Genomic DNA, 72,089 nt, shown 5'->3' on the forward strand with positions numbered 1-72,089 from the left:
GCTCAGCACTCTCTTCCCTTGCCTCCCACAGTAGCCTGGGGTACATCTTGTCCGGTCCCGATGACTTATCCAACTTGATGTTTTCCAAATGCTCCAGCACATTCTCTTCCTGAATATCTACATTTCAGTCCACTGCAAGTCATCCCTACAATTGCCAAGATCATTTTCTGTAGTGAATACTAAGCAAAGTATTCATTAAGTATCTCTGCCATCTCCTTCGGTTCCACTGTCACATTTGATTGGTCCTATTCTCTCTCATCTTATCCTCTTGCTCTTCACATACTTGTAGAATGCCTTGGGGTTTTCCTTAATCTTGTCCGCAAAGGACTTCTCATGGCCCCTTTTGGCTCACCTAATTTCATTCTTAAGCTCCTTCCTGCTAGCCTTATAATCTTCTAGATTCCTATCATTACCTAGTTTTTTGAACCTTTCGTAAGCTCTTCTTTTCTTCTTGACTAGGTTTATGACAGCCTTTGTACACCACAGATCTTGTACCCTTCTATCCTTTCCATGTCTCATTGGAGCATACCTACTCAGAACCCCCTGAACATTTGCCACATTTCTTCTATATGTTTCCCTGAGAACATCCTGTTCCTAATTTATGCTTCCAAGTTCCTGCCTGACAGCTTCATAATTCCCCTTACTCCAATTAAACATTTCCCTAACTTGTCTCTTCGCATCCTCTCCAATGCTATAGTAAAGGAGATAGAATTGTGATTACTGTCTCCAAAATGCACTCCCACTGAGAGACCTGACACCTGACCAGGTTCATTTCCCAATACCAGATCAAGTACCGCCTCTCCTCTTGTAGGCTTCTCTACATATTGTGTCAAGAAACCTTGCTGAACACACCAAAAAATTCTACCCCATCTAAATCCCTCACTCTATGGAGATTCCAATCAATATTTAGGAAATTAAAATCTCCCACCACAACAACTCTTTTATTATTACTCCTTTTCAGAATCTGTCTCCCTGTCTGCTCCTTGATGTCCATGTTACTATTGGGTGGTCTGTAAAAAACACCCAGTAGAGTTATTGACTTCTTCCTGTTTCTAACTTCCACCCACAGTGACTCTGTAGACAATCCCTCCATGACTTCCTCCTTTTTTGCAGCCGTGACACTATCTCTGATCAACAGTGCCATGCCCGCACCTCTTTTGCCTCCCTCCCTGTCCTTTCTGAAACATATTAAGTCTGGCACTTGAAGTAGCCATTCCTGCCCCTGCACCATCCAAGTCTCTGTAACAGCATCATAGCTCCAAGTGCTGATCCACGCTCTAAGCTCATCCTCTTTATTCATGATACTCCTCACATTAAAATAGACACATCTCAAACCATCGTACTGAGCGCGTCCTTCCTCTATCACCTGCCTATCCTCCCTCACACACTGTCTCCAAGCTTTCTCTATTTGTGAACCAACCTCCCTTTCCTCTGTCTCTTCAGTTCGGTTCCCATCCCCTAGCAATTCTACTTTAAAATCTCACCAGTAGTCTTAGCAAACCTCCCCGCCTGGATATTGGTTCCCCTCTGATTCAAGTGCAACCCGTCCTTTTTGTACAGGTCACACCTGTCCCAGAATAGGTTCCAATGATCCTGAAATCTGAATCCCTGCCACCTGCTCCAATCCCTCAGCCACGCATTTATCCTCCACCTCATTCTATTCCTATTCTCACTGTCGCATGGCACAGGCAGTAATCCCGAGATTACTACCTTTGAGGTCCTGCTTCTCAACTTCCTTCCTTATACCCTGTAGCCTGTTTTCAGGACCTCCTCCCTTTTCCTATTTCTGTCATTGGAACCAATATGTACCATGACCTCTGGCTGTTCTCCCTCCCACTTCAAGTTTTTGTGGACGCTATCAGAAACATCCCAGACCCTGGCACCTGGGAAGCAAACTACCATCCACGTTTCTTTCCTGCGTCCACAGAATCACCTATCTGACCCCCTAATATAGATTCCCCAATCACTGCTGCCATCCTCTTCCTTTCCCTACCCATCTGAGCCACAGGGCCGGACTCTGTGCCAGAGGAACGGCCATTGTTGCTTCCCCAGATAGGCTGCTCCCCCCCCCACCTCAAAAGTACTCAAGCAGGAATACTTATTGTTAAGGGGTACAGCCCACTGGGGTACCCTCTAGTACCTGCTTCTTGCCCTTCCCTCTCCTGACTGTTAGCCACTTCTCTGTCTCCTGTGGTCCCGGGGTGACTACCTGCCTAAAGCTCCCCTCTATCACCTCCTCACTCTCCCTGACCAAGCGAAGGTCATCGAGCTGCAGCTTCAGTTCCCTAATGTGGTCTCTAAGGAGCTGCAGCTTGATGCACCTGGAGCAGACATGGCCATCCGGGAGGCTGGGAGTCTCCAGGACCTCCCACATCTGACACTGAGCACAGAAAACTGGCCTCACATACATACTGTCTGTCTTTATTTTAAACAGATAACCTACTTGACCTCGACCTGAGCCCTGTTGAGCCAAAGCCTTCCTACTCTGTCTCCCACTACTCCGTCGCCCGCTCCTCCGACGCCTGCTCTGTAAATCTGTCTTCCTTTTAAACTGTCCCACTGGCTGGTCTCCACGCACCTGTGCAGTCATGCCCTGTTCAAACTGCTGAAGAAATATCCATCACCTTTTCAACTCTTTCTGGATAATTGGGACCTCTTCTGGGGCAGGTGGGACCTCTACAAAAGGGATAGGTTGCACTTGAATCCAGGTTGGGAGCAGTTTAAACTAATATGGCATGGGATGGGGACCATGATGATAGAGCTGAGTATGAGCCAGCAGGTTTACAAGATGGGTATAACATGAATGTAAGGAAGGACCAGCCCTACTGAAGGATGTTGGCCGAAAATGTCAACCATACTCTTTCCCTAGATGCTGCCTGGCCTGCTGAATTCCACCAGTATTTTGTGTGTGCTGCTTAGATTTCCCACATCAACAGATTTTCTCCTGCTTCTGATTTGATTACTACACTGTGAAGTCTCTTCCAGGGATGACTACCCCGAAGAAGTTTAAATATTCCCTTCGAGGGGAACTCAGTGAAACCCTCTCTCACTGCTCTCCCTCCATGATCTCTCCTGTCCTCCAAGTCTTTGACCCGCTACTACAGCTGTGTATCCTTTCTGGGAGCATATCTTCGCTGCTAACTTGTACCATATGGATTCCAGATATGTTTTCATGTTTTTTGATTTGGACCCTCTGACAACCCCAGGTAGTCATTATCAATTGACAGCTTTCCCCAAACAAGAGGAAATCTGCAGATGCTGGAAATCTGAGCAATACACACAAAATGCTGGAGGAACTCAGCAGGCCAGGCAGCAACTATGGAAAAAGATTAGATTGGTTGTTGTGTAATAACCTAGATCTTATTAGGGAGGTTAATGTAAAGGGAGCCTTAGGATGTACTGATCATAATATGATTGTACTCATGCTGCAATTTGAGTGGGAGAAGCACAAGTCACAGATATCAGTATCACAATGGAATAAAGGGAATTAGAGAGGCGTGAGAGAGGAACTTGCCCAGATGGATTGCAGGAGGAGACTGTCAGCATAACAGCAAATCAGAGATGGCTGAAGTTTCTGGGAATAGTTCACAAGGTGCAGGATAGATATGTCCCAGAGAGGAAGAAGTTCTCAAATGGCAGGGTAGAAACCATGGCTGACAAGGGAAGTTAAGAACTGCATAAAAGCCAAGGAAAGTGCATATGAGATAGCAAAAGTGAGTGGGAAGTTGGCTGATTGGGAAGCTTTTAAAATCCAACAAAAGACAACTAATGCTATAAGAAGGGAAAAGATGAAATATGAGGGCAAACGAGCCAATAATATAAAGCAGGATATCATAAGTCTTTTTCAGTTATATAAAGAGTAAAAAGAGAGGTGAAAGTTAATATTGGACCACTGGAACATGATGCTGGTGAGGTAATAATGGTGGACAAAAATGGCAGATGAACTTAATGGGTACTTTGCATCTGTTTTCACTGTGGACGGCACTAAGCAGTGTGCCAGAAGTCTAAGAGTGTCAGGGAGCAGGAGTGAGTGCCATTGCTATTTCAAAGGAAAAAGTACTAGGCAAACTGAAAGGTCTTAAGGTGGACAAGTAACCTGGACTAGATGGGCTACATCTTAGTTTAGAGAGGTTGCTGAAGAGATAGTGGATGCATTGGTTATGATCTTTCACAAATCACTTGATCCTGATGGTCCTGGAGGACTGGAAGATTGCAAATGTCACTCCATTCTTTAGGAAGGGAGGAAGTTGAAAGAAAGGGAATTATAGGCCAGTTAGCCTACCCTCAGTGGTTGGGAAAGTGTTGGAGTCTATTACTAAGGATAAGGTTTCAGGTACTTGAAGACTAATGATAAAATATATCAAAGTTAGTATGGTTTCTGTCAAGAAAAATCTTGCCAGACAAATCTGTTAGAGTTCTTTGAGGAAGTAACAAGCAGTGTTGACAAAGGAGTGGCAGTGGATGTTAGTTACTTGGATTTACAGAAATTTACAGAATGTGTTGTTTGATAAGGTGCCACAATGATAAATTAACAAGATAAAATCCTATTGGAATACAGGAAAGATACTGGCATGGATAACAGAATGGCTGACAGCCAGGAAGCAGCAAGTGGAATAAAGGGGGCCTTTTCTGGTTGGCTGCTAGCAACTAGTGGTGTTCCTCAGGGGTCAGTATTGGGACTGCTGATTTTCACATTTTTTGTTGATTTGGATAATGGAATTAATGGATTTGTTTCAAAGTTTGCAGATGACATGATGATAGGTGGAGGGGTAGGTAGTGCTGAGGAAGCAATGTGATTCCAGCAGGTCTTTGATAATTTGGAAGATTGGGCAAATAAGTGGCAGATGGAATACAAATTTGGGAAATGTATGATAGTGCCTTTTGGTAAAAGGAACAATAGTGCAGACTATTATCTAAAGGGGAGAAGGTTCAAACATCAGAGGTTCATAGGGATTTAGGAGTCCTCATGCAGAACTCCCAGAAGAGTAATTTACAGGTTGAGTCTGTGGCAAGGAAGGCAAGTACAATGTTGGCATTTATTTCAAGGGGATTAGAATATAAGAGCAAGGAGACAATGCTGAGCATTTACAAGACACTGGTCAGGCCGCACTTGGAGTACTTCCAACTGTTTTGGGCCACATATCTCAGAAAGAATGTGTTGTCATTTGGCAGAGTCCAGAGGAGGTTCACGTGGATTATTCTGGGAATGAAGGGGTTAACGTATGACAGCATTTAGCAGCTTTGGGCCTGTACTCTCTGGAATTTAGAAGAATGTGGAAGGATGTCATTGAATCCTACGGAATGTTGAAAGGACTAGATAAGGTGGATGGTGGAAAGGATGTTTCCTCTGGTGGAGATACCAGAACCTCAAAACTGAGGGGAAACCCTTTAGAACAGAAGTAAGGAGCTGTGGCGACCCATTTCCTAGCGCACTCGAACCGGCTCACAAATAGCCAGCGTGCTAGCACAAAGGCCAGTCCCAAAAGGGCGCCAGGTCTGCTTCACCAACAAAGGGAAAAACCTGCGCGGGATTGTGAGTACGTGCCCCCTACAGCATCCGCGCCTGGGGAGGGTGGGATCAGGGAGGCTTTAAAGCAAGGCTGTGAAGTTCGAATAAAATCTTTCTTTAACTGCAGTTTACCGACTCGGTGTCGTTATTTTAGCGCTGTGTGTAGCACACCTCTACAATTGGTGACCCCGATGGTCCAAACAATTTTTGGACCGGAGAGGAACGACACCACATCTGTTCATGCGGTTTCGTTGAAACTGCCAAGCTTCTGGACGCTGCGACCTCTCCTATGGTTCCGGCAAGCAGAAGCCCAATTCCACTTTTGGCAGATAACCTCAGAGGACACACGTTACTACTACGTGGTGTGCTCCCTCGACCAGAACACAGCGGCCCAGGTTGAGGAGTTTGTACAGTCTTTCCCAGCAGATGGCAAGTACACGGAATTCAAAGCCCTGCTCATAAGGACTTTCGGACTCTCATGGCGCGAGCGGGCTGCCCGTTTAGAGCACCTGGATGGCTTGGGAGACAGACCTCCATCGTCTTTGATGAACGAGATGTTGTCCCTGGCCGGAGGACACAAGCCCTGCCTCATGTTTGAGCAGGCATTCCTGGAGCAGCTGCCCGAGGACATACGCCTGCTGCTGTCCGACGCGGATTTCAGCGACACCCGGAAGGTGGCAGCCCGGGCGGACTTGCTGTGGAATGCCAAGAAGGAGAGTGGGGCGTCCGTCGCACAGATCACCAGGCCACACTCCCAGCAGCAAACCAGACCAGGCCCGGCCACAGAGCCCGCTAACCCCAGAGGCAGGGGTGAGGAGCCCAACGAACAATGGTGCTTCTACCACCAGCGGTGGGGTGCAGAAGCCTGCTGCTGTAGCCCGCCCTGCAAGTTCCCGGGAAATGCCAGGGCCAGCCGCCACTGATGGCTACGGCGGCTGGCCATCGGGATAGCCTCCTGTAAGTGTGGGACAAGAGGTCAGGACACCGTTTTTTGGTCGACACCGGTGCCGAGCTCAGTGTCTTACCTCTGACGAGTTATGACGCCCGCAACAGGGCACCGGGTCCCCCCCGATGGCCATGAACGGCAGCACGGTAAGGACCTACTGCACCTGTACGGTGCAGCTACAGTTCGGCTCCAGCAGGTTCATGTGGGACTTCACACTGGCCGGCGTAGCCTAACCGCTTCTGGGTGCGGATTTTTTGCGGGTTCACAGCCTGCTGGTCGACCTGCCGAGGCAGAGACTGGTCCACGCCGAGACCTTTCAGATGTTCTCCCTGCGAGGATCCCAGTTGCCAGCCCCACACCTCGACTCCGTCACACTGTCCGACAATGACTTCACCAGAGTCCTGGTGGATTTCCCATCAGTTCTGGCACCGCAGTTCACGGCAGCCATGCCCCGACATGGCGTACAGCACCGCATCCCGACCCTGGGACCACCCCTCCACGCTCGTGCTCGGCGGCTTCCCCAGGACAAGCTCCGACTGGCGAAGGAGGAGTTCAAGAGGATGGAGGAATTGGGGATCATCCGGCAGTCTGACAGCCCATGGGCCTCCCCTCTGCACATGGTGCCCAAAGCGACAGGGGGCTGGAGACCGTGCGGCGACTACCGCAGGCTGAACGAGGCTACCACAACGGACCGCTACCCTGTGCCGCACATTCAGGACTTTGCAGCAAACCTGCACGGTGCACGGATCTTCTCCAAGGTAGACCTCGTCTGGGGATACCATCAAATCCCGATGCATCCGGACGACGTCCCCAAAACGGCTCTCATCACCTCGTTTGGCCTTTTCGAGTTCCTCCGCATGCCATTCGGCCTGAAGAATGCCGGACAGACGTTCTAGCAGTTAATGGACGCGGTGGGACGGGACCTGGACTTCGCGTTCATCTATTTGGACGACATCCTCAAAGCCAGCAGCAGTCGTCAGGAGCATCTGTCCCACCTCAGTCAACTCTACGCCTGACTGAGTGAGTATGGTCTAACAATCAACCCTTCCAAATGCCAGTTCAGGCTCAACACCAGTGACTTCCTGGGCCACAGGATCACTAAAGACGGGGCGACCCCTCTGCCCACTAAGGTAGACGCAGTCCACCATTTCCCCCGACCCACCATGATCAAAGGCCTTCAGGAATTCATAGGTATGGTCAATTTCTACCACCGCTTCCTCCCTTCAGCTGCCGGAATCATGCGCCCCCTGTTCGCCCTGATGTCGGGTCCGGGCAAGGACATTACCTGGGAGGAGGAGTCCGCCGCCGCTTTCATTCAAATGAAAGAAGCCTTGGCAAACGCCGCGATGCTAGTGCACCCCAGAATGGACGTCCCTACCGCCCTCACAGTGGACGCAACCAACACGGCAGTCGGTGGGGTGCTGGAGCAACTCATCGCAGGTCGCTGGCAACCCCTGGCGTTTTTCAGCAAACACCTGCGGCCACCCAAGCTCAAATACAGTGCTTTCGACCGGGAACTGTTGGCACTATACCTGGCAATCCAGCATTTCAGGTACTTCTTCGAAGGTAGGCCCTTCACCGCGTTCACGGACCACAAACCGCTTACCTTTACGTTCACGAAGGTGTCCGATCCCTGGTCGTCCCGCCAGCTGCACCATCTGTCCTACATCTCTGAATACACGACGGATGTCCGGTACGTCTTGGGAAAGGACAATGTCGTGGCGGACACGCTCTCTCACCCTAACATTCATGCCCTTTCCCAAGGGCTAGACTTTGAGGCGCTGACAGAGGTACAGCAGTCAGACGAGGAGATCCTGAGTTACAGAACCGCAGTCTCCAGTTTGCAGCTCCAGGACCTCCCCGTAGGCCCAGGTCAGAGTACCCTACTCTGTGACGTCACAACCAGCCAGCCCCGTCCCATCGTCCCGGCACCTTGGCGGCGACGCGTTTTCGACTCCATTCATAACTTAGCGCATCCCTCCATCAGGACAACCGTCCAGATGGTCTCCAGCAGGTTCGTTTGGCACGGACTCCACAAGCAGGTCTGTGAATGGGCCAGAACGTGCATGCACTGCCAGACGGCCAAGGTGCAGCGGCACACCAAAGCCCCACCGCAGCAGTTCCACCCCACCCACCGGCGTTTCGACCACATTCATGTGGATATCGTGGGCCCCCTGCCAGTGTCGTGAGTAGCGCAGGACCTCCTGACTATCGTGGACCGGTTCACAAATTGGCCAGAGGCGATCCCGCTCACCGACACCACCTCCGAATCTTGCGCCCGGGCACTGATCGCCACCTGGGTGTCCCGCTTTGGTGTACCGGCCCAGATTACCTCCGACAGAGGCGCCCAGTTCACCTCCAGCCTGTGGTCAGCTATGGCCAGCATTTTGGGGACTCAGCTGCACCACACAACTGCCTACCACCCACAGTCGAACGGACTAGTGGAGCGTTTCCACCGTCACCTAAAGTCGGCTCTCATGGCCCGCATGAGAGGAGCTAACTGGGCGGACGAGCTTCCCTGGGTCCTACTCGGCATCTGCACGGCGCCCGAAGACGATCTGCACGCCTCATCGGCCGAGTTGGTGTACGGCGCACCCCTGGCCGTCCCCGGGGAGTTCATACCAGTCCCAAGGGGGCAAGAGGAAGAACCTGCAGCAGTCCTGGGCAGACTACGTGAGAGGCTCGTTGACCTGGCCCCCATACCCACTTTGCAGCATGGGCAGAACCCGACTTGCGTACCCAAAGACCTGCAGAACTGTAAGTTTGTGTTTGTATGAAGGGGCGAGCATCGGCCACCGCTGCAACGGCCCTACGAGGGGCCATTTACGGTGCTCAGGAACAGCGGGTCCACGTTCGTGCTGGACGTTGGGGGGAGAGAGGAGGTTTTCACGGTGGACCGACTCAAACCGGCCCATGTGGACTTGGCGCAACCGGTCGAGTTTCCGACACCGCGGCACAGAGGCCAACCTCCCAAACAGGGTCCGGCCCAGACTGTGGACATTGGAGGGGTGTATCACTGGTTCTGAGGGGGTTATGTGATGACCCACTTCGTAGCGCACTCAAACCGGCTCACAAATAGCCAGTGTGCCAGCACAAAGGCCAGTCCCAACATGGCACCAGATCTGCTTCACCAACAAAGGGAAAAGCCTGTGAGTACGTGCCCCTACAGCATCCGCGCCTTTGGAGGGCGGGATCAGGGAGGCTTTAAAGCAAGGCTGTGAAGTTCGAATAAAATCTTTCTTTAACTGCAGTTTACCAACTCCATGTCGTTATTTTAGCGCTGCGTGTAGCACACCGCTACAGAGCAATTTTTTTTTGCCAGAGAGTAGTAAATCTGTAGAATGCTCTGCCACAAACTGTGGTGGAGTCCAAGTCTGTGCATATATTTGATCATTTCCTGATTGGTCAGGGCATCAAAGGATATGGTGAGAAGACAGGTTGAATGGAATCCAGGATCAACCATAATGGAATGGAGAGTAGACTCAATGGGCTGTCTGGCCTAATTCTGTTCCTATATCTTATGGTCTTACGTTGACTACAAGCATTACCCCACAAAATAATTCTCCACTTATCAAGCAATTATTGTCAAGGTATGAAGACTGTAAATAGTTCAAATTCAAGCTTGTCACTCAACCATACATGAATACCCTAAAATACAGCTGAATGAAACAATGTTACTCCAGAGCCAAGATACAAAATACAGTGCCAAAAGTTATACACAGCACAAGGCACATATAGCACATGTAAGATAGCAGTAAAATATAATCACACAAAAAATATAGTCCAAGTCCTTGAGTCCATGAATGTTTCAGCAGTTACAGTTTGTCTTCTGTCCAGTGAACACTAGGGAGCAGCTGTGACTCCAGTATGGATGCTGTGCCACATCACCTCCAACACCCTGATGGAGTGCCCAACTCGGATGCTTCTGGCTCTCCTGGGCTACTGTAAACAGGCAATACTACAACTTGAGGGCTAGTACTCTCTTCAACCAAAGAGTCACAGCTCTCTCTCCATCTGCCTTTGAGCTTTAAATTTAGGGACTTGAATATCTCAGCCACCTCTATGTCAGCACCAATGACAGAGATAATTTCGTTCAAGCTTTATACAGTACAGTACAAGTGAATAAGATCCATTTGCAGTTATAGATCTAAGCACAAAACTAACAGGAAAGCAAACCTGTTAACACTTGGCACCAAAGGTAGAGTCATCTTTAAGACTTCACAGGCTCTCAGGACCTTGAAGCAAATTGTAAATCATTAGACATTGGAAATTTTTTGCTCCCTTAGCAGAATTTTAAGACGTGCTAAACCACTCTTAACTGGACGATGGACGCTTACCAAAGGTGTCTGCAAACTAAGCATAGGTCTGAAGTTGCTGTGGATACAATCCTTTCACAAGAAAATTTTGACATTTCCTCCAGTCAGTAATGTTGTCTTCAATAATAGCTTCTAATATTTCTCCTGTGATTGATGTTAAATTAGCTGACAGTTTCCTATTTTCCTTCCTTTTTGAATAAACAAATTACATTTATCATCTTCCAATGTAATAGACCTACTCTAGGTTAAGTAAATATTCAAAAATAAAAACCACAGCATCAGTAAGTAACTACAAACCTTAGGATGAAGTCCATCAGAACCCAAAACTTGTTGATGAGTAATTCCCATATTATCCTCAGCTCAAATTCCTTACAGGGATGGTGGGGGGGGGGGGGGGGGGGGAGGAGGTATGGTTAGGCTAGAGATTGAGGCTGAGAGGAAAAAAGGCTTAATTCTGCTTCTATGTCTTATGGTCTTATGATTTGACTTTCCCTTTCTTCTTTGCGTTTCTGGCAGCTGTGCAATTGATCAAGCCGAGTATGATGCTGCCCTAAGGAATTGTCTATTGGCGAACCCTTAGATGGCTGTAGAGACAGATCAGAGATACACATCTTCTGGAGCAGTGTGGGCAAGAGTACATGGTGGCAGCTGGTCCTTTGTTTCTTCAGTCTCTCCTTTCACTTGTTCTCTGCAATATAGCAGAAGTTGTTCTCATTTAGCAGATTTCAACCAAGTGTATGTATTGAGCACAATGTTTTCCCAATTTTTAAATGTAATGTTGAATTTCTTCAGGCTGATTTTGAAATCAGGGTGTCTCTGAAACATTCCTTTGCCTGACAGGAGTGAGTTAACCTGATTTCAACTGGGAGTAAAGGATCTATTTTTGGGGAGATGTGAGTTCAGCATTCAGATGACATGACCTATCCATTGGAATTGCTGTTGTTTTATCAAGGTGGAGATACTGTCCATGCTGGCTTCGTCCAGTACACTGGTGTTAGTGCATCTGTGCTTCCAGCTGATTCTCAGGATCTTTTGCAAGGGTCTTTGGTGGTATTGTTCCAGGACAGGGGTTCCCAACCTGGGGTCCACAGACCCCTTGGTTAATGGTAGTCATGCATTGCATAAAAAAAGTTGGGAACTCCTGTTTCAGGGTCTTCGGGTGTCTAGACTAGGTGGTTCATGACTCAGCATTTTTGGCAACTCTGAATTAAAATGTGACTGGAGTGTTACTTGTCTCCTCTATAGTGAAGACTGATGTAAAATACCAGTTTAATTCATTTGTCATCTATTTTACTACCTAATTTTAATTCCCCAGACTCACTAGAAAGTGAGGATCAAATGCTTACTTTAACTCTTTTCTTTTTTTAAAGTATCTATAGAACTTCCAACTATCTGTTTTTGCGTTTCTGACTAGCTTTGTTTCATATTCTATTTTTCCTTATATAATAAGTAAGCTGAAAATTGAGTTTATTTTCTAATGCACAAGTAATGTGCGGTGCAGGTACAATGAAAATCTTGCTTGTACAATGAAAATCATAGACACATAGATTCAGTCAACACACAGAACATAAATTATACATGAGTGTTACATAAATTATGGAAGACAGAGAAGAAAAGAAGACTACAAAACAAGAAATTAGTGTAAAACACAACTGGAAACAAGGAGAAACAAGAGACAGCAGATGCTGAAATCTGGAGCAATACACAAGATACCAGAGGAACTTAGCTGATTGATCAGCACCTAAGGAGGGAAATGGACAATTGAAATTTGAGGTCAGAAAACAGTTCCATAGCATTGCCAAAGGTAGTGTTTAATGTTCTGTGGCTGAGCTAAGATTAGGGTGTGCAGAGCGATTGGTAGAAAATAAACCTTGTGATATGGGACTTCAGGCTTCTGTACTTCCTGCCTAATGGTGGTAGAGAGAAGAGGATCATGGGAATCCTTGGTAATAGATGTTACCTTCTTGAGGAAGAGCCTCATGGAGCTGCTGTCAATGGTGTGGAATACTAGGCCTGAGATAAATTGGGCTGTGCCCATTACTCTTTTCAGACATTGTGTTTTGGAAGTGCTGTATCAGGCCATCATGCACCTAATCAGTAGAGTGTAGAGTGCATCTATAGAAGCTTGTTAGAGCTTAGGCATTCAGACATTCTTTGCGCTTTTCAAATTCTGTCCAATCTTTTGCAAAGTTATGATTTCTCTTCAGTTTTTTCTGGTTACCAGAAGAATGCCAAAGCAGGAAGTCAGATAGTTTAGAAACTGTGGATTGAGGGAAAGTTGTTATTTTTCTAAATTTAATTGTAATAAGGAATTTTGTACAAAGTTGGCATAAAGAATTGGAGAAAATATGTTTAAAATAGAGAGCTATGTATGAAGAGTTAGATTGATTTTAACAAAGACTAAAAGGGCTGTAGAGCCTGCACTGCGTAGTATTTGCCTATGCTCTATGTCAGTGTTTCCCACGGTGGGCAATATCCCACCCCTGGGGGTGGCAGGAGTTTCTAAAGGGGTGATAAATATAAAGGGGGTGGGGGGCACCCAGAAGCAGGAAGAGCAGCTAAGGCATTACAGACAACTTAAGAAATTAATTACTTATTATAAGCATTTGATCAGTGCCTCATAATTGATTACAATGATCACATAATCACCTCACCTCTTGCTAACCCTTGATTCTCTTAGATACATACAAAATGCTGGAGAAATTCAGCAGGCCAGGCAGCATCTATAGAAAAGAGTACAGTTGACATTTCAGGCTAAGACCCTGCATCAAGACCAATGCTCTCAGACTTTGCACAAAAACACTTTATAGTTGTTCAGTGATGTGAAGTGAAGTAAAGTGAAGTAAAGTGTGGGGCCTTGAGGCCAAGAAGCCTGAGACTAATGGTGAGTTTATGCTCGCCTCTATTTCTTAACTATCACACTGATTAAAGCATCAAGGAAGGCTGAAATCATCGAGGACGAGAACAGAAAGTGGGCAGGTGTTCAACGCCATCTACCTGCGTGTGTCTGGTCTCTCTTTAACTCTTGCCCGCTGCTCCCGGAGGAAGGTCCCAGTGTTGAAATGGTCTCTCTCTTACTCGATGCTGCTGGTGGGTGGTGCCAGGGCAAGGTTTAATTGACACGGTGTTTGGATTGGACTCCGTAGTTCACATCATAATGTGTTTTTGGTTGCTTGTCGCTCCTTATTTAGTTGCTATTTTGAGAGGTTTTCAATGGGGCGGACTGGATCTGTGGATGAAAGTTAATGAACAACACAGCACTAGATTGAACTGAACTTAGCTAAAAGGAATTTGCCAAGCCTCTATCAATGGTTTTTAATATATTCTGAGTTTTTCACGCATTATTTTTGCTGTTGCACGCTTTAAGTTTTTTGCACATTGGGTTTGATTTTCTTTTCTTTGAATAGGTTCCAAGGTTTTAAGACCATAAGAAGAAAAGAGATAGGAGCAGACGTAGGCCATTTGGCCCATTGAGATCGCTCCGCCATTTCATCATGGCTGATCCATTTTTCGTCTCAGCCCCAGTGTTCTGCCTTGTATCCTTCCATGGCCTGACTAATCAAGAATCTATCAAACTCTGCCTTAAATATACCCAATGACTCGGCCTCCGCAGCTTCCCGTGGCAATGAATTCCACAGATTCACCAGCCTCTGGCTAAAGAAATTCCTCCTCATTTCTGTTCTAAAAGGACGTGCCTCTGTTCTGAGGCTGTGTCCTCGGCTCTTAGACACTCTCACCATAGGAAACATCCTCCCCACATCCACTCTATTGAGGCCTTTCACCATCCAATAGGTTTCAATGAGGTCACCCCTAATTTTTCTGAATTCCAGTGAGTAGAGGCTCAGACCCAAAAAACGCCCCTCATATGATAAGTCTTTCAATCCATGAATAATTTTCTTGACACTCCTTTGAATCATCTCCAATGTCAGCACATCCTGTCTTAGAAAAGGGAAACAAAACTGCTCACAATACTCCAAGTGAAGCCTCAACAGTTATATTCTTGCTTTTATATTCCAGTCCTTTGAAATGAATGTTAAAATTGCATTTGCCTTCCTCACCACAGATTCAATCTGCAAATTAACTATTAGAGACTCCCTTTGCACCTCATATTTTTGAATTTTCTCCCCATTTAGAAAATTGTCCATGTTTTTATTTCATCTACCAAAGTGCATGACCATTCACTTCAACCAACACTGTATTCCATCTGGCTCTTCATAGGCCGGGCATGGGCAAACTGCTATCCCGTTAAGCTTTTTAATCCAGCCCGCAGAACTTGATGAAATTATATTAATAAACCTTGTTAACGCTTTTTCCCCGCAATTCTGGCATTTTCCCAATAGATGACGCACTCTATATACATTGACGTTTGTTGAGGTGCAGCGTATTACTCCACATTTGCGCTTTACTTTGTGACCTTGTGGCGACCCATTTCCTGGCACATCCGAACCGGCTCACAATTAGCCAGCGTTCCGGCTAAAAGAGATAGCCTGCGGGGATTTGTGAGCACAGAGCTCCACATACCGGCGCGCACTCACTGCTCTGTCATTGTGCGGGTCGTTGTTGAGTTTTGGCACAGGGGACAATTGAATAAGAAGGAGCAGGACAAGTAGACCTGCATCTCCTACCATTTTTGAAATAAAGACAGTCAGGAGGAGAGTGATGATGATAATATCTTGAAGGATAACAGAATTTTCAGTGCTTTAAAATAATAACTGTTACTATTAAAAAAAGCTGTATTTTATTCATTTAATTTTCAGTGTTTTAAAAGTCATTTCAATAAATAGCTAAATACCATGGGACTTCAAAGACAGATATTTTGTTGTAATGCATTTGTTCATTTTCAATTGAAATTAAAGCACATGTTTTCTACATATCCCATGATATTTTATTTTCTCTTATGAGGCGTATTACCAAAACACTCCGTCCATCTGCTCCTGGTCCGGCCCCCCTGTCAAATTTTAGAACCCTTTGTGGCCCTCAAGTCAAAAAGTTTGCCCACCCCTGTCATAGGCCATACTCCAAATATGTCTAAGTCCATCTGTAGTCTCTCTATTTCCTCAAAACTACCTGCCTTCAACCTATCTTCATATCATTTGCAAACTTGGTCACAAAGCCATCAATTCAGTTATCCAAATCATTGACATATAACATAAAAAGAAGTGGTCCCAACACAGATCCTTGTGCAACACCATCTGTCATCTGTTCCCAACCAGAAAAGACTCCCTTTATTTCCACTATTTATTTCCTGCCAATCAGCCAATTATCTATCCTTGCCACTATCTTTCCTGTAACACCATTGGCTTGTAACCTGTTAAGCAGCTTCATGTGTGGGACCTTGTCTAAAGCCTCCTGAAAGTCCAAGTACATAACATCCACTGATTCTCCTTTGTTTATTTTGATTGTTATTTCTTCAAAAGAATTCCAACAGAATTGCAGGCAAGATTTTCCGTTAAGAAAACCATGCTAACTATGGCCTATTTTATCATGTGCCTCCAAGTATCCCAAAAACACATCCTCAACAATCAACTCCAACACCTTCCCAACCACTGAGGTCAGAATATCTAGCCTATCATTTCCTTTCTCCTGTTTCTCTCCAGTCTTGAAGAGTGGAATGACTTTTGCAAGTTTCCAGTCTTCTGGAATCATTCCAGAATCTAGTGATTCTTGAAAGATCATGACTAGTGCCTTCACACTCTCTTCAGCAACTTTTCAGAACCCTGGGGTGTATACCATCTTATCCAGGTGACTCATCTATCTTCAGACCTCTCAGTTTCCCAAGAACCTTCTCATTCATAATGGTAACTTCACACACTTCATAACCCCTGACACCTGGAACTTCACCAGACCACTAGTATCTTCCACAATAAAGACTAATGTAAAATACTTGCATTAGTTCATCCACCATTTTCTTGTCCCCCATTACTACCTTTCCAGCAGTCCATTATACACCCTCACGTCTCTTTTACACTTTATATATCTGAAGAAACTTTTGGTATCCTCTTTAACATTACTGGTTAGCTTACTTTTATATTCCATTTTTTCCCTCCAAATGACTTTTTCTGTTGCCTTCTGTTGGTTTTTAAAAGCTTCCCAATCCTCCAACTTCCTATTAATTTTTGCTCTATTATATGCCCTCTCTTTGGTTTTTATGATGGCTTTGACTTTTCTTGTTAGCCACAGTTGTGTCAGCTTACCTTTAGAATGCTTGTTTCTCTTTGTAATGTATATATCCTATTCCATCCCAATTGTTTCCAGAAATTCCAGCCATTGCTGCTCTGCCATTATCCCAACCAGTGTTCTTTTTCAATCAACTCCTCTCTCCTGCCTCTCTAATTCCCTTTACTCCACTGTTACATCTGACTTCAGCTTCTCCTTTTCAAATTTCAGGGTGAATTTGATTATATTATGATTACTTAACTCTAACAGTTCCCTAATCAATTCTGGTTCATTTTACAACACCCAATACAGGTTAGCTGATCCCCTAGTAGGCTCAACCACAAGCTGCTCTAAACAGCCATCGCTAGTGAGCAGTTTCACCTTCCTCGGTATACACAACACTGAATATCTCACCAGGACTGGATATATCAGCTATGTGGAGAGAAAAGCACAACAGTGCCTCTTTCACAGACAGCTGAAGAAGTTTAGCATGAGTCCCCAAACCTTCAGGAATTTCTACAGGGCACCATTGAGAGCATCCTGACTGGCTGGGTCACCGCCTGGTACGGGAAGTGTATTCCGCTCAATCGCAGGGCTCTGCAGAGAGTGATGCGAAGAGCCCAGTGCATCTACGGATGTCAACTTCCCGCTATTCAGGATATTTACAGTAGCAAGAGCATAAAAAAAGGCCCAGGAATCATTCGGGATTCAGCTACTACAAACACGAACTGTTTCAGCTGCTACTGTCAGGCAAATGGTACCATGGCTTTAAGGCCAGGATCAACAGGCTATGGAAAAGCTTCTTTCACCAGGCCATCAGATTGATCAGTACACATTAATCTGATTTCATATCAAACTGTACGTTGATCTGATTGCGTATCTGACTGTACATAGATCTGGTTGCATATCTGATGGTACAATGATCTGATTGTGTATCTGACTAGACATTGATCTGTCTTCATATCTGACTGTACATTGATCTGACTGCATATTGATCTGACTGTGTACCTGACTGGACATTGATTTGACTATATATTGATGTGATTGTGTATCTGACTGGACATTGATCTGACTGTGTATCTGAGTGGACATTGATCTGACTGTGTACCTGACTGGACGTTGATTTGACTATACATTGATCTGATTGTGTATCTGACTGAACATTGATCTGACTGTACATTAATATGATTGTGTATCTGACTGGACATTGATCTGACTGTGTATCTGACTGGATATTGATCTGACTGTGTACCTGAGTGGACATTGATCTGACTGTACATTAATCTGATTGTGTATCTGACTGGACATTGATCTGACTGTACATTAATCTGTCTGTGTATCTGTCTGTACATTGATCTGACTGTGTATCTGACTGGATGTTGATCTGACTGTACATTAATATGATTGTGTATCTGACTGGACATTGATCTGACTGTATATTGATCTGACTGTGTATCTGACTGGACATTGATCTGACTGTATATTGATCGGACTATACATTAATATGATTGTGTATCCGACTGGACATTGATCTGACTGTACATTAATATGATTGTGTATCTGACTGGACATTGATCTGACTGTATATTGTTCTGACTGTGTATCTGAGTGGACATTGATTTGACTATATATTGATCTGATTGTGTATCTGACTGAACATTGATCTGACTGTATATTGATCTGACTATATATTGATCTGATTGTGTATCTGAGTGAACATTGATCTGACTGTACATTAATATGATTGTGTATCTGACTGGACATTGATCTGACTGTATATTGATCTGACTGTGTATCTGACTGGATATTGATCTGACTGTGTACCTGAGTGGACATTGATCTGACTGTACATTAATCTGATTGTGTATCTGACTGGACATTGATCTGACTGTACATTAATCTGTCTGTGTATCTGTCTGTACATTGATCTGACTGTGTATCTGACTGGATGTTGATCTGACTGTACATTAATATGATTGTGTATCTGACTGGACATTGATCTGACTGTATATTGATCAGACTGTGTATCTGACTGGACATTGATCTGACTGTATATTGATCGGACTATACATTAATATGATTGTGTATCCGACTGGACATTGATCTGACAGTATATTGTTCTGACTGTGTATCTGAGTGGACATTAATCTGACTGTGTACCCGACTGGACATTGATTTGACTATATATTGATCTGATTGTGTATCTGACTGTATATTGATCTGACTGTGTATCTGAGTGGACATTGATCTGACTGTGTACCTGACTGGACATTGATCTAACTATATATTGATCTGATAGTGTATCTGACTGAACATTGATATGACTGTATATTGATCTGACTATATATGGATCTGATTGTGTATCTGAGTGGACATTGATCTGACTGTGCACCTGAATGGACATTGATCTAACTATATATTGATCTGATTGTGTATCTGACTGAACATTGATCTGACTGTACATTAATATGATTGGGTACCTGACTGGACATTGATCTGACTGTATATTGATCTGACTGTGTATCTGAGTGGACATTGATCTGACTGTATATTGATCGGACTATACATTAATATGATTGTGTATCCGACTGGACATTGATCTGACAGTATATTGTTCTGACTGTGTATCTGAGTGGACATTAATCTGACTGTGTACCCGACTGGACATTGATTTGACTATATATTGATCTGATTGTGTATCTGACTGAACATTGATCTGACTGTACATTAATATGATTGTGTACCTGACTGGACATTGATCTGACTATATATTGATCAGATTTTGTATCTGACTGGACATTGATCTGACTGTATATTGATCTGACTGTGTATCTCAGTGGACATTGATCTGACTGTGTACCTGATTGGACATTGATCTGACTATATATTGATCTGATTGTGTATCTGACTGGACATTGATCTGACTGTATATTGTTCTGACTGTGTATCTGAGTGGACATTGATTTGACTATATATTTTTTTTTTTTTAATTAATTTTTTATTGCATTTTTAAATGATTACAAAGTATGAAAAAACAATGTATATAACCCATACCCCCTCCCCTTAACCCCTCCCCCCTAACTACCCCTTAGAAAAAAAAGAAAGAAAGAAAGAAAGAAAGAAAGAAAGAAAGAAAGAAAGAAAGAATGCCTGGTGGTTGGAAGATCTCCACATGCTCCATGGAGTTCGTAATAATTTTAATATGTATATTTATTTCTTTCCCCTAGTAACCAATTGTTTCATCTTAAAAGCATCTATATATTTAATCCTGTCTTTTGTAAATAAGGGCTCCAAATTTTCAAAAATGTTTCATATTTATCTCTTAAATTATAAGTAATTTTTTCTAATGGAATACAACCATAGATTTCTTTCTTCCAAGAATCAATACTTAAATGTGAATCCGATTTCCAAGTAACTGCAATAGCTTTTTTGGCTACTGCCAGTGCAATTTTTATAAATTCTTTCTGATACTTATTTAGTTTGAGTTTCGGTTTTATCCCTTCAATATCACCTAGTAAAAATAATATTGGATTATGAGGAAATTGTGTTCCTGTAATTTGTTCCAGTAAAAGTCTTAAATTTGTCCAAAAAGGTTGAATTTTAGAGCAAGACCATGTCGAATGTAAAAAAGTACTTTCAATTAAGGGCTTATTTAAGAGAAAAATTAGGTCAAACAATGTTATTGCCGAAATCTAATGAAATAGAAATTTTAATTCAAAAAGGAAATATCAAAAAATTTGTATCTTGCATGTATAATTTGATTCAAAGACAGGTAATTAAGCAAGGAGTCCACAAGTCAAGACAAAAATGGGAAAGTGATTTGAATATTAAAATTGAAGAAACAAATTGGTCAAGACTATGCCTTGACAGTATGACAAATACAATAAATGTTCGGTTAAGATTAGTGCAGTATAATTTTCTACATCAATTATATATTACACCACAAAAAATAAAAAAATTTAATCCAAATTTATCGGATCAGTGTTTCCGATTTGACTATATATTGATCTGATTGTGTATCTGACTGTATATTGATCTGATTGTGTATCTGAGTGGACATTAATCTGACTGTGTACCTGACTGGACATTGATTTGACTATATGTTGATCTGATTGTATATCTGACTGTATATTGATCTGACTGTGTATCTGAGTGGACATTGATCTGACTGTGTACCTGACTGGACATTGATCTAACTATATATTGATCTGATAGTGTATCTGACTGAACATTGATCTGACTGTATATTGATCTGACTATATATGGATCTGATTGTGTATCTGAGTGGACATTGATCTGACTGTGCACCTGATTGGACATTGATCTAACTATATATTGATCTGATTGTGTATCTGACTGAACATTGATCTGACTGTACATTAATATGATTGGGTACCTGACTGGACATTGATCTGACTGTATATTGATCTGACTGTGTATCTGAGTGGACATTGATCTGACTGTGCACCTGACTGGACATTGATTTGACTATATATTGATCTGATTGTGTATCTGACTGAACATTGATCTGACTGTACATTAATATGATTGGGTACCTGACTGGACATTGATCTGACTGTATATTGATCTGACTGTGTATCTGAGTGGACATTGATCTGACTGTACATTAATATGATTGTGTATCTGACTGGACATTGATCTGACTGTATATTGATCTGACTGTGTATCTGACTGGATATTGATCTGACTGTGTACCTGAGTGGACATTGATCTGACTGTACATTAATATGATTGTGTATCTGACTGGACATTGATCTGACTGTATATTGATCAGACTGTGTATCTGACTGGACATTGATCTGACTGTATATTGATCGGACTATACATTAATATGATTGTGTATCCGACTGGACATTGATCTGACAGTATATTGTTCTGACTGTGTATCTGAGTGGACATTAATCTGACTGTGTACCCGACTGGACATTGATTTGACTATATATTGATCTGATTGTGTATCTGACTGTATATTGATCTGACTGTGTATCTGAGTGGACATTGATCTGACTGTGTACCTGACTGGACATTGATCTAACTATATATTGATCTGATAGTGTATCTGACTGAACATTGATCTGACTGTATATTGATCTGACTATATATGGATCTGATTGTGTATCTGACTGGACATTGATCTGACTGTACATTAATCTGTCTGTGTATCTGTCTGTACATTGATCTGACTGTGTATCTGACTGGATGTTGATCTGACTGTACATTAATATGATTGTGTATCTGACTGGACATTGATCTGACTGTATATTGATCGGACTATACATTAATATGATTGTGTATCCGACTGGACATTGATCTGACTGTATATTGTTCTGACTGTGTATCTGAGTGGACATTAATCTGACTGTGTACCTGACTGGACATTGATTTGACTATATGTTGATCTGATTGTATATCTGACTGTATATTGATCTGACTGTGTATCTGAGTGGACATTGATCTGACTGTGTACCTGACTGGACATTGATCTAACTATATATTGATCTGATTGTGTATCTGACTGAACATTGATCTGACTGTATATTGATCTGACTGTGTATCTGAGTGGACATTGATCTGACTGTGTACCTGACTGGACATTGATCTGACTGTACATTAATATGATTGTGTACCTGACTGGACATTGATCTGACTGTATATTGATCTGACTGTGTATCTGAGTGGACATTGATCTGACTGTGTACCTGACTGGACATTGATCTAACTATATATTGATCTGATTGTGTATCTGACTGAACATTGATCTGACTGTACATTAATATGATTGTGTACCTGACTGGACATTGATCTGACTATATATTGATCAGATTGTGTATCTGACTGGACATTGATCTGACTGTATATTGATCTGACTGTGTATCTCAGTGGACATTGATCTGACTGTGTACCTGATTGGACATTGATCTGACTATATATTGATCTGATTGTGTATCTGACTGGACATTGATCTGACTGTATATTGTTCTGACTGTGTATCTGAGTGAACATTGATCTGACTGTACATTAATATGATTGTGTATCTGACTGGACATTGATCTGACTGTATATTAATCTGACTGTGTATCTGACTGGATATTGATCTGACTGTGTACCTGAGTGGACATTGATCTGACTGTACATTAATCTGATTGTGTATCTGACTGAACATTGATCTGACTGTACATTAATATGATTGTGTACCTGAGTGGACATTGATCTGACTATATATTGATCAGATTGTGTATCTGACTGGACATTGATCTGACTGTATATTGATCTGACTGTGTATCTCAGTGGACATTGATCTGACTGTGTACCTGATTGGACATTGATCTGACTATATATTGATCTGATTGTGTATCTGACTGGACATTGATCTGACTGTATATTGTTCTGACTGTGTATCTGAGTGAACATTGATCTGACTGTACATTAATATGATTGTGTATCTGACTGGACATTGATCTGACTGTATATTGATCTGACTGTGTATCTGACTGGATATTGATCTGACTGTGTACCTGAGTGGACATTGATCTGACTGTACATTAATCTGATTGTGTATCTGACTGGACATTGATCTGACTGTACATTAATCTGTCTGTGTATCTGTCTGTACATTGATCTGACTGTGTACCTGAATGGATGTTGATCTGACTGTACATTAATATGATTGTGTATCTGACTGGACATTGATCTGACTGTATATTGATCAGACTGTGTATCTGACTGGACATTGATCTGACTGTATATTGATCGGACTATACATTAATATGATTGTGTATCCGACTGGACATTGATCTGACAGTATATTGTTCTGACTGTGTATCTGAGTGGACATTAATCTGACTGTGTACCCGACAGGACATTGATTTGACTATATATTGATCTGATTGTGTATCTGACTGTATATTGATCTGACTGTGTATCTGAGTGGACATTGATCTGACTGTGTACCTGACTGGACATTGATCTAACTATATATTGATCTGATAGTGTATCTGACTGAACATTGATCTGACTGTATATTGATCTGACTATATATGGATCTGATTGTGTATCTGAGTGGACATTGATCTGACTGTGCACCTGACTGGACATTGATCTAACTATATATTGATCTGATTGTGTATCTGACTGAACATTGATCTGACTGTACATTAATATGATTGGGTACCTGACTGGACATTGATCTGACTGTATATTGATCTGACTGTGTATCTGAGTGGACATTGATCTGACTGTACATTAATATGATTGTGTATCTGACTGGACATTGATCTGACTGTATATTGATCTGACTTTGTATCTGACTGGATATTGATCTGACTGTGTACCTGAGTGGACATTGATCTGACTGTACATTAATATGATTTTGTATCTGACTGGACATTGATCTGACTGTATATTGATCGGACTATACATTAATATGATTGTGTATCCGACTGGACATTGATCTGACAGTATATTGTTCTGACTGTGTATCTGAGTGGACATTAATCTGACTGTGTACCCGACTGGACATTGATTTGACTATATATTGATCTGATTGTGTATCTGACTGTATATTGATCTGACTGTGTATCTGAGTGGACATTGATCTGACTGTGTACCTGACTGGACATTGATCTAACTATATATTGATCTGATAGTGTATCTGACTGAACATTGATCTGACTGTATATTGATCTGACTATATATGGATCTGATTGTGTATCTGACTGGACATTGATCTGACTGTACATTAATCTGTCTGTGTATCTGTCTGTACATTGATCTGACTGTGTATCTGACTGGATGTTGATCTGACTGTACATTAATATGATTGTGTATCTGACTGGACATTGATCTGACTGTATATTGATCGGACTATACATTAATATGATTGTGTATCCGACTGGACATTGATCTGACTGTATATTGTTCTGACTGTGTATCTGAGTGGACATTAATCTGACTGTGTACCTGACTGGACATTGATTTGACTATATGTTGATCTGATTGTATATCTGACTGTATATTGATCTGACTGTGTATCTGAGTGGACATTGATCTGACTGTGTACCTGACTGGACATTGATCTAACTATATATTGATCTGATTGTGTATCTGACTGAACATTGATCTGACTGTATATTGATCTACTGTGTATCTGAGTGGACATTGATCTGACTGTACATTAATATGATTGTGTACCTGACTGGACATTGATCTGACTGTATATTGATCTGACTGTGTATCTGAGTGGACATTGATCTGACTGTGTACCTGACTGGACAATGATTTGACTATATATTGATCTGATTGTGTATCTGACTGAACATTGATCTGACTGTACATTAATATGATTGTGTACCTGACTGGACATTGATCTGACTATATATTGATCAGATTGTGTATCTGACTGGACATTGATCTGACTGTATATTGATCTGACTGTGTATCTCAGTGGACATTGATCTGACTGTGTACCTGATTGGACATTGATCTGACTATATATTGATCTGATTGTGTATCTGACTGGACATTGATCTGACTGTATATTGTTCTGACTGTGTATCTGAGTGGACATTGATCTGACTGTGTACCTGATTGGACATTGATCTGACTATATATTGATCTGATTGTGTATCTGACTGGATATTGATCTGACTGTGTACCTGAGTGGACATTGATCTGACTGTACATTAATATGATTGTGTATCTGACTGGACATTGATCTGACTGTATATTGATCAGACTGTGTATCTGACTGGACATTGATCTGACTGTATATTGATCGGACTATACATTAATATGATTGTGTATCCGACTGGACATTGATCTGACAGTATATTGTTCTGACTGTGTATCTGAGTGGACATTAATCTGACTGTGTACCCGACTGGACATTGATTTGACTATATATTGATCTGATTGTGTATCTGACTGTATATTGAACTGACTGTGTATCTGAGTGGACATTGATCTGACTGTGTACCTGACTGGACATTGATCTAACTATATATTGATCTGATAGTGTATCTGACTGAACATTGATCTGACTGTATATTGATCTGACTATATATGGATCTGATTGTGTATCTGACTGGACATTGATCTGACTGTACATTAATCTGTCTGTGTATCTGTCTGTACATTGATCTGACTGTGTATCTGACTGGATGTTGATCTGACTGTACATTAATATGATTGTGTATCTGACTGGACATTGATCTGGCTGTATATTGATCGGACTATACATTAATATGATTGTGTATCCGACTGGACATTGATCTGACTGTATATTGTTCTGACTGTGTATCTGAGTGGACATTAATCTGACTGTGTACCTGACTGGACATTGATTTGACTATATGTTGATCTGATTGTATATCTGACTGTATATTGATCTGACTGTGTATCTGAGTGGACATTGATCTGACTGTGTACCTGACTGGACATTGATCTAACTATATATTGATCTGATTGTGTATCTGACTGAACATTGATCTGACTGTATATTGATCTGACTGTGTATCTGAGTGGACATTGATCTGACTGTGTACCTGACTGGACATTGATCTGACTGTACATTAATATGATTGTGTACCTGACTGGACATTGATCTGACTGTATATTGATCTGACTGTGTATCTGAGTGGACATTGATCTGACTGTGTACCTGACTGGACATTGATTTGACTATATATTGATCTGATTGTGTATCTGACTGAACATTGATCTGACTGTACATTAATATGATTGTGTACCTGACTGGACATTGATCTGACTATATATTGATCAGATTGTGTATCTGACTGGACATTGATCTGACTGTATATTGATCTGACTGTGTATCTCAGTGGACATTGATCTGACTGTGTACCTGATTGGACATTGATCTGACTATATATTGATCTGATTGTGTATCTGACTGGACATTGATCTGACTGTATATTGTTCTGACTGTGTATCTGAGTGGACATTGATTTGACTATATATTGATCTGATTGTGTATCTGACTGTATATTGATCTGACTGTGTATCTGAGTGGACATTGACATGACTGTGTACCTGACTGGACATTGATCTGACTGTACATTAATCTGTCTGTGTATCTGTCTGTACATTGATCTGACTGTGTATCTGACTGGATGTTGATCTGACTGTACATTAATCTGATTGTGTATCTGACTGGACATTGATCTGATTGTACATTAATCTGTCTGTGTATCTGTCTGTACATTGATCTGACTGTGTATCTGACTGGATGTTGATCTGACTGTACATTAATATGATTGTGTATCTGACTGGACATTGATCTGACTGTATATTGATCTGACTGTGTATCTGACTGGACATTGATCTGACTGTATATTGATCGGACTATACATTAATATGATTGTGTATCCGACTGGACATTGATCTGACTGTATATTGTTCTGACTGTGTATCTGAGTGGACATTAATCTGACTGTGTACCTGACTGGACATTGATTTGACTATATGTTGATCTGATTGTATATCTGACTGTATATTGATCTGACTGTGTATCTGAGTGGACATTGATCTGACTGTGTACCTGACTGGACATTGATCTAACTATATATTGATCTGATTGTGTATCTGACTGAACATTGATCTGACTGTATATTGATCTGACTGTGTATCTGAGTGGACATTGATTTGACTGTGTACCTGACTGGACATTGATCTGACTGTACATTAATATGATTGTGTACCTGACTGGACATTGATCTGACTGTATATTGATCTGACTGTGTATCTGAGTGGACATTGATCTGACTGTGTACCTGACTGGACATTGATTTGACTATATATTGATCTGATTGTGTATCTGACTGAACATTGATCTGACTGTACATTAATATGATTGTGTACCTGACTGGACATTGATCTGACTATATATTGATCAGATTGTGTATCTGACTGGACATTGATCTGACTGTATATTGATCTGACTGTGTATCTCAGTGGACATTGATCTGACTGTGTACCTGATTGGACATTGATCTGACTATATATTGATCTGATTGTGTATCTGACTGGTCATTGATCTGACTGTATATTGTTCTGACTGTGTATCTGAGTGAACATTGATCTGACTGTACATTAATATGATTGTGTATCTGACTGGACATTGATCTGACTGTATATTGATCTGACTGTGTATCTGACTGGATATTGATCTGACTGTGTACCTGAGTGGACATTGATCTGACTGTACATTAATCTGATTGTGTATCTGACTGAACATTGATCTGACTGTACATTAATATGATTGTGTACCTGACTGGACATTGATCTGACTATATATTGATCAGATTGTGTATCTGACTGGACATTGATCTGACTGTATATTGATCTGACTGTGTATCTCAGTGGACATTGATCTGACTGTGTACCTGATTGGACATTGATCTGACTATATATTGATCTGATTGTGTATCTGACTGGACATTGATCTGACTGTATATTGTTCTGACTGTGTATCTGAGTGAACATTGATCTGACTGTATATTAATATGATTGTGTATCTGACTGGACATTGATCTGACTGTATATTGATCTGACTGTGTATCTGAGTGGACATTGATCTGACTGTACATTAATATGATTGTGTATCTGACTGGACATTGATCTGACTGTATATTGATCTGACTGTGTATCTGACTGGATATTGATCTGACTGTGTACCTGAGTGGACATTGATCTGACTGTACATTAATATGATTGTGTATCTGACTGGACATTGATCTGACTGTATATTGATCAGACTGTGTATCTGACTGGACATTGATCTGACTGTATATTGATCGGACTATACATTAATATGATTGTGTATCCGACTGGACATTGATCTGACAGTATATTGTTCTGACTGTGTATCTGAGTGGACATTAATCTGACTGTGTACCCGACTGGACATTGATTTGACTATATATTGATCTGATTGTGTATCTGACTGTATATTGATCTGACTGTGTATCTGAGTGGACATTGATCTGACTGTGTACCTGACTGGACATTGATCTAACTATATATTGATCTGATAGTGTATCTGACTGAACATTGATCTGACTGTATATTGATCTGACTATATATGGATCTGATTGTGTATCTGACTAGACATTGATCTGACTGTACATTAATCTGTCTGTGTATCTGTCTGTACATTGATCTGACTGTGTATCTGACTGGATGTTGATCTGACTGTACATTAATATGATTGTGTATCTGACTGGACATTGATCTGACTGTATATTGATCGGACTATACATTAATATGATTGTGTATCCGACTGGACATTGATCTGACTGTATATTGTTCTGACTGTGTATCTGAGTGGACATTAATCTGACTGTGTACCTGACTGGACATTGATCTGACTATATATTGATCTGATTGTGTATCTGACTGGACATTGATCTGACTGTATATTGTTCTGACTGTGTATCTGAGTGGACATTGATTTGACTATATATTGATCTGATTGTGTATCTGACTGTATATTGATCTGACTGTGTATCTGAGTGGACATTGACATGACTGTGTACCTGACTGGACATTGATCTGACTGTACATTAATCTGTCTGTGTATCTGTCTGTACATTGATCTGACTGTGTATCTGACTGGATGTTGATCTGACTGTACATTAATCTGATTGTGTATCTGACTGGACATTGATCTGATTGTACATTAATCTGTCTGTGTATCTGTCTGTACATTGATCTGACTGTGTATCTGACTGGATGTTGATCTGACTGTACATTAATATGATTGTGTATCTGACTGGACATTGATCTGACTGTATATTGATCTGACTGTGTATCTGACTGGACATTGATCTGACTGTATATTGATCGGACTATACATTAATATGATTGTGTATCCGACTGGACATTGATCTGACTGTATATTGTTCTGACTGTGTATCTGAGTGGACATTAATCTGACTGTGTACCTGACTGGATATTGATTTGACTATATGTTGATCTGATTGTATATCTGACTGTATATTGATCTGACTGTGTATCTGAGTGGACATTGATCTGACTGTGTACCTGACTGGACATTGATCTAACTATATATTGATCTGATTGTGTATCTGACTGAACATTGATCTGACTGTATATTGATCTGACTGTGTACCTGACTGGACATTGATCTGACTGTACATTAATATGATTGTGTACCTGACTGGACATTGATCTGACTGTATATTGATCTGACTGTGTATCTGAGTGGACATTGATCTGACTGTGTACCTGACTGGACATTGATTTGACTATATATTGATCTGATTGTGTATCTGACTGAACATTGATCTGACTGTACATTAATATGATTGTGTACCTGACTGGACATTGATCTGACTATATATTGATCAGATTGTGTATCTGACTGGACATTGATCTGACTGTATATTGATCTGACTGTGTATCTCAGTGGACATTGATCTGACTGTGTACCTGATTGGACATTGATCTGACTATATATTGATCTGATTGTGTATCTGACTGGACATTGATCTGACTGTATATTGTTCTGACTGTGTATCTGAGTGAACATTGATCTGACTGTACATTAATATGATTGTGTATCTGACTGGACATTGATCTGACTGTATATTGATCTGACTGTGTATCTGACTGGATATTGATCTGACTGTGTACCTGAGTGGACATTGATCTGACTGTACATTAATCTGATTGTGTATCTGACTGAACATTGATCTGACTGTACATTAATATGATTGTGTACCTGACTGGACATTGATCTGACTATATATTGATCAGATTGTGTATCTGACTGGACATTGATCTGACTGTATATTGATCTGACTGTGTATCTCAGTGGACATTGATCTGACTGTGTACCTGATTGGACATTGATCTGACTATATATTGATCTGATTGTGTATCTGACTGGACATTGATCTGACTGTATATTGTTCTGACTGTGTATCTGAGTGAACATTGATCTGACTGTATATTAATATGATTGTGTATCTGACTGGACATTGATCTGACTGTATATTGATCTGACTGTGTATCTGAGTGGACATTGATCTGACTGTACATTAATATGATTGTGTATCTGACTGGACATTGATCTGACTGTATATTGATCTGACTGTGTATCTGACTGGATATTGATCTGACTGTGTACCTGAGTGGACATTGATCTGACTGTACATTAATATGATTGTGTATCTGACTGGACATTGATCTGACTGTATATTGATCAGACTGTGTATCTGACTGGACATTGATTTGACTGTATATTGATCGGACTATACATTAATATGATTGTGTATCCGACTGGACATTGATCTGACAGTATATTGTTCTGACTGTGTATCTGAGTGGACATTAATCTGACTGTGTACCCGACTGGACATTGATTTGACTATATATTGATCTGATTGTGTATCTGACTGTATATTGATCTGACTGTGTATCTGAGTGGACATTGATCTGACTGTGTACCTGACTGGACATTGATCTAACTATATATTGATCTGATAGTGTATCTGACTGAACATTGATCTGACTGTATATTGATCTGACTATATATGGATCTGATTGTGTATCTGACTAGACATTGATCTGACTGTACATTAATCTGTCTGTGTATCTGTCTGTACATTGATCTGACTGTGTATCTGACTGGATGTTGATCTGACTGTACATTAATATGATTGTGTATCTGACTGGACATTGATCTGACTGTATATTGATCTGATTGTGTATCTGACTGGACATTGATCTGACTATATATTGATCTGATTGTGTATCTGACTGGACATTGATCTGACTGGACATTGATCTGACTGTATATTGATCTGACTGTGTATCTGACTGGACATTGATCTGACTGTGTACCTGACTGGACATTGATCTGACTATATATTGATCTGATTGTGTATCTGACTGAACATTGATCTGACTGTACATTAATATGATTGTGTACCTGACTGGACATTGATCTGACTATATATTGCTCTGATTGTGTACCTGACTGGACATTGATCTGACTGTATATTGATCTGACTGTGTATCTCAGTGGACATTGATCTGACTGTGTAACTGACTGGACATTGATCTGACTGTATATTGATCTGACTGTGTATCTGAGTGGACATTGATCTGACTGTGTACCTGACTGGACATTGATCTGACTATATCTCGATCTGATTGTGTACCTGACTGGACATTGATCTGACTGTATATTGATCTGTCTGTGTATCTCAGTGGACATTGATCTGACTGTGTAACTGACTGGACATTGATCTGACTGTATATTGATCTGACTGTGTATCTGAGTGGACATTGATCTGACTGTGTACCTGACTGGACATTGATTTGACTATATATTGATCTGAATGTGTATCTGACTGAACATTGATCTGACTGTACATTAATATGATTGTGTACCTGACTGGACATTGATCTGACTATATATTGATCTGATTGTGTATCTGACTGGACATTGATCAGACTATATATTGATCTGATTGTGTATCTGACTGGACATTGATCTGACTGTGTATCTGACTGGACATTGATCTGACTGTGTATCTGACTGTATATTGTTCTGAATGTGTATCTGAGTGGACATTGATTTGACTATATATTGATCTGATTGTGTATCTGAATGTATATTGATCTGACTGTGTATCTGAGTGGACATTGACATGACTGTGTACCTGACTGGACATTGATCTGACTGTACATTAATATGATTGTGTACCTGACTGGACATTGATCTGACTGTGTACCTGACTGGACATTGATCTGACTGTATATTGATCTGACTGTGTATCTGACTGGACATTGATCTGACTGTGTACCTGACAGGACATTGATCTGACTATTGATCTGATTGTGTATCTGACTGACCGTTGATCTGACTGTACATTAATATGATTGTGTACCTGACTGGACATTGATCTGACTATATATTGATCTGATTGTGTATCTGACTGGACATTGATCTGACTATATATTGATCTGATTGTGTATCTGACTGGACATTGATCTGACTGGACATTGATCTGACTGTATATTGATCTGACTGTGTATCTGACTGGACATTGATCTGACTGTGTACCTGACTGGACATTGATCTGACTATATATTGATCTGATTGTGTATCTGACTGAACATTGATCTGACTGTACATTAATATGATTGTGTACCTGACTGGACATTGATCTGACTATATATTGCTCTGATTGTGTACCTGACTGGACATTGATCTGACTGTATATTGATCTGACTGTGTATCTCAGTGGACATTGATCTGACTGTGTAACTGACTGGACATTGATCTGACTGTATATTGATCTGACTGTGTATCTGAGTGGACATTGATCTGACTGTGTACCTGACTGGACATTGATCTGAATATATCTTGATCTGATTGTGTACCTGACTGGACATTGATCTGACTGTATATTGATCTGTCTGTGTATCTCAGTGGACATTGATCTGACTGTGTAACTGACTGGACATTGATCTGACTGTATATTGATCTGACTGTGTATCTGAGTGGACATTGATCTGACTGTGTACCTGACTGGACATTGATTTGACTATATATTGATCTGATTGTGTATCTGACTGAACATTGATCTGACTGTACATTAATATGATTGTGTACCTGACTGGACATTGATCTGACTATATATTGATCTGATTGTGTATCTGACTGGACATTGATCAGACTATATATTGATCTGATTGTGTATCTGACTGGACATTGATCTGACTGTGTATCTGACTGGACATTGATCTGACTGTGTATCTGACTGGACATTGATCTGACTGTGTACCTGACTGGACATTGATCTGACTATATATTGATCTGATTGTGTATCTGACTGGACATTGATCTGACTGTGTACCTGACTGGACATTGATCTGACTGTGTACCTGACTGGACATTGATCTGACTGTATATTGATCTGACGGTGTATCTGACTGGACATTGATCTGACTGTGTACCTGACTGGACATTGATCTGACTATATATTGCTCTGATTGTGTACCTGACTGGACATTGATTTGACTATATATTGATCTGATTGTGTATCTGACTGAACATTGATCTGACTGTATATTGATCTGACTATATATTGATCTGATTGTGTATCTGAGTGAACATTGATCTGACTGTACATTAATATGATTGTGTATCTGACTGGACATTGATCTGACTGTATATTGATCTGACTGTGTATCTGACTGGATATTGATCTGACTGTGTACCTGAGTGGACATTGATTTGACTGTACATTAATCTGATTGTGTATCTGCCTGGACATTGATCTGATTGTACATTAATCTGTCTGTGTATCTGTCTGTACATTGATCTGACTGTGTATCGGACTGGATGTTGATCTGACTGTACATTAATATGATTGTGTATCTGACTGGACATTGATCTGACTGTATATTGATCTGACTGTGTATCTGACTGGACATTGATCTGACTGTATATTGATAGGACTATACATTAATATGATTGTGTATCCGACTGGACATTGATCTGACTGTATATTGTTCTGACTGTGTATCTGAGTGGACATTAATCTGACTGTGTACCCGACTGGACATTGATTTGACTATATATTGATCTGATTGTGTATCTGACTGTATATTGATCTGACTGTGTATCTGAGTGGACATTGATCTGACTGTGTACCTGACTGGACATTGATCTAACTATATATTGATCTGATAGTGTATCTGACTGAACATTGATCTGACTGTATATTGATCTGACTATATATCGATCTGATTGTGTATCTGAGTGGACATTGATCTGACTGTGCACCTGAATGGACATTGATCTAACTATATATTGATCTGATTGTGTATCTGACTGAACATTGATCTGACTGTACATTAATATGATTGTGTACCTGACTGGACATTGATCTGACTGTATATTGATCTGACCGTGTATCTGAGTGGACATTGATCTGACCGTGTACCTGACTGGACATTGATTTGACTATATATTGATTTGATTGTGTATCTGACTGAACATTGATCTGACTGTACATTAATATGATTGTGTACCTGAGTGGACATTGATCTGACTATATATTGATCTGATTGTGTATCTGACTGGACATTGATCTGACTGTATATTGATCTGACTGTGTATCTCAGTGGACATTGATCTGACTGTGTACCTGATTGGACATTGATTTGAATATATATTGATCTGATTGTGTATCTGTCTGGACATTGATCTGACTGTGTATCTGACTGGATATTGATCTGACTGGACATTGATCTGACTGTATATTAATCTGTTTGTGTATCTGTCTGTACATTGATCTGACTGTATATTGATCTGACTGTGTATCTGAGTGGACATTGATCTGACTGTACATTAATATGATTGTGTATCTGACTGGACATTGATCTGACTGTATATTGATCTGACTGTGTATCTGACTGGACATTGATCTGACTGTACATTGATCTGACTGTGTATCTGACTGGATGTTGATCTGACTGTACATTAATATGATTGTGTATCCGACTGGACATTGATCTGACTGTATATTGTTCTGACTGTGTATCTGAGTGGACATTAATCTGACTGTGTACCTGACTGGACATTGATTTGACTATATGTTGATCTGATTGTATATCTGACTGTATATTGATCTGACTGTGTATCTGAGTGGACATTGATCTGACTGTGTACCTGACTGGACATTGATCTAACTATATATTGATCTGATTGTGTATCTGACTGAACATTGATCTGACTGTACATTAATATGATTGTGTACCTGACTGGACATTGATCTGACTATATATTGATCAGATTGTGTATCTGACTGGACATTGATCTGACTGTATATTGATCTGACTGTGTATCTCAGTGGACATTGATCTGACTGTGTACCTGATTGGACATTGATCTGACTATATTTTGATCTGATTGTGTATCTGACTGGACATTGATCTGACTGTATATTGTTCTGACTGTGTACCTGATTGGACATTGATCTGAGTATATATTGATCTGATTGTGTATCTGACTGGACATTGATATGACTGTATATTGTTCTGACTGTGTATCTGAGTGGACATTGATTTGACTATATATTGAACTGATTGTGTATCTGACTGGACATTGATCTGACTATATATTGATCTGATTGTGTATCTGACTGGACATTGATCTGACTGGACATTGATCTGACTGTATATTGATCTGACTGTGTATCTGACTGTACATTGATCTGACTATATATTGATCTGATTGTGTATCTGACTGAACATTGATCTGACTGTACATTAATATGATTGTGTACCTGACTGGACATTCATCTGACTATATATTGCTCTGATTGTGTACCTGACTGGACATTGATCTGACTGTATATTGATCTGACTGTGTATCTCAGTGGACATTGATCTGACTGTGTAACTGACTGGACATTGATCTGACTGTATATTGATCTGACTGTGTATCTGAGTGGACATTGATCTGACTGTGTACCTGACTGGACATTGATTTGACTATATATTGATCTGATTGTGTATCTGACTGAACATTGATCTGACTGTACATTAATATGATTGTGTACCTGACTGGTCATTGATCTGACTATATATTGATCTGATTGTGTATCTGACTGGACATTGATCTGACTATATATTGATCTGATTGTGTATCTGACTGGACATTGATCTGACTGTGTACCTGACTGGACATTGATCAGACTGTGTACCTGACTGGACATTGATCTGACTGTATATTGATCTGACTGTGTATCTGACTGACATTGATCTGACTGTGTACCTGACTGGACATTGATCTGACTATATATTGATCTGATTGTGTACCTGACTGGACATTGATCTGACTGTATATTGATCTGACTGTGTATCTGAGTGGACATTGATCTGACTGTGTACCTGACTGGACATTGATCTGACTGTATATTGATCTGACTGTGTATCTGAGTGGACATTGATCTGACTGTGTACCTGACTGGACATTGATTTGACTATATATTGATCTGATTGTGTATCTGACTGAACATTGATCTGACTGTACATTAATATGATTGTGTACCTGACTGGACATTGATCTGACTATATATTGATCTGATTGTGTATCTGACTGGACATTGATCTGACTATATATTGATCTGATTGTGTATCTGACTGGACATTGATCTGACTGTGTATCTGACTGGACATTGATCTGACTGTGTATCTGACTGGACATTGATCTGACTGTGTACCTGACTAGACATTGATCTGACTATATATTGATCTGATTGTGTATCTGACTGAACATTGATCTGACTGTACATTAATATGATTGTGTACCTGACTGGACATTGATCTGACTATATATTGCTCTGATTGTGTACCTGACTGGACATTGATCTGACTGTATATTGATCTGACTGTGTATCTCAGTGGACTTTGATCTGACTGTGTAACTGAGTGGACATTGATCTGACTGTATATTGATCTGACTGTGTATCTGAGTAGACATTGATCTGACTGTGTACCTGACTGGACATTGATTTGACTATATATTGATCTGATTGTGTATCTGACTGAACAATGATCTGAATGTACATTAATATGATTGTGTACCTGACTGGACATTGATCTGACTATATATTGATCTGATTGTGTATCTGACTGGACATTGATCTGACTATATATTGATCTGATTGTGTATCAGACTGGACATTGATCTGACTGTGTACCTGACTGGACATTGATCTGACTGTGTACCTGACTGGACATTGATCTGACTGTATATTGATCTGACTGTGTATCTGACTGGACATTGATCTGACTGTGTACCTGACTGGACATTGATCTGACTATATATTGATCTGATTGTGTATCTGACTGAACAGTGATCTGACTGTACATTAATATGATTGTGTACCTGACTGGACATTGATCTGACTATATATTGATCAGATTGTGTATCTGACTGGACATTGATCTGACTGTGTACCTGACTGGACATTGATCTGACTGTATATTGATCTGACTGTGTATCTGACTGGACATTGATCTGACTATATATTGATCTGATTGTGTATCTGACTGGACATTGATCTGACTGTGTACCTGACTGGACATTGATCTGACTGTGTACCTGACTGGACATTGATCTGACTGTATATTGATCTGACTGTGTATCTGACTGGACATTGATCTGACTGTGTACCTGACTGGACATTGATCTGACTATATATTGATCTGATTGGGTATCTGACTGAACATTGATCTGACTGTACATTAATATGATTGTGTACCTGACTGGAAATTGATCTGACTATATATTGCTCTGATTGTGTACATGACTGGACATTGATCTGACTATATATTGATCTGATTGTGTATCTGACTGGACATTGATCTGACTGGACATTGATCTGACTGTATATTGATCTGACTGTGTATCTGACTGGACATTGATCTGACTGTGTACCTGACTGGACATTAATCTGACTATATATTGATCTGATTGTGTATCTGACTGAACATTGATCTGACTGTACATTAATATGATTGTGTACCTGACTGGACATTGATCTGACTATATATTGATCTGATTGTGTATCTGACTGAACATTGATCTGACTGTACATTAATATGATTGTGTACCTGACCGGACATTGATCTGTCTATATATTGATCTGATTGTGTATCTGACTGGACATTAATCTGACTATATATTGTTGTGATTGTGTATCTGACTGGACATTGATCTGACTGGACATTGATCTGACTGTATATTGATCTGACTGTGTATCTGACTGTACATTGATCTGACTGTGTACCTGACTGGACATTGATCTGACTATATATTGCTCTGATTGTGTACCTGACTGGACATTGATCTGACTGTATATTGATCTGACTGTGTATCTCAGTGGACATTGATCTGACTGTGTAACTGACTGGACATTGATCTGACTGTATATTGATCTGACTTTGTATCTGAGTGGACATTGATCAGACTGTGTACCTGACTGGACATTGATTTGACTATATATTGATCTGATTGTGTATCTGACTGAACATTGATCTGACTGTACATTAATATGATTGTGTACCTGACTGGACATTGATCTGACTATATATTGATCTGATTGTGTATCTGACTGGACATTGATCTGACTATATATTGAACTTATTCTGTATCTGACTGGACATTGATCTGACTGGACATTGATCTGACTGTATATTGATCTGACTGTGTATCTGACTGGACATTGATCTGACTGTGTACCTGACTGGACATTGATCTGACTATATATTGATCTGATTGTGTATCTGACTGAACATTGATCTGACTGTACATTAATATGATTGTGTACCTGACTGGACATTGATCTGACTATATATTGCTCTGATTGTGTACCTGACTGGACATTGATCTGACTGAATATTGATCTGACTGTGTATCTCAGTGGACATTGATCTGACTGTGTAACTGACTGGACATTGATCTGACTGTATATAGATCTGACTGTGTATCTGAGTGGACATTGATCTGACTGTGTACCTGACTGGACATTGATTTGACTATATATTGATCTGATTGTGTATCTGACTGAACATTGATCTGACTGTACATTAATATGATTGTGTACCTGACTGGACATTGATCTGACTATATATTGATCTGATTGTGTAACTGACTGGACATTGATCTGACTATATATTGATCTGATTGTGTATCTGACTGGACATTGATCTGACTGTGTACCTGACTGGACATTGATCTGACTGTATATTGATCTGACTGTGTATCTGACTGAACATTGATCTGACTGTACATTAATATGATTGTGTACCTGACTTGACATTGATCTGACTATATATTGATCTGATTGTGTACCTGACTGGACATTGATCTGACTGTATATTGATCTGACTGTGTATCTCAGTGGACATTGATTTGATTGTGTAACTGACTGGACATTGATCTGACTGTATATTGAACTGACTGTGTATCTGAGTGGACATTGATCTGACTGTGTACATGACTGGACATTGATTTGACTATATATTGATCTGATTGTGTATCTGACTGAACATTGATCTGACTGTACATTAATATGATTGTGTACCTGACTGGACATTGATCTGACTATATATTGATCTGATTGTGTATCTGACTGGACATTGATCTGACTATATATTGATCTGATTGTGTATCTGACTGGACATTGATCTGACTGTGTACCTGACTGGACATTGATCTGACTGTGTACCTGACTGGACATTGATCTGACTGTATATTGATCTGACTGTGTATCTGACTGGACATTGATCTGACTGTGTACCTGACTGGACATTGATTTGACTATATATTGATCTGATTGTGTATCTGACTGAACATTGATCTGAGTGTACATTAATATGATTGTGTACCTGACTGGACATTGATCTGACTATATATTGATCTGATTGTGTATCTGACTGGACATTGATCTGACTATATATTGATCTGATTGTGTATCTGACTGGACATTGATCTGACTGTGTACCTGACTGGACATTGATCTGACTGTATATTGATCTGACTGTGTATCTGACTGAACATTGATCTGACTGTACATTAATATGATTGTGTACCTGACTTGACATTGATCTGACTATATATTGATCTGATTGTGTACCTGACTGGACATTGATCTGACTGTATATTGATCTGACTGTGTATCTCAGTGGACATTGATTTGACTGTGTACCTGACTGGACATTGATCTGACTGTGTACCTGACTGGACATTGATCTGACTGTGTACCTGACTGGACATTGATCTGACTGTATATTGATCTGACTGTGTATCTGACTGGACATTGATCTGACTGTGTACCTGACTGGACATTGATCTGACTATATATTGATCTGATTGTGTATCTGACTGAACATTGATCTGACTGTACATTAATATGATTGTGTACCTGACTGGACATTGATCTGACTATATATTGATCTGATTGTGTATCTGACTGGACATTGATCTGACTATATATTGATCTGATTGTGTATCTGACTGGACATTGATCTGACTGTGTACCTGACTGGACATTGATCTGACTGTGTACCTGACAGGACATTGATCTGACTGTATATTGATCTGACTGTGTATCTCAGTGGACATTGATCTGACTGTGTAACTGACTGGACATTGATCTGACTGTATATTGATCTGACTGTGTATCTGAGTGGACATTGATCTGACTGTGTATCTGAGTGGACATTGATCTGACTGTGTATCTGACTGGACATTGATCTGTCTGTACATTGATCTGACTGTATATTGATCGGACTATACATTAATATGATTGTGTATCCGACTGGACATTGATCTGACTGTATATTGTTCTGACTGTGTATCTGAGTGGACATTAATCTGACTGTGTATTTGACTGGACATTGATTTGACTATATATTGATCTGATCGTGTATCTGACTGTATATTGATCTGAATGTGTATCTGAGTGGACGTTGATCTGACTGTGTACCTGACTGGACATTGATCTAACTATATATTCGTCTGATTGTTTATCTGACTGAACATTGATCTGACTTTATATTGATCCGACTGTGTATCTGAGTGGACATTGGTCTGACTGTGTACCTGACTGGACATTGATCTGACTATATATTGATCTGATTGTGTATCTGACTGAACATTGATCTGACTGTACATTAATATGATTGTGTACCTGACTGGACATTGATCTGACTATATATTGATCTGATTGTGTATCTGACTGGACATTGATCTGACTATATATTGAACTTATTCTGTATCTGACTGGACATTGATCTGACTGGACATTGATCTGACTGTATATTGATCTGACTGTGTATCTGACTGGACATTGATCTGACTGTGTACCTGACTGGACATTGATCTGACTATATATTGATCTGATTGTGTATCTGACTGAACATTGATCTGACTGTACATTAATATGATTGTGTACCTGACTGGACATTGATCTGACTATATATTGCTCTGATTGTGTACCTGACTGGACATTGATCTGACTGAATATTGATCTGACTGTGTATCTCAGTGGACATTGATTTGATTGTGTAACTGACTGGACATTGATCTGACTGTGTACATGACTGGACATTGATTTGACTATATATTGATCTGATTGTGTATCTGACTGAACATTGATCTGACTGTACATTAATATGATTGTGTACCTGACTGGACATTGATCTGACTATATATTGATCTGATTGTGTATCTGACTGGACATTGATCTGACTATATATTGATCTGATTGTGTATCTGACTGGACATTGATCTGACTGTGTACCTGACTGGACATTGATCTGACTGTGTACCTGACTGGACATTGATCTGACTGTATATTGATCTGACTGTGTATCTGACTGGACATTGATCTGACTGTGTACCTGACTGGACATTGATTTGACTATATATTGATCTGATTGTGTATCTGACTGAACATTGATCTGAGTGTACATTAATATGATTGTGTACCTGACTGGACATTGATCTGACTATATATTGATCTGATTGTGTATCTGACTGGACATTGATCTGACTATATATTGATCTGATTGTGTATCTGACTGGACATTGATCTGACTGTGTACCTGACTGGACATTGATCTGACTGTATATTGATCTGACTGTGTATCTGACTGAACATTGATCTGACTGTACATTAATATGATTGTGTACCTGACTTGACATTGATCTGACTATATATTGATCTGATTGTGTACCTGACTGGACATTGATCTAACTGTATATTGATCTGACTGTGTATCTCAGTGGACATTGATTTGACTGTGTAACTGACTGGACATTGATCTGACTGTATATTGAACTGACTGTGTATCTGAGTGGACATTGATCTGACTGTGTACATGACTGGACATTGATTTGACTATATATTGATCTGATTGTGTATCTGACTGAACATTGATCTGACTGTACATTAATATGATTGTGTACCTGACTGGACATTGATCTGACTATATATTGATCTGATTGTGTATCTGACTGGACATTGATCTGACTATATATTGATCTGATTGTGTATCTGACTGGACATTGATCTGACTGTGTACCTGACTGGACATTGATCTGACTGTGTACCTGACTGGACATTGATCTGACTGTATATTGATCTGACTGTGTATCTGACTGGACATTGATCTGACTGTGTACCTGACTGGACATTGATCTGACTATATATTGATCTGATTGTGTATCTGACTGAACATTGATCTGACTGTACATTAATATGATTGTGTACCTGACTGGACATTGATCTGACTATATATTGATCTGATTGTGTATCTGACTGGACATTGATCTGACTATATATTGATCTGATTGTGTATCTGACTGGACATTGATCTGACTGTGTACCTGACTGGACATTGATCTGACTGTGTACCTGACAGGACATTGATCTGACTGTATATTGATCTGACTGTGTATCTCAGTGGACATTGATCTGACTGTGTAACTGACTGGACATTGATCTGACTGTATATTGATCTGACTGTGTATCTGAGTGGACATTGATCTGACTGTGTATCTGAGTGGACATTGATCTGACTGTGTATCTGACTGGACATTGATCTGTCTGTACATTGATCTGACTGTATATTGATCGGACTATACATTAATATGATTGTGTATCCGACTGGACATTGATCTGACTGTATATTGTTCTGACTGTGTATCTGAGTGGACATTAATCTGACTGTGTATTTGACTGGACATTGATTTGACTATATATTGATCTGATCGTGTATCTGACTGGACATTGATCTGACTGTATATTGATCTGACTGTGTATCTCAGTGGACATTGATTTGACTGTGTAACTGACTGGACATTGATCTGACTGTATATTGAACTGACTGTGTATCTGAGTGGACATTGATCTGACTGTGTACATGACTGGACATTGATTTGACTATATATTGATCTGATTGTGTATCTGACTGAACATTGATCTGACTGTACATTAATATGATTGTGTACCTGACTGGACATTGATCTGACTATATATTGATCTGATTGTGTATCTGACTGGACATTGATCTGACTATATATTGATCTGATTGTGTATCTGACTGGACATTGATCTGACTGTGTACCTGACTGGACATTGATCTGACTGTGTACCTGACTGGACATTGATCTGACTGTATATTGATCTGACTGTGTATCTGACTGGACATTGATCTGACTGTGTACCTGACTGGACATTGATCTGACTATATATTGATCTGATTGTGTATCTGACTGAACATTGATCTGACTGTACATTAATATGATTGTGTACCTGACTGGACATTGATCTGACTATATATTGATCTGATTGTGTATCTGACTGGACATTGATCTGACTATATATTGATCTGATTGTGTATCTGACTGGACATTGATCTGACTGTGTACCTGACTGGACATTGATCTGACTGTGTACCTGACAGGACATTGATCTGACTGTATATTGATCTGACTGTGTATCTCAGTGGACATTGATCTGACTGTGTAACTGACTGGACATTGATCTGACTGTATATTGATCTGACTGTGTATCGGAGTGGACATTGATCTGACTGTGTATCTGAGTGGACATTGATCTGACTGTGTATCTGACTGGACATTGATCTGTCTGTACATTGATCTGACTGTATATTGATCGGACTATACATTAATATGATTGTGTATCCGACTGGACATTGATCTGACTGTATATTGTTCTGACTGTGTATCTGAGTGGACATTAATCTGACTGTGTATTTGACTGGACATTGATTTGACTATATATTGATCTGATCGTGTATCTGACTGTATATTGATCTGACTGTGTATCTGAGTGGACGTTGATCTGACTGTGTACCTGACTGGACATTGATCTAACTATATATTCGTCTGATTGTTTATCTGACTGAACATTGATCTGACTGTATATTGATCTGACTGTGTATCTGAGTGGACATTGGTCTGACTGTGTACCTGACTGGACATTGATCTGACTATATATTGATCTGATTGTGTATCTGTCTGGACATTGATCTGACTATATATTGATCTGATTGTGTATCTGACTGGACATTGATCTGACTGTGTACCTGACTGGACATTGATCTGACTGTATATTGATCTGACTGTGTATCTGACTGGACATTGATCTGACTGTGTACCTGACTGGACATTGATCTGACTATATATTGATCTGATTGTGTATCTGACTGAGCATTGATCTGACTGTACATTAATATGATTGTGTACCTGACTGGACATTGATCTGACTATATATTGATCTGATTGTGTATCTGACTGGACATTGATCTGACTATATATTGATCTGATTGTGTATCTGACTGGACATTGATCTGACTGTGTACCTGACTGGACATTGATCTGACTGTGTACCTGACTGGACATTGATCTGACGGTATATTGATCTGACTGTGTATCTGACTGGACATTGATCTGACTATATATTGATCTGATTGTGTATCTGACTGGACATTGATCTGACTGTGTACCTGACTGGACATTGATCTGACTGTGTACCTGACTGGACATTGATCTGACTGTATATTGATCTGACTGTGTATCTGACTGGACATTGATCTGACTGTGTACCTGACTGGACATTGATCTGACTATATATTGATCTGATTGTGTATCTGACTGAACATTGATCTGACTGTACATTAATATGATTGTGTACCTGACTGGACATTGATCTGACTATATATTGATCTGACTGTGTATCTCAGTGGTCATTGATCTGACTGTGTACCTGACTGGACATTGATCTGACTATATATTGATCTGATTGTGTATCTGACTGGACATTGATCTGACTGGACATTGATCTGACTGTATATTGATCTGACTGTGTATTTGACTGGACATTGATCTGACTGTGTACCTGACTGGACATTGATCTGACTATATATTGATCTGATTGTGTATCTGACTGAACATTGATCTGACTGTACTGTAATATGATTGTGTACCTGACTGGACATTGATTTGACTATATATTGATCTGATTGTGTATCTGACTGAACATTGATCTGACTGTACATTAATATGATTGTGTATCTGACGGGACATTGATCTGACTGTATATTGATCTGACTGTGTATCTCAGTGGACATTGATCTGACTGTGTAACTGACTGGACATTGATCTGACTGTATATTGATCTGACGGTGTATCTGAGTGGACATTGATCTGACTGTGTACCTGACTGGATATTGATTTGACTATATATTGATCTGATTGTGTATCTGACTGAACATTGATCTGACTGTACATTAATATGATTGTGTACCTGACTGGACATTGATCTGACTATATATTGATCTGATTGTGTATCTGACTGGACATTGCTCTGACTATATATTGATCTGATTGTGTATCTGACTGGACATTGATCTGACTGTGTACCTGACTGGACATTGATCTGACTGTGTACCTGACTGGACATTGATCTGACTGTATATTGATCTGACGGTGTATCTGACTGGACATTGATCTGACTGTGTACCTGACTGGACATTGATCTGACTATATATTGATCTGATTGTGTACCTGACTGGACATTGATCTGACTGTATATTGATCTGACTGTGTATCTCAGTGGACATTGATCTGACTGTGTAACTGACTGGACATTGATCTGACTGTATATTGATCTGACTGTGTATCTGAGTGGACATTGATCTGACTGTGTACCTGACTGGACATTGATTTGACTATATATTGATCTGATTGTGTATCTGACTGAACATTGATCTGACTGTACATTAATATGATTGTGTACCTGACTGGACATTGATCTGACTATATATTGATCTTATTGTGTATCTGACTGGACATTGATCTGACTATATATTGATCTGATTGTGTATCTGACTGGACATTGATCTGACTGGACATTGATCTGACTGTATATTGATCTGACTGTGTATCTGACTGAACATTGATCTGACTGTACATTAATATGATTGTGTATCTGACGGGACATTGATCTGACTGTATATTGATCTGACTGTGTATCTCAGTGGACATTGATCTGACTGTGTAACTGACTGGACATTGATCTGACTGTATATTGATCTGACGGTGTATCTGAGTGGACATTGATCTGACTGTGTACCTGACAGGACATTGATCTGACTGTATATTGATCTGACTGTGTATCTCAGTGGACATTGATCTGACTGTGTAACTGACTGGACATTGATCTGACTGTATATTGATCTGACTGTGTATCTGAGTGGACATTGATCTGACTGTGTATCTGAGTGGACATTGATCTGACTGTGTATCTGACTGGACATTGATCTGTCTGTACATTGATCTGACTGTATATTGATCGGACTATACATTAATATGATTGTGTATCCGACTGGACATTGATCTGACTGTATATTGTTCTGACTGTGTATCTGAGTGGACATTAATCTGACTGTGTATTTGACTGGACATTGATTTGACTATATATTGATCTGATCGTGTATCTGACTGGACATTGATCTGACTGTATATTGATCTGACTGTGTATCTCAGTGGACATTGATTTGACTGTGTAACTGACTGGACATTGATCTGACTGTATATTGAACTGACTGTGTATCTGAGTGGACATTGATCTGACTGTGTACATGACTGGACATTGATTTGACTATATATTGATCTGATTGTGTATCTGACTGAACATTGATCTGACTGTACATTAATATGATTGTGTACCTGACTGGACATTGATCTGACTATATATTGATCTGATTGTGTATCTGACTGGACATTGATCTGACTATATATTGATCTGATTGTGTATCTGACTGGACATTGATCTGACTGTGTACCTGACTGGACATTGATCTGACTGTGTACCTGACTGGACATTGATCTGACTGTATATTGATCTGACTGTGTATCTGACTGGACATTGATCTGACTGTGTACCTGACTGGACATTGATCTGACTATATATTGATCTGATTGTGTATCTGACTGAACATTGATCTGACTGTACATTAATATGATTGTGTACCTGACTGGACATTGATCTGACTATATATTGATCTGATTGTGTATCTGACTGGACATTGATCTGACTATATATTGATCTGATTGTGTATCTGACTGGACATTGATCTGACTGTGTACCTGACTGGACATTGATCTGACTGTGTACCTGACAGGACATTGATCTGACTGTATATTGATCTGACTGTGTATCTCAGTGGACATTGATCTGACTGTGTAACTGACTGGACATTGATCTGACTGTATATTGATCTGACTGTGTATCGGAGTGGACATTGATCTGACTGTGTATCTGAGTGGACATTGATCTGACTGTGTATCTGACTGGACATTGATCTGTCTGTACATTGATCTGACTGTATATTGATCGGACTATACATTAATATGATTGTGTATCCGACTGGACATTGATCTGACTGTATATTGTTCTGACTGTGTATCTGAGTGGACATTAATCTGACTGTGTATTTGACTGGACATTGATTTGACTATATATTGATCTGATCGTGTATCTGACTGTATATTGATCTGACTGTGTATCTGAGTGGACGTTGATCTGACTGTGTACCTGACTGGACATTGATCTAACTATATATTCGTCTGATTGTTTATCTGACTGAACATTGATCTGACTGTATATTGATCTGACTGTGTATCTGAGTGGACATTGGTCTGACTGTGTACCTGACTGGACATTGATCTGACTATATATTGATCTGATTGTGTATCTGTCTGGACATTGATCTGACTATATATTGATCTGATTGTGTATCTGACTGGACATTGATCTGACTGTGTACCTGACTGGACATTGATCTGACTGTATATTGATCTGACTGTGTATCTGACTGGACATTGATCTGACTGTGTACCTGACTGGACATTGATCTGACTATATATTGATCTGATTGTGTATCTGACTGAGCATTGATCTGACTGTACATTAATATGATTGTGTACCTGACTGGACATTGATCTGACTATATATTGATCTGATTGTGTATCTGACTGGACATTGATCTGACTATATATTGATCTGATTGTGTATCTGACTGGACATTGATCTGACTGTGTACCTGACTGGACATTGATCTGACTGTGTACCTGACTGGACATTGATCTGACGGTATATTGATCTGACTGTGTATCTGACTGGACATTGATCTGACTATATATTGATCTGATTGTGTATCTGACTGGACATTGATCTGACTGTGTACCTGACTGGACATTGATCTGACTGTGTACCTGACTGGACATTGATCTGACTGTATATTGATCTGACTGTGTATCTGACTGGACATTGATCTGACTGTGTACCTGACTGGACATTGATCTGACTATATATTGATCTGATTGTGTATCTGACTGAACATTGATCTGACTGTACATTAATATGATTGTGTACCTGACTGGACATTGATCTGACTATATATTGATCTGACTGTGTATCTCAGTGGTCATTGATCTGACTGTGTACCTGACTGGACATTGATCTGACTATATATTGATCTGATTGTGTATCTGACTGGACATTGATCTGACTGGACATTGATCTGACTGTATATTGATCTGACTGTGTATTTGACTGGACATTGATCTGACTGTGTACCTGACTGGACATTGATCTGACTATATATTGATCTGATTGTGTATCTGACTGAACATTGATCTGACTGTACTGTAATATGATTGTGTACCTGACTGGACATTGATTTGACTATATATTGATCTGATTGTGTATCTGACTGAACATTGATCTGACTGTACATTAATATGATTGTGTATCTGACGGGACATTGATCTGACTGTATATTGATCTGACTGTGTATCTCAGTGGACATTGATCTGACTGTGTAACTGACTGGACATTGATCTGACTGTATATTGATCTGACGGTGTATCTGAGTGGACATTGATCTGACTGTGTACCTGACTGGATATTGATTTGACTATATATTGATCTGATTGTGTATCTGACTGAACATTGATCTGACTGTACATTAATATGATTGTGTACCTGACTGGACATTGATCTGACTATATATTGATCTGATTGTGTATCTGACTGGACATTGCTCTGACTATATATTGATCTGATTGTGTATCTGACTGGACATTGATCTGACTGTGTACCTGACTGGACATTGATCTGACTGTGTACCTGACTGGACATTGATCTGACTGTATATTGATCTGACGGTGTATCTGACTGGACATTGATCTGACTGTGTACCTGACTGGACATTGATCTGACTATATATTGATCTGATTGTGTACCTGACTGGACATTGATCTGACTGTATATTGATCTGACTGTGTATCTCAGTGGACATTGATCTGACTGTGTAACTGACTGGACATTGATCTGACTGTATATTGATCTGACTGTGTATCTGAGTGGACATTGATCTGACTGTGTACCTGACTGGACATTGATTTGACTATATATTGATCTGATTGTGTATCTGACTGAACATTGATCTGACTGTACATTAATATGATTGTGTACCTGACTGGACATTGATCTGACTATATATTGATCTTATTGTGTATCTGACTGGACATTGATCTGACTATATATTGATCTGATTGTGTATCTGACTGGACATTGATCTGACTGGACATTGATCTGACTGTATATTGATCTGACTGTGTATCTGACTGAACATTGATCTGACTGTACATTAATATGATTGTGTATCTGACGGGACATTGATCTGACTGTATATTGATCTGACTGTGTATCTCAGTGGACATTGATCTGACTGTGTAACTGACTGGACATTGATCTGACTGTATATTGATCTGACGGTGTATCTGAGTGGACATTGATCTGACTGTGTACCTGACAGGACATTGATCTGACTGTATATTGATCTGACTGTGTATCTCAGTGGACATTGATCTGACTGTGTAACTGACTGGACATTGATCTGACTGTATATTGATCTGACTGTGTATCTGAGTGGACATTGATCTGACTGTGTATCTGAGTGGACATTGATCTGACTGTGTATCTGACTGGACATTGATCTGTCTGTACATTGATCTGACTGTATATTGATCGGACTATACATTAATATGATTGTGTATCCGACTGGACATTGATCTGACTGTATATTGTTCTGACTGTGTATCTGAGTGGACATTAATCTGACTGTGTATTTGACTGGACATTGATTTGACTATATATTGATCTGATCGTGTATCTGACTGGACATTGATCTGACTGTATATTGATCTGACTGTGTATCTCAGTGGACATTGATTTGACTGTGTAACTGACTGGACATTGATCTGACTGTATATTGAACTGACTGTGTATCTGAGTGGACATTGATCTGACTGTGTACATGACTGGACATTGATTTGACTATATATTGATCTGATTGTGTATCTGACTGAACATTGATCTGACTGTACATTAATATGATTGTGTACCTGACTGGACATTGATCTGACTATATATTGATCTGATTGTGTATCTGACTGGACATTGATCTGACTATATATTGATCTGATTGTGTATCTGACTGGACATTGATCTGACTGTGTACCTGACTGGACATTGATCTGACTGTGTACCTGACTGGACATTGATCTGACTGTATATTGATCTGACTGTGTATCTGACTGGACATTGATCTGACTGTGTACCTGACTGGACATTGATCTGACTATATATTGATCTGATTGTGTATCTGACTGAACATTGATCTGACTGTACATTAATATGATTGTGTACCTGACTGGACATTGATCTGACTATATATTGATCTGATTGTGTATCTGACTGGACATTGATCTGACTATATATTGATCTGATTGTGTATCTGACTGGACATTGATCTGACTGTGTACCTGACTGGACATTGATCTGACTGTGTACCTGACAGGACATTGATCTGACTGTATATTGATCTGACTGTGTATCTCAGTGGACATTGATCTGACTGTGTAACTGACTGGACATTGATCTGACTGTATATTGATCTGACTGTGTATCGGAGTGGACATTGATCTGACTGTGTATCTGAGTGGACATTGATCTGACTGTGTATCTGACTGGACATTGATCTGTCTGTACATTGATCTGACTGTATATTGATCGGACTATACATTAATATGATTGTGTATCCGACTGGACATTGATCTGACTGTATATTGTTCTGACTGTGTATCTGAGTGGACATTAATCTGACTGTGTATTTGACTGGACATTGATTTGACTATATATTGATCTGATCGTGTATCTGACTGTATATTGATCTGACTGTGTATCTGAGTGGACGTTGATCTGACTGTGTACCTGACTGGACATTGATCTAACTATATATTCGTCTGATTGTTTATCTGACTGAACATTGATCTGACTGTATATTGATCTGACTGTGTATCTGAGTGGACATTGGTCTGACTGTGTACCTGACTGGACATTGATCTGACTATATATTGATCTGATTGTGTATCTGTCTGGACATTGATCTGACTATATATTGATCTGATTGTGTATCTGACTGGACATTGATCTGACTGTGTACCTGACTGGACATTGATCTGACTGTATATTGATCTGACTGTGTATCTGACTGGACATTGATCTGACTGTGTACCTGACTGGACATTGATCTGACTATATATTGATCTGATTGTGTATCTGACTGAGCATTGATCTGACTGTACATTAATATGATTGTGTACCTGACTGGACATTGATCTGACTATATATTGATCTGATTGTGTATCTGACTGGACATTGATCTGACTATATATTGATCTGATTGTGTATCTGACTGGACATTGATCTGACTGTGTACCTGACTGGACATTGATCTGACTGTGTACCTGACTGGACATTGATCTGACGGTATATTGATCTGACTGTGTATCTGACTGGACATTGATCTGACTATATATTGATCTGATTGTGTATCTGACTGGACATTGATCTGACTGTGTACCTGACTGGACATTGATCTGACTGTGTACCTGACTGGACATTGATCTGACTGTATATTGATCTGACTGTGTATCTGACTGGACATTGATCTGACTGTGTACCTGACTGGACATTGATCTGACTATATATTGATCTGATTGTGTATCTGACTGAACATTGATCTGACTGTACATTAATATGATTGTGTACCTGACTGGACATTGATCTGACTATATATTGATCTGACTGTGTATCTCAGTGGTCATTGATCTGACTGTGTACCTGACTGGACATTGATCTGACTATATATTGATCTGATTGTGTATCTGACTGGACATTGATCTGACTGGACATTGATCTGACTGTATATTGATCTGACTGTGTATTTGACTGGACATTGATCTGACTGTGTACCTGACTGGACATTGATCTGACTATATATTGATCTGATTGTGTATCTGACTGAACATTGATCTGACTGTACTGTAATATGATTGTGTACCTGACTGGACATTGATTTGACTATATATTGATCTGATTGTGTATCTGACTGAACATTGATCTGACTGTACATTAATATGATTGTGTATCTGACGGGACATTGATCTGACTGTATATTGATCTGACTGTGTATCTCAGTGGACATTGATCTGACTGTGTAACTGACTGGACATTGATCTGACTGTATATTGATCTGACGGTGTATCTGAGTGGACATTGATCTGACTGTGTACCTGACTGGATATTGATTTGACTATATATTGATCTGATTGTGTATCTGACTGAACATTGATCTGACTGTACATTAATATGATTGTGTACCTGACTGGACATTGATCTGACTATATATTGATCTGATTGTGTATCTGACTGGACATTGCTCTGACTATATATTGATCTGATTGTGTATCTGACTGGACATTGATCTGACTGTGTACCTGACTGGACATTGATCTGACTGTGTACCTGACTGGACATTGATCTGACTGTATATTGATCTGACGGTGTATCTGACTGGACATTGATCTGACTGTGTACCTGACTGGACATTGATCTGACTATATATTGATCTGATTGTGTACCTGACTGGACATTGATCTGACTGTATATTGATCTGACTGTGTATCTCAGTGGACATTGATCTGACTGTGTAACTGACTGGACATTGATCTGACTGTATATTGATCTGACTGTGTATCTGAGTGGACATTGATCTGACTGTGTACCTGACTGGACATTGATTTGACTATATATTGATCTGATTGTGTATCTGACTGAACATTGATCTGACTGTACATTAATATGATTGTGTACCTGACTGGACATTGATCTGACTATATATTGATCTTATTGTGTATCTGACTGGACATTGATCTGACTATATATTGATCTGATTGTGTATCTGACTGGACATTGATCTGACTGGACATTGATCTGACTGTATATTGATCTGACTGTGTATCTGACTGAACATTGATCTGACTGTACATTAATATGATTGTGTATCTGACGGGACATTGATCTGACTGTATATTGATCTGACTGTGTATCTCAGTGGACATTGATCTGACTGTGTAACTGACTGGACATTGATCTGACTGTATATTGATCTGACGGTGTATCTGAGTGGACATTGATCTGACTGTGTACCTGACTGGATATTGATTTGACTATATATTGATCTGATTGTGTATCTGACTGAACATTGATCTGACTGTACATTAATATGATTGTGTACCTGACTGGACATTGATCTGACTATATATTGATCTGATTGTGTATCTGACTGGACATTGCTCTGACTATATATTGATCTGATTGTGTATCTGACTGGACATTGATCTGACTGTGTACCTGACTGGACATTGATCTGACTGTGTACCTGACTGGACATTGATCTGACTGTATATTGATCTGACGGTGTATCTGACTGGACATTGATCTGACTGTGTACCTGACTGGACATTGATCTGACTATATATTGATCTGATTGTGTACCTGACTGGACATTGATCTGACTGTATATTGATCTGACTGTGTATCTCAGTGGACATTGATCTGACTGTGTAACTGACTGGACATTGATCTGACTGTATATTGATCTGACTGTGTATCTGAGTGGACATTGATCTGACTGTGTACCTGACTGGACATTGATTTGACTATATATTGATCTGATTGTGTATCTGACTGAACATTGATCTGACTGTACATTAATATGATTGTGTACCTGACTGGACATTGATCTGACTATATATTGATCTGATTGTGTATCTGACTGGACATTGATCTGACTATATATTGATCTGATTGTGTATCTGACTGGACATTGATCTGACTGGACATTGATCTGACTGTATATTGATCTGACTGTGTATCTGACTAGACATTGATCTGACTGTGTACCTGACTGGACATTGATCTGACTATATATTGATCTGATTGTGTATCTGACTGAACATTGATCTGACTGTACATTAATATGATTGTGTACCTGACTGGACATTGATCTGACTATATATTGATCTGATTGTGTATCTGACTGGACATTGATCTGACTATATATTGATCTGATTGTGTATCTGACTGGACATTGATCTGACTGGACTTTGATCTGACTGGACATTGATCTGACTGTATATTGATCTGACTGTGTATCTGACTGGACATTGATCTGACTGTGTACCTGACTGGACATTGATTTGACTATATATTGATCTGATTGTGTATCTGACTGAACATTGATCTGACTGTACATTAATATAATTGTGTACCTGACTGGACATTGATCTGACTATATATTGATCTGATTGTGTATCTGACTGGACATTGATCTGACTATATATTGATCTGATTGTGTATCTGACTGGACATTGATCTGACTGTGTACCTGACTGGACATTGATATGATTGTGTACCTGACTGGACATTGATCTGACTATATATTGATCTGATTGTGTATCTGACTGGACATTGATCTGACTGTATTTTGATCTGACTGTGTATCTCAGTGGACATTGATCTGACTGTGTAACTGACTGGACATTGATCTGACTGTATATTGATCTGACGGTGTATCTGAGTGGACATTGATCTGACTGTGTACCTGACTGGATATTGATTTGACTATATATTGATCTGATTGTGTATCTGACTGAACATTGATCTGACTGTACATTAATATGATTGTGTACCTGACTGGACATTGATCTGACTATATATTGATCTGATTGTGTATCTGACTGGACATTGCTCTGACTATATATTGATCTGATTGTGTATCTGACTGGACATTGATCTGACTGTGTACCTGACTGGACATTGATCTGACTGTGTACCTGACTGGACATTGATCTGACTGTATATTGATCTGACGGTGTATCTGACTGGACATTGATCTGACTGTGTACCTGACTGGACATTGATCTGACTATATATTGATCTGATTGTGTACCTGACTGGACATTGATCTGACTGTATATTGATCTGACTGTGTATCTCAGTGGACATTGATCTGACTGTGTAACTGACTGGACATTGATCTGACTGTATATTGATCTGACTGTGTATCTGAGTGGACATTGATCTGACTGTGTACCTGACTGGACATTGATTTGACTTATATTGATCTGATTGTGTATCTGACTGAACATTGATCTGACTGTACATTAATATGATTGTGTACCTGTCTGGACATTGATCTGACTATATATTGATCTGATTGTGTATCTGACTGGACATTGATCTGACTATATATTGATCTGATTGTGTATCTGACTGGACATTGATCTGACTGTATATTGATCTGACTGTGTATCTGACTGGACATTGATCTGACTGTGTACCTGACTGGACATTGATCTGACTATATATTGATCTGATTGAGTATCTGACTGAACATTGATCTGACTGTACTGTAATATGATTGTGTACCTGACTGGACATTGATCTGACTATATATTGATCTGATTGTGTATCTGACTGGACATTGATCTGACTATATATTGATCTGATTGTGTATCTGACTGGACATTGATCTGACTGTGTACCTGACTGGACATTGATCTGACTGTATATTGATCTGACTGTGTATCTGACTGAACATTGATCTGACTGTACATTAATATGATTGTGTACCTGACTTGACATTGATCTGACTATATATTGATCTGATTGTGTACCTGACTGGACATTGATCTGACTGTATATTGATCTGACTGTGTATCTCAGTGGACATTGATTTGACTGTGTAACTGACTGGACATTGATCTGACTGTATATTGAACTGACTGTGTATCTGAGTGGACATTGATCTGACTGTGTTCATGACTGGACATTGATTTGACTATATATTGATCTGATTGTGTATCTGACTGAACATTGATCTGACTGTACATTAATATGTTTGTGTACCTGACTGGACATTGATCTGACTATATATTGATCTGATTGTGTATCTGACTGGACATCGATCTGACTATATATTGATCTGATTGTGTATCTGACTGGACATTGATCTGACTGTGTACCTGACTGGACATTGATCTGACTGTGTACCTGACTGGACATTGATCTGACTGTATATTGATCTGACTGTGTATCTGACTGGACATTGATCTGACTGTGTACCTGACTGGACATTGATCTGACTATATATTGATCTGATTGTGTATCTGACTGAACATTGATCTGACTGTACATTAATATGATTGTGTACCTGACTGGACATTGATCTGACTATATATTGATCTGATTGTGTATCTGACTGGACATTGATCTGACTATATATTGATCTGATTGTGTATCTGACTGGACATTGATCTGACTGTGTACCTGACTGGACATTGATCTGACTGTGTACCTGACAGGACATTGATCTGACTGTATATTGATCTGACTGTGTATCTCAGTGGACATTGATCTGACTGTGTAACTGACTGGACATTGATCTGACTGTATATTGATCTGACTGTGTATCTGAGTGGACATTGATCTGACTGTGTATCTGACTGGACATTGATCTGACTGGACATTGATCTGACTGTATATTAATCTGTTTGTGTATCTGTCTGTACATTGATCTGACTGTATATTGATCGGACTATACAATAATATGATTGTGTATCCGACTGGACATTGATCTGACTGTATATTGTTCTGACTGTGTATCTGAGTGGACATTAATCTGACTGTGTATTTGACTGGACATTGATTTGACTATATATTGATCTGATCGTGTATCTGACTGTATATTGATCTGACTGTGTATCTGAGTGGACGTTGATCTGACTGTGTACCTGACTGGACATTGATCTAACTATATATTGGTCTGATTGTGTATCTGACTGAACATTGATCTGACTGTACATTAATATGATTGTGTACCTGACTGGACATTGATCTGACTGTATATTGATCTGATTGTGTATCTGACTGGACATTGATCTGACTATATATTGAACTGATTCTGTATCTGACTGGACATTGATCTGACTGGACATTGATCTGACTGTATATTGATCTGACTGTGTATCTGACTGGACATTGATCTGACTGTGTACCTGACTGGACATTGATCTGACTATATATTGATCTGATTGTGTATCTGACTGAACATTGATCTGACTGTACATTAATATGATTGTGTACCTGACTGGACATTGATCTGACTATATATTGCTCTGATTGTGTACCTGACTGGACATTGATCTGACTGAATATTGATCTGACTGTGTATCTCAGTGGACATTGATCTGACTGTGTAACTGACTGGACATTGATCTGACTGTATATAGATCTGACTGTGTATCTGAGTGGACATTGATCTGACTGTGTACCTGACTGGACATTGATTTGACTATATATTGATCTGATTGTGTATCTGACTGAACATTGATCTGAGTGTACATTAATATGATTGTGTACCTGACTGGACATTGATCTGACTATATATTGATCTGATTGTGTATCTGACTGGACATTGATCTGACTATATATTGATCTGATTGTGTATCTGACTGGACATTGATCTGACTGTGTACCTGACTGGACATTGATCTGATTGTATATTGATCTGACTGTGTATCTGACTGAACATTGATCTGACTGTACATTAATATGATTGTGTACCTGACTTGACATTGATCTGACTATATATTGATCTGATTGTGTACCTGACTGGACATTGATCTGACTGTATATTGATCTGACTGTGTATCTCAGTGGACATTGATTTGACTGTGTAACTGACTGGACATTGATCTGACTGTATATTGAACTGACTGTGTATCTGAGTGGACATTGATCTGACTGTGTACATGACTGGACATTGATTTGACTATATATTGATCTGATTGTGTATCTGACTGAACATTGATCTGACTGTACATTAATATGATTGTGTACCTGACTGGACATTGATCTGTCTATATATTGATCTGATTGTGTATCTGACTGGACATTGCTCTGACTATATATTGATCTGATTGTGTATCTGACTGGACATTGATCTGACTGTGTACCTGACTGGACATTGATCTGACTATGTACCTGACTGGACATTGATCTGACTGTATATTGATCTGACGGTGTATCTGACTGGACATTGATCTGACTGTGTACCTGACTGGACATTGATCTGACTATATATTGATCTGATTGTGTACCTGACTGGACATTGATCTGACTGTATATTGATCTGACTGTGTATCTCAGTGGACTTTGATCTGACTGTGTAACTGACTGGACATTGATCTGACTGTATATTGATCTGACTGTGTATCTGAGTGGACATTGATCTGACTGTGTACCTGACTGGACATTGATTTGACTATATATTGATCTGATTGTGTATCTGACTGAACATTGATCTGACTGTACATTAATATGATTGTGTACCTGTCTGGACATTGATCTGACTATATATTGATCTGATTGTGTATCTGACTGGACATTGATCTGACTATATATTGATCTGATTGTGTATCTGACTGGACATTGATCTGACTGGACATTGATCTGACTGTATATTGATCTGACTGTGTATCTGACTGGACATTGATCTGACTGTGTACCTGACTGGACATTGATCTGACTATATATTGATCTGATTGTGTATCTGACTGAACATTGATCTGACTGTACTGTAATATGATTGTGTACCTGACTGGACATTGATCTGACTATATATTGATCTGATTGTGTATCTGACTGGACATTGATCTGACTATATATTGATCTGATTGTGTATCTGACTGGACATTGATCTGACTGGACATTGATCTGACTGTATATTGATCTGACTGTGTATCTTACTGGACATTGATCTGACTGTGTACCTGACTGGACATTGATTTGACTATATATTGATCTGACTGTGTATCTGACTGAACATTGATCTGACTGTACATTAATATAATTGTGTACCTGACTGGACATTGATCTGACTATATATTGATCTGATTGTGTATCTGACTGGACATTGATCTGACTATATATTGATCTGATTGTGTATCTGACTGGACATTGATCTGACTGTGTACCTGACTGGACATTGATATGATTGTGTACCTGACTGGACATTGATCTGAATATATATTGATCTGATTGTGTATCTGACTGGACATTGATCTGACTGTATATTGATCTGACTGTGTATCTCAGTGGACATGGATCTGACTGTGTAACTGACTGGACATTGATCTGACTGTATATTGATCTGACGGTGTATCTGAGTGGACATTGATCTGACTGTGTACCTGACTGGATATTGATTTGACTATATATTGATCTGATTGTGTATCTGACTGAACATTGATCTGACTGTACATTAATATGATTGTGTACCTGACTGGACATTGATCTGACTATATATTGATCTGATTGTGTATCTGACTGGACATTGCTCTGACTATATATTGATCTGATTGTGTATCTGACTGGACATTGATCTGACTGTGTACCTGACTGGACATTGATCTGACTGTGTACCTGACTGGACATTGATCTGACTGTATATTGATCTGACGGTGTATCTGACTGGACATTGATCTGACTGTGTACCTGATGGGACATTGATCTGACTATATATTGATCTGATTGTGTACCTGACTGGACATTGATCTGACTGTATATTGATCTGACTGTGTATCTCAGTGGACATTGATCTGACTGTGTAACTGACTGGACATTGATCTGACTGTATATTGATCTGACTGTGTATCTGAGTTGACATTGATCTGACTGTGTACCTGACTGGACATTGATTTGACTATATATTGATCTGATTGTGTATCTGACTGAACATTGATCTGACTGTACATTAATATGATTGTGTACCTGTCTGGACATTGATCTGACTATATATTGATCTGATTGTGTATCTGACTGGACATTGATCTGACTATATATTGATCTGATTGTGTATCTGACTGTACATTGATCTGACTGGACATTGATCTGACTGTATATTGATCTGACTGTGTATCTGACTGGACATTGATCTGACTGTGTACCTGACTGGACATTGATCTGACTATATATTGATCTGATTGAGTATCTGACTGAACATTGATCTGACTGTACTGTAATATGATTGTGTACCTGACTGGACATTGATCTGACTATATATTGATCTGATTGTGTATCTGACTGGACATTGATCTGACTATATATTGATCTGATTGTGTATCTGACTGGACATTGATCTGACTGTGTACCTGACTGGACATTGATCTGACTGTATATTGATCTGACTGTGTATCTGACTGGACATTGATCTGACTGTGTACCTGACTGGACATTGATTTGACTATATATTGATCTGATTGTGTATCTGACTGAACATTGATCTGACTGTACATTAATATAATTGTGTACCTGACTGGACATTGATCTGACTATATATTGATCTGATTGTGTATCTGACTGGACATTGATATGACTATATATTGATCTGATTGTGTATCTGACCAGACATTGATCTGATTGTGTATCTGACTGGACATTGATCTGACTGGACATTGATCTGACTGTATATTGATCTGACTGTGTATCTGACTGGACATTGATCTGATTGTGTATCTGACTGAACATTGATCTGAATGTACATTAATATGATTGTGTACCTGACTGGACATTGATCTGACTATATATTGATCTGATTGTGTATCTGACTGGACATTGATCTGACTGGACATTGATCTGACTGTATATTGATCTGACTGTTTATCTGACTGGACATTGATCTGACTGTGTACCTGACTGGACATTGATCTGACTATATATTGATCTGACTGTGTATCTGAGTGGATATTGATCTGACTGTGTACCTGACTGGACATTGATTTGACTATATATTGATCTGATTGTGTATCTGACTGAACATTGATCTGACTTTACATTAATATGATTGTGTACCTGACTGGACATTGATCTGACTATATATTGATCTGATTGTGTATCTGACTGGACATTGATCTGACTATATATTGATCAGATTCTGTATCTGACTGGACATTGATCTGACTGGACATTGATCTGACTGTATATTGATCTGACTGTGTATCTGACTGGACATTGATCTGACTGTGTACCTGACTGGACATTGATCTGACTATATATTGATCTGATTGTGTATCTGACTGAACATTGTTCTGACTGTACATTAATATGATTGTGTACCTGGCTGGACATTGATCTGACTATATATTGCTCTGATTGTGTACCTGACTGGACATTGATCTGACTGTATTTTGATCTGACTGTGTATCTCAGTGGACATTGATCTGACTGTGTAACTGACTGGACATTGATCTGACTGTATATTGATCTGACTGTGTATCTGAGTGGACATTGATCTGACTGTGTACCTGACTGGACATTGATTTGACTATATATTGATCTGATTGTGTATCTGACTGAACATTGATCTGACTGTACATTAATATGATTGTGTACCTGACTGGACATTGATCTGACTATATATTGATCTGATTGTGTATCTGACTGAACATTGATCTGACTGTACATTAATATGATTGTGTACCTGACTGGACATTGATCTGACTATATATTGATCTGATTGTGTATCTGACTGGACATTGATCTGACTATATATTGATCTGATTCTGTATCTGACTGGACATTGATCTGACTGGACATTGATCTGACTGTATATTGATCTGACTGTGTATCTGACTGGACATTGATCTGACTGTGTACCTGACTGGACATTGATCTGACTATATATTGATCTGATTGTGTATCTGACTGAACATTGATCTGACTGTACATTAATATGATTGTGTACCTGACTGGACATTGATCTGACTATATATTGCTCTGATTGTGTACCTGACTGGACATTGATCTGACTGTATATTGATCTGACTGTGTATCTCAGTGGACATTGATCTGACTGTGTAACTGAGTGGACATTGATCTGACTGTATATTGATCTGACTGTGTATCTGAGTGGACATTGATCTGACTGTGTACCTGACTGGACATTGATTTGACTATATATTGATCTAATTGTGTATCTGACTGAACATTGATCTGACTGTACATTAATATGATTGTGTACCTGACTGGACATTGATCTGACTATATATTGATCTGATTGTGTATCTGACTGGACATTGATCTGACTATATATTGATCTGATTGTGTATCTGACTGGACATTGATCTGACTGTGTACCTGACTGGACATTGATCTGACTGTATATTGATCTGACTGTGTATCTGACTGGACATTGATCTGACTGTGTACCTGACTGGACATTGATGTGACTATATATTGATCTGATTGTGTATCTGACTGAACATTGATCTGACTGTACATTAATATGATTGTGTACCTGACTGGACATTGATCTGACTATATATTGATCTGATTGGGTATCTGACTGGACATTGATCTGACTATATATTGATCTGATTGTGTACCTGACTGGACATTGATCTGACTGCGTACTTGACTGGACATTGATCTGACTGTATATTGATCTGACTGTTTATCTGACTGGACATTGATCTGACTATATATTGATCTGATTGTGTATCTGACTGGACATTGATCTGACTATATATTGATCTGATTGTGTATCTGACTGGACATTGATCTGACTGGACATTGATCTGACTGTATATTGATCTGACTGTGTATCTGACTGGACATTGATCTGACTGTGTACCTGACTGGACATTGATCTGACTATATATTGATCTGATTGTGTATCTGACTGAACATTGAACTGACTGTACATTAATATGATTGTGTACCTGACTGGACATTGATCTGACTATATATTGATCTGATTGTGTATCTGACTGGACATTGATCTGACTATATATTGATTTGATTGTGTATCTGACTGGACATTGATCTGACTGTGTACCTGACTGGACATTGATCTGACTGTGTACTTGACTGAACATTGATCTGACTGTATATTGATCTGACTGTGTATCTGACTGGACATTGATCTGACTATATATTGATCTGATTGTGTATCTGACTGGACATTGATCTGACTGTGTACCTGACTGGACATTGATCTGACCGTGTACCTGACTGGACATTGATCTGACTATATATTGATCTGATTGTGTATCTGACTGAACATTGATCTGACTGTACATTAATATGATTGTGTACCTGACTGGACATTGATCTGACTATATATTGCTCTGATTGTGTACCTGACTGGACATTGATCTGACTGTGTACCTGACTGGACATTGATCTGACTGTGTACCTGACTGGACATTGATCTGACTGTGTACCTGACTGGACATTGATCTGACTGTGTACCTGACTGGACATTGATCTGACTGTATATTGATCTGACTGCGTATCTGACTGGACATTGATCTGACTGTGTACCTGACTGGACATTGATCTGACTATATATTGATCTGATTGTGTATCTGACTGAACATTGATCTGACTGTACATAAATATGATTGTGTACCTGACTGGACATTGATCTAACTATATATTGATCTGATTGTGTATCTGACTGGACATTGATCTGACTATATATTGATCTGATTGTGTATCTGACTGGACATTGATCTGACTGTGTACCTGACTGGACATTGATCTGACTGAGTACTTGACTGGACATTGATCTGACTGTATATTGATCTGACTGTGTATCTGACTGGACATTAATCTGACTATATATTGATCTGATTGTGTATCTGACTGGACATTGATCTGACTGTGTACCTGACTGGACATTGATCTGACTGTGTACCTGACGGGACATTGATCTGACTGTATATTGATCTGACTGTGTATCTGACTGGACATTGATCTGACTGTGTACCTGACTGGACATTGATCTGACTATATATTGATCTGATTGTGTATCTGACTGAACATTGATCTGACTGTACATTAATATGATTGTGTACCTGACTGGACATTGATCTGACTATATATTGCTCTGATTGTGTACCTGACTGGACATTGATCTGACTATATATTGATCTGATTGTGTATCTGACTGGACATTGATCTGACTGGACATTGATCTGACTGTATATTGATCTGACTGTGTATCTGACTGGACATTGATCTGACCGTGTACCTGACTGGACATTGATCTGACTATATATTGATCTGATTGTGAATCTGACTGAACATTGATCTGACTGTACATTAATATGATTGTGTACCTGACTGGACATTGATCTGACTATATATTGATCTGATTGTGTATCTGACTGGACATTGATCTGACTATATATTGATCTGATTGTGTATCTGACTGGACATTGATCTGACTGGACATTGATCTGACTGGACATTGATCTGACTATATATTGATCTGATTGTGTATCTGACTGAACATTGATCTGACTGTACATTAATATGATTGTGTACCTGACTGGACATTGATCTGACTATATATTGCTCTGATTGTGTACCTGACTGGACATTGATCTGACTATATATTGATCTGATTGTGTATCTGACTGGACATTGATCTGACTGGACATTGATCTGACTGTATATTGATCTGACTGTGTATCTGACTGGACATTGATCTGACTGTGTACCTGACTGGACATTGATCTGACTATATATTGATCTGATTGTGTATCTGACTGAACATTGATCTGACTGTACATTAATATGATTGTGTACCTGACTGGACATTGATCTGACTATATATTGATCTGACTGTGTACCTGACTGGACATTGATCTGACTGTGTACCTGACTGGACATTGATCTGACTGTATATTGATCTGACTGTGTATCTGACTGGACATTGATCTGACTGTGTACCTGACTGGACATTGATCTGACTATATATTGATCTGATTGTGTATCTGACTGAACATTGATCTGACTGTACATTAATATGATTGTGTACCTGACTGGACATTGATCTGACTATATATTGCTCTGATTGTGTACCTGACTGGACATTGATCTGACTATATATTGATCTGATTGTGTATCTGACTGGACATTGATCTGACTGGACATTGATCTGACTGTATATTGATCTGACTGTGTATCTGACTGGACATTCATCTGACTGTGTACCTGACTGGACATTGATCTGACTATATATGGATCTGATTGTGTATCTGACTGAACATTGATCTGACTGTACATTAATATGATTGTGTACCTGACTGGACATTGATCTGACTATATATTGATCTGATTGTGTATCTGACTGGACATTGATCTGACTGGACATTGATCTGACTGTATATTGATCTGACTGTGTATCTGACTGGACATTGATCTGACTGTGTACCTGACTGGACATTGATCTGACTATGTATTGATCTGATTGTGTATCTGACTGAACATTGATCTGACTGTACATTAATATGATTGTGTACCTGACTGGACATTGATCTGACTATATATTGCTCTGATTGTGTACCTGACTGGACATTGATCTGACTGTATATTGATCTGACTGTGTATCTCAGTGGACATTGATCTGACTGTGTAACTGACTGGACATTGATCTGACTGTATATTGATCTGACTGTGTATCTGAGTGGACATTGATCTGACTGTGTACCTGACTGGACATTGATTTGACTATATATTGATCTGATTGTGTATCTGACTGAACATTGATCTGACTGCACATTAATATTATTGTGTACCTGACTGGACATTGATCTGACTATATATTGATCTGATTGTGTATCTGACTGGACATTGATCTGACTATATATTGATCTGATTGTGTATCTGACTGGACATTGATCTGACTGTGTACCTGAATGGACATTGATCTGACTGTGTACCTGACTGGACATTGATCTGACTGTATATTGATCTGATTGTGTATCTGACTGGACATTGATCTGACTATATATTGATCTGATTGTGTATCTGACTGGACATTGATCTGACTGGACATTGATCTGACTGTATATTGATCTGACTGTGTATCTGACTGGACATTGATCTGACAGTGTACCTGACTGGACATTGATCTGACTATATATTGATCTGATTGTGTATCTGACTGAACATTGATCTGACTGTACATTAATATGATTGTGTACCTGACTGGACATTGATCTGACTATATATTGCTCTGATTGTGTACCTGACTGGACATTGATCTGACTGTATATTGATCTGACTGTGTATCTCAGTGGACATTGATCTGACTGTGTAACTGACTGGACATTGATCTGACTGTATATTGATCTGACTGTGTATCTGAGTGGATATTGATCTGACTGTGTACCTGACTGGACATGGATTTGACTATATATTGATCTGATTGTGTATCTGACTGAACATTTATCTGACTGTACATTAATATTATTCTGTATCTGACTGGACATTGATCTGACTGTGTACCTGACTGGACATTGATCTGACTGTATATTGATCTGACTGTGTATCTGACTGGACATTGATCTGACTGTGTACCTGACTGGACATTGATCTGACTATATATTGATCTGATTGTGTATCTGACTGAACATTGATCTGACTGTACACTAATATGATTGTGTACCTGACCGGACATTGATCTGACTATATATTGCTCTGATTGTGTACCTGACTGGACATTGATCTGACTGTATATTGATCTGACTGTGTATCTCAGTGGACATTGATCTGACTGTATATTGATCTGACTGTGTATCTGAGTGGACATTGATCTGACTGTGTACCTGACTGGACATTGATTTGACTATATATTGATCTGATTGTGTATCTGACTGAACATTGATCTGACTGTACATTAATATTATTGTGTACCTGACTGGACATTGATCTGACTATATATTGATCTGATTGTGTATCTGACTGGACATTGATCTGACTGTGTACCTGACTGGACATTCATCTGACTATATATTGATCTGATTGTGTATCTGACTGAACATTGATCTGACTGTACATTAATATTATTGTGTACCTGACTGGACATTGATCTGACTATATATTGATCTGATTGTGTATCTGACTGGACATTGATCTGACTGTGTACCTGACTGGACATTCATCTGACTATATATTGATCTGATTGTGTACCTGACTGAACATTGATCTGACTGTACATTAATATGATTGTGTACCTGACTGGACATTGATCTGACTATATATTGATCTGACTGTGTACCTGACTGGACATTGATCTGACTGTGTACCTGACTGGACATTGATCTGACTGTATATTGATCTGACTGTGTATCTGACTGGACATTGATCTGACTGTGTACCTGACTGGACATTGATCTGACTATATATTGATCTGATTGTGTATCTGACTGAACATTGATCTGACTGTACATTAATATGATTGTGTACCTGACTGGACATTGATTTGACTATATATTGCTCTGATTGTGTACCTGACTGGACATTGATCTGACTATATATTGATCTGATTGTGTATCTGACTGGACATTGATCTGACTGGACATTGATCTGACTGTACATTGATCAGACTGTGTATCTGACTGGACATTGATATGACTGTGTACCTGACTGGACATTGATCTGACTATATATTGATCTGATTGTGTATCTGACTGGACATTGATCTGACTGTATATTGATCTGACTGTGTATCTGACTGGACATTGATCTGACTGTGTACCTGACTGGACATTGATCTGACTATATATTGATCTGATTGTGTATCTGACTGAACATTGATCTGAGTGTACATTAATATGATTATGTACCAGACTGGACATTGATCTGACTATATATTGATCTGATTGTGTATCTGACTGGACATTGATCTGACTGTATATTGATCTGACTGTGTATCTGACTGGACATTGATCTGACTGTGTACCTGACTGGACATTGATCTGACTATATATTGATCTGATTGTGTATCTGACTGAACATTGATCTGACTGTACATTAATATGATTGTGTACCTGACTGGACATTGATCTGACTATATATTGCTCTGATTGTGTACCTGACTGGACATTGATCTGACTGTATATTGATCTGACTGTGTATCTCAGTGGACATTGATCTGACTGTGTAACTGACTGGACATTGATCTGACTGTATATTGATCTGACTGTGTATCTGAGTGGACATTGATCTGACTGTGTACCTGACTGGACATTGATTTGACTATATATTGATCTGATTGTGTATCTGACTGAACATTGATCTGACTGTACATTAATATGATTGTGTACCTGACTGGACATTGATCTGACTATATATTGATCTGATTGTGTATCTGACTGGACATTGATCTGACTATATATTGATCTGATTGTGTATCTGACTGGACATTGATCTGACTGTGTACCTGACTGGACATTGATCTGACTGTGTACCTGACTGGACATTGATCTGACTGTATATTGATCTGATTGTGTATCTGACTGGACATTGATCTGACTATATATTGATCTGATTGTGTATCTGACTGGACATTGATCTGACTGGACATTGATCTGACTGTATATTGATCTGACTGTGTATCTGACTGGACATTGATCTGACAGTGTACCTGACTGGACATTGATCTGACTATATATTGATCTGATTGTGTATCTGACTGAACATTGATCTGACTGTACATTAATATGATTGTGTACCTGACTGGACATTGATCTGACTATATATTTCTCTGATTGTGTACCTGACTGGACATTGATCTGACTGTATATTGATCTGACTGTGTATCTCAGTGGACATTGATCTGACTGTGTAACTGACTGGACATTGATCTGACTGTATATTGATCTGACTGTGTATCTGAGTGGACATTGATCTGACAGTGTACCTGACTGGACATTGATTTGACTATATATTGATCTGATTGTGTATCTGACTGAACATTGATCTGACTGTACATTAATATTATTGTGTACCTGACTGGACATTGATCTGACTATATATTGATCTGATTGTGTATCTGACTGGACATTGATCTGACTATATATTGATCTGATTGTGTATCTGACTGGACATTGATCTGACTGTGTACCTGACTGGTCATTGATCTGTCTGTGTACCTGACTGGACATTGATCTGACTGTATATTGATCTGACTGTGTATCTGACTGGACATTGATCTGACTGTGTACCTGACTGGATATTGATCTGACTATATATTGATCTGATTGTGTATCTGACTGAACATTGATCTGACTGTACACTAATATGATTGTGTACCTGACTGGACATTGATCTGACTATATATTGCTCTGATTGTGTACCTGACTGGACATTGATCTGACTGTATATTGATCTGACTGTGTATCTCAGTGGACATTGATCTGACTGTGTAACTGACTGGACATTGATCTGACTGTATATTGATCTGACTGTGTATCTGAGTGGTCATTGATCTGACTGTGTACCTGACTGGACATTGATTTGACTATATATTGATCAGATTGTGTATCTGACTGAACATTGATCTGACTGTACATTAATATTATTGTGTACCTGACTGGACATTGATCTGACTATATATTGATCTGATTGTGTATCTGACTGGACATTGATCTGACTATATATTGATCTGATTGTGTATCTGAATGGACATTGATCTGACTGTGTACCTGACTGGACATTGATCTGACTGTGTACCTGACTGGACATTGATCTGACTGTATATTGATCTGATTGTGTATCTGACTGGACATTGATCTGACTATATATTGATCTGATTGTGTATCTGACTGGACATTGATCTGACTGGACATTGATCTGACTGTATATTGATCTGACTGTGTATCTGACTGGACATTGATCTGACAGTGTACCTGACTGGACATTGATCTGACTATATATTGATCTGATTGTGTATCTGACTGAACATTGATCTGACTGTACATTAATATGATTGTGTACCTGACTGGACATTGATCTGACTATATATTGCTCTGATTGTGTACCTGACTGGGCATTGATCTGACTGTATATTGATCTGACTGTGTATCTCAGTGGACATTGATCTGACTGTGTAACTGACTGGACATTGATCAGACTGTATATTGATCTGACTGTGTATCTGAGTGGACATTGATCTGACTGTGTACCTGACTGGACATTGATTTGACTATATATTGATCTGATTGTGTATCTGACTGAACATTGATCTGTCTGTACATTAATATTATTGTGTACCTGACTGGACATTGATCTGACTATATATTGATCTGATTGTGTATCTGACTGGACATTGATCTGACTATATATTGATCTGATTGTGTATCTGACTGGACATTGATCTGACTGTGTATCTGACTGGACATTGATCTGACTGTGTACCTGACTGGACATTGATCTGACTGTGTACCTGACTGGACATTGATCTGACTGTATATTGATCTGACTGTGTATCTGACTGGACATTGATCTGACTGTGTACCTGACTGGACATTGATCTGACTATATATTGATCTGATTGTGTATCTGACTGAACATTGATCTGACTGTACACTAATATGATTGTGTACCTGACTGGACATTGATCTGACTATATATTGCTCTGATTGTGTACCTGACTGGACATTGATCTGACTGTATATTGATCTGACTGTGTATCTCAGTGGACATTGATC

Source organism: Hypanus sabinus, chromosome 5 (assembly GCF_030144855.1).
Source record: "Hypanus sabinus isolate sHypSab1 chromosome 5, sHypSab1.hap1, whole genome shotgun sequence".
Classification (NCBI taxonomy): Eukaryota; Metazoa; Chordata; class Chondrichthyes; order Myliobatiformes; family Dasyatidae; genus Hypanus; species Hypanus sabinus.